Source organism: Ixodes scapularis, unplaced genomic scaffold (assembly GCF_016920785.2).
Source record: "Ixodes scapularis isolate PalLabHiFi unplaced genomic scaffold, ASM1692078v2 PGA_scaffold2__306_contigs__length_199485367, whole genome shotgun sequence".
NCBI classification, from domain to species: domain Eukaryota; kingdom Metazoa; phylum Arthropoda; class Arachnida; order Ixodida; family Ixodidae; genus Ixodes; species Ixodes scapularis.
In genome coordinates, this window is record NW_024609857.1 from 76,371,195 (window position 1) to 76,430,687 (window position 59,493).

Consider the following 59,493-nt stretch of genomic DNA (forward strand, 5'->3'; position numbering starts at 1 on the left):
GCGGTTTCGGCTGTAATCACCGGCATGAGACTGTAAAACAGCTTTTTATATCACGGAGGGCGAGAAACTCGGTAAACGACAACTTTTATGGCTTTCGCGGATCCATATGAAGGGCTTCACTCTTACCTCTTCTACTCGACAGTGTGAGGTAGATTATAAAATTACGATAATTGATGTAACAGTTTGAAGAACTAAATTAACAAAAACTTCGATTGTCATTTCCGACAAACGGAAGCTAGTGCGAAACGCCAGTGTGTCCGATCTTCGCTACAAGCCACGGAGGGCTCCTCTTTACCGAGCAACCGAGAAAAAGATATAATATATGCGTAATACTAAAAAGAAAAAGGCCTTTGTTAATTGGTTAGATTTTCCGCTAGCTCGCTGTGAAATTCTCTCGTCATATTTCTTTTTTTTTTTTTTTTCTTTATTTGAATGTTTTGCAGATTTCATTCATCCGCAGAGGGGGCAGAGATAAAGGCATGATGCCTGACAGCGCCTCTGCCCCCTGCAGTTCATACAGCGGAAATAGCATTTCAAACAAGTCACAGTGATAATAAATAACAAGACAGCCATCGTCCTAAAAGCAAATAGAAACAATTTTTATAGAAATATCTGAAAACAGATGAAGTACAATGACTTAACTCAGACAACTACTCAAGCTGCACAACTTGAACAATGTGGGGCGATATGCTTTTCATAACCCAGAAGTAAAATACAATTAAAATAAAGATAAAAATAGACACCGTTTTTTTACATATCTACTAAAAATTTATAAACAAGGATTTATAAAAGAAAGCGGAAACAAGCTAAAGCAAAACCAAAAATCAGGCTACAAAGCCACAAAATGAGAATTCCAAAGTTTCGTATACGTTACGTTTCATTGAAAATAAATATAAATAGATATACATGCCTTAAATACATGAAAATGCGATATCACTGCAAACCAGAGCTCGTCTGCAGTCTTTTTTGAACTTTGGAAAAGGGGAACTGAATTCATTAAGATCAATGTCGGGGGAATTTAATAATTTAGTACTCATGTAACGATAAACTTTGCCTGCCATAATTTGTTCGTATGCTTGGGATTCTACGTTTCGGGTCTCGTAATGTGTAGGCACTAAAATGAGGTGTCTGGTGTCAAATATAGGTTGTTTTTGGAGATCCATTGAAATAATTTAAAGTGATATATCTGGTCTACCTTCAATATATATTATGTTTAACAAAAAGTGGTTGAGTGCTCAAATTTCTTACATTACTTCTGTAATTTTCGCAAATACGACGAATTTTTTTTGAAGGATGATTAGTTTTGTTGTAGTTAGATGCAGTGATCGTACCCCAAACCAACATACCATAACTGATCTTAGAATAAAAGAGACAATATAAAAACGTCATTTTAAGCCAAGTGGGTATCAAATTTTGCACTTTATGTATAATACCCATAACTCGAGACAGCTCTGCCTTCAGTCTATTTACATGGGTGGACCATAAGCTCTTCGCTAAACCAGACGCCCAAGAACTTTTGCTCTGCAACCTTTTCTATAACGGTGTTTTCAAATATAATGTTAATAGAGCTGTTGTCTTGCTTACTTACAGGTTTAAAGCTTAGGTATTTTGTCTTACTTGTGTTTAGCTTCAATCTATTTACTCGTAACCAATTTGATAAATTAATGAGGTAGGCATTGCAAGTACTTTCTAGGTATTATTTAGTTACACCAGTAAAAAAGACATTTGCGTCATCCGCATACATTACTAACTATTATCTAACTATTAACTAACTGGTATTGTCGCTATGTCATTCACGCAAACTAGAAATAATGAAGGACCTAGAATGGAGCCTTGAGGAACGCCGTGCTGTATTCTCAATTTATAAGATGCTATGTTGTTAATAGAGTTTTGTAGACAAGTTTCTATTAGTTTTAGCGCTATTCCCCTTATACCGTATCTCTCAAGTTTTTTTAGCAGGATATCATGTTCAACAGTATTGAAGGCTTCTTTTTAAAACCGAAAAACAAACCAAGCGTGAGCTGTTTTTTTTTTTTTATGTTTTCTACAATTTTGTCCTTAATGTCTAGGAGTGCTTGCTCGGTTGATTTATGTTTCTGAAAGCCATATCGCTCTTTCGTACTTCAGAAAAGATAGTTAATCTATCATTGATCACGCGTTTATAAATTTTTTAGAATATTTAGAGAAGAGAAATTGGTCTGTAATTATGAATATCTGTTGCTCCACCTCCCTTGTATACAGGAATAACTTTTGCTAATTTTAGTTCGTCAGGAAAATCTCCACTTACAAGCATCTTGTTTATAACGTCGGATAGTAATGCACTCAGCAGAGCTGCTTTATATTTAATCGGCCGTGCCTTTATATCGTCATCACCGGCGGCCACATTATTTTTAAGCTGTCAATTATTTTATTAACATCCCTTGGCGTCGTCGGAGCTAGCACTATAGATGCAGACGGATTAGCGGTCGTTGTGTATTCAGCCCTGTAATCATATTGTTCAAGGTGCTTGCCGATATTAACAAAGTGCTGATATATTTTGTCGGCAACTGCTTTATCAGATACACTTTGATTACCTATCAGGATATGTTCCACGTGGTTTTTTGCTTGCTTTCTATTAGTGAGATTGTTTACTGTGTCCCATATTTTTCTATCGTCATCGTGATTGCGTTCGAATTTATTTTGATAATACTCGCACTTCGCCTTTTTAAGTCCGAGTTCAACTTATTTCTTATCTTTTAAACTCAGAGATTATGCTTAGGTCACGATGCCTAATAAAAGCGTGAAACTTCTAATCTTTATCTTTTATTCTTTTCAGCAAGTCAGCAGTCACCCACGGTTTTCTTATATTTTTATTTCTTATTTTTGTTTCCTTCAGAGGGAAAGCTGTATCATACCAGTATTTAAATTTTACTAGAAAGTTTTTATAAGCTACTGTAGTGTTGCTGTCAGTGTAAACGTCATACCAGGTTTCCTGTTCTATAAGGGAACTAAATTTGCTCAAGGTCTCTTCGCTCATATTGTACGATGCCAAAATGTTTTGAGTCTTTTACACGGGCCATTTCAGGAGTAGATCCCAAGCAAAAAATCCGAAGATTATCGCGTATGTCTTACACTAAAACCCCAGATATAACATTATTTTTATTTAAGTTTGTGATGCAGACATCGAGAGAGGTGGCAGTATTTAAGGTCACCCTAGTTGGCAGTGATATAACATTATTACAGGCATGCTCACTAAGCAAACCTCTTAATTATTTTGTTTGTGAATTATCGGAAATGGTGTCTATATTTATATCTCCAAGAATCATGAGAGACGCTGAAGTTGATGCTAAAGCACACAATATATTATCAAGCGCGTTCATGAATTCAGCAATATTTCCCGAAGGCGGTCTGTATAAAGCAACAACTACTGTGTTCGATATTTTGATAACTAAGCTTTGTGAATTCGCCAATTAGTTGGTACCGTAGATTGTCCTTGATATAGATTGCTATGCCTCCACCCCTTTTTTCTTGTCTGACCAGACTTTCGCATTTATAACTCTGAAATTTAGGTGGTGAGTCACTGCTCGTTAACCAGGTTTCAGTAAATATAATTGCATCAAATTTTGCACTTACAGAATGTAAGAGAGCTTTAACTGTATCGACCTTATTTTTTAGACTTCTCGTGTTCATGTGAACTGCCGAAGACTGTCGTTTGCAGTTTTTGTACATTTTATTGAAGGTCATGCAGTCATAATTACATTCGGGTTGCAAGTCTTCCATCAAAATTGTAATGATCTATAATTTTTGAGTGTTAGTCGATTCAATATGTAATCGAGTCATGCTAGTAATTTTTAGTGCGTCAGTATTTACATCTTTTCTCGCGAAGACTTTGCCTCTGGAGGACCATACAAACTACCAGCCCACCTTTTCTTCTGCGCAATTGCTGCGCCAAGCAGTTTCTTGTTCTTGCTGGTCAGATGCTCATTTACGTATACGGGACATCTAGGGCCACCGTAATCAAGATCTCGAGTTGTCAGCCTTTTTTTTTTTTTTCATATTGCTGCATCACGTTTTTTACGTATCCGCGTGTTACCGCATTGCTTGCCACGCATTGACTACACGCTGGTTTTATTCGGCGCACTGACCACACGCTGGTTTGATTCTGCACATGTGACTTCATTAGCGCGCCTTAGCTTAGAGCACATGAAACGAAAGTTCGCGCTGCAGAAGCCAGGGATCCTTGGCTCAATCCCTACCCTTCCCGTCTCGATATGGATGAGCATCGTACCGGCACGCTTTCGTGTATCACAGCTGCGTGATGCACGTTAGACCCGAGACTAGCAGTCGTACTGGGCTAGCTAATTGGAGAAACTTCACAAAAAGTTGGCGACAGGACCCCAGAACTGCCGCCATACTCACCACGGAGCTCGCTGTGTCGTCTACTAACGTAAAGTAATTTTTGCTCAAAACAAAGGCTTCTTCGCTCGCTGAGACCATAACAAGTGATACAAATGTTATTAGAGTGCTTACCTACAATATTAAAAACAGTTTTCGCGCGATAAATAGCCTAGAGATAACGAAACCGCCGCTTGAGAGTTGGTGCCATTTGGTGTTCACCGCTAGTCGCCGAGTGGGGGCGCTGGAGTTGGCGTTACTCTAAAGCCCCTCTATCCCAGGGGGGTAAAGGTGGGTGAGGAGGAGTGGCAAATCCCGTGCGCCGACATCCGCAGTCCCGAGTGAAAGATCGCGAAAGAGAGCGAAAGAAACACGAAAGAAACCAATGTTGCCAGCTGAAGGACGACAGTCGCAATGGTGATCGCGAAGACTGAAAACACTTAGCAATATAAACACTGATAATTTAACGTTGTAAACTAAATTCTGAGCTCTTCTAACGCTTATAAAAGCAATATACTTATTACACTCCCTTAACTTTCCTTCTGTCGAAATTTCGGAAATCTGGTAGTTGCGCGGTTTCGTATTCTTGGGGCGAGCCCACTCGCGCCCCACCCGCGAAACCGGTTATCTGGTTTAGTTTTGCGTTGACGCGAGGCCGTACAAGAAAGCTTCGAAAGGAACGCGAATATCTTTCCACGGTAAGTACGTGGATTGTTGAAGTTCATGAAGCTGCTCTGATGATATAATTATATTCGTGAAATCGAAGGCAGTTAGTAACCATGTATGGGACCCCGAAGGTCTGCCTCCACGCTCCGCCACTTGCGGCAGCCAGAATGCATGGGAAAATGGCGGACCTTAAGTTAATATGTATGATCTCTATGCTCTATCCTGAAAAGTGCCGTCATTCATAGTTGTGGAAATGCCCTACACACCCCGGAAAAAGGGGGGGGGGGGGGTGTTGTACACCACGCCTGTTTCTCTGAAGGCACCCCCTTAATTCGCAACGACGCCTCTATTCTCAATACCCCTTACCCCCACCTTCTAAAAATTTAGACACTACCCCTAATTTCGATTCTTGGGGAAACACCTGCTCGATGCACCTTGCGCTACTTTTGAAACATGAAGGGGCTTTACGTTAATCTGCTCCCTACAGCTCCGGGGGCATCTAGAGTGGCGATACACCGTCCGCCTCATCCATGCGGAGAGGGCGTAAGCGGAAAGAGAGTAGGAGGCGGCGTCTCTCCGCGGAAAGGCGCTCTCAACCGAAGCATCGAATTCGACGTTTCAGTGGTTTCAGCATAGCGCAAAGAAGATTCCAAGTCGTTTTACGTCGAGTTACTGCAGCGAATACTCATAGATTTTCGTGTTTCGGGGTAGAACGGTGAAAAACTGCTTTGAGGAAGTAGATAGACAAGTTGTGACGGTTATTTAATTTGAAATATTCATTTGGACGTGTGACGGCTAACGCTACAAAGGCGCCTTTTGATACATTTGGCTGCATCCTGTAACGCGTATAAAACTTTAAAAAATATAGCTCCGTACATATAAAAAAATTTAGATATCTCTAAATAAAACTAATCATGCTGTACTTTTACTTTTTTCTAAATCCCTGCACGTCGTTTGACGTAGCATTTTGAGCCTGAGCACGAGGTTTGATACTATAAAAAAGTGAAGTCCTCGTGTACTTTTTCAATACTTTTTTATTATTAGCCAATTTATGCGGGTCATATTGCAGTGTTTGCTTGTACTAGAAGCACCTTTAAGCCGGGGTCACACTACTTATACGTCAAACAAAAATGACAGTCAGCAGATATCCGTGGTTCGAATCCGCGTGCCAAGTTTCTCCTTGAAATTATTGCCATGCGACATTCAAAGCACGGATCTCTCGGTGACTCGGGTTCAAGTCTGTATGCAGATTTTCTTTTGTATGATGTGTAAGCAGCGTAACAACCTCCTTTACACGATAGCTAAACTAGGCTTGTTGAAACCTCCCAACCTCCGTCTTTATTATTGGCAGTTCTATGTTTGCGAAACCAAATGTATACATTTGGTTTCGCAAACATAGAACTGTATACGTATACGATCCAAACCTCATAGAATGATATGGGGTGAAACTAGCAGTATATTAGCATCGCGCGGGTTCGACGCTTGCTTTTGCTTTTCTGCAATGTGCGAGTCTTCCCTAATTTCGCCTTTTTTAATATTCATTTTCTTGTTGAGATATAAGTACTTTCAATGTTGTCGTAAGCTGCATTGGCTATTTTTCTTCGGCGCAAAGTGGAATCGAAAGGGCAGCCCACGGGTCGAGCGGGACATCGACATGCCGCCACTTTTTTTTTTTTTTTTTTTTTTTTTAGCTCTATGAGTGTCGCATTTCCTTTTTAGATAACTGTCTTGATTGTTTATTTAGTGTAGACAGGGTCACTATGAATATTAGAAACGACTACCATTTGACGATCCATGCACGTGATAGAAAGTAAGAAGATATAGACACCCTGTGATTACCAGGAGGCGCTCATGTGCCGCCGCCCTCGAGAGCGGCGGCCTTTCCCTTTCGTTTTGTTTCGCTGGCAGGTTCTACGCTGTCCACCTGTCTGATATCTCATCTCAGTTTGTTCACACAGTTAACCAAAACCGAGAGAGGGAGCAACTTCTCGTAGCCAGACAGCAATATTAAACGTGGGCGACCAACAATTCAGTCTTGAAGACATTAAGAGAATTTGCACGTGTGCTAACACAACTTAGTGCGTTTTGCTGACCTGCAAGGTGTTTCCAAAAAGAGACGTTTTAACCCTGGAATCGTTGCAAATGAAGGAAGACTAATAAGTCGGTTAATGGGAATCTAACAAACTGCTAAAGAAACAAATAGGAAGTTGCGCATTTTGCAATGAGCTCATAAAATACGTAACAAAGTACTTCCCACATTAATTCATCCGAAATGCTCAGCGTTTTGCTATAAATTCAGAAACGTCGCATCACAAGGCTTGTATACCATCGTGTTGCATTTTGATTTTGCGGACAACTGAAGCGTCGTTCTTCAGCGAGCGGTACAACTCTTTCATTGGAAGAATCAAATCGTGTCTGCCTTCACCCGCGTCGCTACAACAGAGCGCAAAATCGTCAGCTTCGGAGTTGTCAGCGACGACATCGTACACAATACAGCACACGCACTGTTCGCTCTGCGCACAGTTGAAGAGTGGCTGAAAGAAAACATTCCGAAATTTACAAAACTTCTCTCCATCTCCGACGGGGAGGCTAGTCATGCCAAAAATAGGCTTCCGCAGTACGAGATGGCGAAGAGACAAGAACTAACCAAATTGTTTTTTAAGCTACGGGACAGGGCAAAAGTGAGTGTAACGGCGTGGGGAGAGTCCTCAAGCACCAAGCATCCTTGCACAGCCTCAGGTCGATAGAACTAGAAGCCAGCGGATGTGCTGATGATTTTTATCGTGTAATGACCCCGAAAGTGCCTCGAATTGTACTCTTCTAAAGTAAAGCAAATGTGCCTCGCCCAACAACGCCACAGAGTGAAAAAAATAATGGAATCTTTTTAGTCTTGTGAAAAACATTCAATCGTGCCACTTGTGGATAAAGGCTCAAAATAAAAGCCAATCTTTCAGGGTTGTGAGAAAAAAAGCGAATCCTCAGGAGTAATGTAAACCTCACTTAAAATCACTGTTTCTTTTATCACCATAAACGTTACTGTGAGCTCATAAGACTAAAATGCTATGTATTGTTATACATTCCCCCGTTAATCTGTATCCTTTGTAATTGCCTCCAACAAAGAGAAAGTCAAGAAGTTTTTAACAAGCCTCGCCAGTATATATAAAAATGCAGTCGCATAAAAGAAGCAAAATTTCGCACTTGGCCCGCTAGGTTTCTGAAAATATTTTATCTCGCCCTTTCATTGCCTGACGTAGAGGTTTGTGAAACTTAATTTTTATGCTTGTTATATATAAAAAAAGGCGTTTCAATAAGTTTATTTAAAGGAAAGTCAAGAATCTTCAGATTTTATAAATTAAGTGGACATCTGCATGAAGCTTTTTTTAAATTCTAACTTACCAGTCATGCCTCATTTTGACTAAATAGTACATGAGGTATATCATGAATACGTAGTTATTATATATATGTGTGTGATTGAAACATGACCATAGTATTTAAAATACTATGGTCATGTTTCAAGTACGTAGAAGATTTGACATCCGCCTATATCTTTTTATCTTAGAATGGATGTAAAAATACGTCTTGGTAAATTTCCCATCTTGGTAAATTTTTAAAATAAAAACTAGGACATGCAGGCAAAAGCGGTTTTTTGTTTTTTACTTCAGAAAGGTCGAGACACCAACTCCCAAGTTATTTAAGCAAAGCACTGAATTAAATTGTTGCACAGCTCCTTTAAAGGCAGGCAAATAGAATTCGCGAAAGTTAATGGCCGCGATTGTGACCGACTCGCGAAATATAGAGGCCGCGAGAATAAAGGGTTTTATAGTATTCAGCTTTAACAATCTCAGCGTTTTACCATATTCCTGTTCGTGGTACGTGGGCGATTCAAACGAGCCAAATGTACTGTGACCTGGGGAAGGAAAAGCGGGGTTAATTTCCGTATTCTTTATTAAAGGGTAATACCACATTGAACGACGGCTTTACAACAACCTGACCCGTTTCAAACTTCCGTTGCTTCCAGGTGTTGCTGTCCGGAATGCGAGCAAGTGGAGAAGAGGGTAGGGCTTTTGGAAGCAGTGGCGGCACGACGGTCAGCGGCGCCCGGGGCTTAGCCCGCCGCGACACCTTTTCCTGCGCAGTGCCGCAGGAAAAGGGCACAACTCGTCAACAGCAAGTTTCGCCGGTCTCGCGGCGTGATCAAAGCCTCCTTGACACGCCGAAGCGCTGCGTCTCTGTGCCTTCGCATGCTTTGAATAAGGTATCGGATCGGGCTGAAACTATGGGGTTCGGTTCGGATTTCTAGCGCTACCTTTGGGCGGAAAATGAGCGTCCGGCGATGCCTAGTTTATTTCTGCGGTAAAAATAAAGATAAATAAATAAAAAAACTCTTTTTTTCAACATTTTGTACATAAAATGAATAAAAAAATAAAACGTCTTTTTATATATATATATATATATATAAAAAAAGTCTTGACGAGTTTTATTACGTGTTTTAGAACCTTTCACGACCTCGTCTTTGGGTCACCAGGCGCTGTGAATACTATATTTGAGATATGTGATTCGCCCGAGAGTTGTTTGTTAATTTTCGGGTGAGGGGAAAGAAGGGAGAAAGGGAGGGGTACAAGTCGGCGAGCGAATCTGCCGCTAGAGTTTTCTGTTCCAGCCGCTAGATGCCGTCGATTTCGGACAAGTCTCCAATTATCACTTGCTATCTGAATCAATGAGGAAGGAAAGAAAGAAATTAACACTGATCTGTGGAAATTAAAGTCCTAATGTCATTTTTATTATTTTTGTCGGAGTTTGTACCCTGGTCATCTCGCCCGATTTTTATATGTTCGAAGGCTTGCGGCAGCAATTTATTAAAATAATGAAGAAAGAAAAAAAAAAAAAAAAATTGAAGTAGCGGTTGAGTGCTCTTATCTGTGAACCGTAGCTTGCTGTTAACCGATAACCGAATATTACTATACTTCGTTTCAGCTTCGGTCCGTGTGCGGCAGATGTTATGAGCAAAAGGGCCAATCAAACAGCGTAAAGAGCGCAACGTAATGGTGTGCGCTCTGTGCTTGATAGGACTAGCCGGCGAAGGAGCACGCACAGAGAGCACGCTGGTCCTATCAACTGCAAAGAACACGCCTTGACGTTGTGCCTCTTTCGCTGTTTGATTGGCCCTTCGGCTCATAGCATCGGCCGCGCTCGGACCGAAGCACTCGTAAAATCACAAAAAAAAAAAAAAAAAAAAAGCAAAAGTAGCGGTCGAATGTTCCCATCGAGTTATGAATCATAGCTTCCTATTTACTGACAACTGAATATTACTGGGGGTAACTCATGGGATCCGGACCATACGCTCACTCTGCCAACCGCATCGGCTTATATACCGACGCTTTTCGAGACCTACTCTTTCAGATAGTTCGATTACGACACAAGATTGTAAATCGAAAACGCTACTTCTCCAAAAAGTAAGACATCGCCGATTACGTAAAAGAGAAGTGACTAATTTCTGTTATTCAAAAATTTCAGATATCGGCTTCACTAGACCGCTATCTCGGAAATGCTGAACCCAAACAGGCCCGGCCGCGTGAGGAAGACAACTCGGCACTCGCGCTCTCTCCAGTTGTTGACTGGAAAACTCCAGATTTAGAGAAAACGCAAGCAAAGGGTTTAGATTGAGCAGCCCAATTTATTTCGTCACTCACGTAGAACGACAGCATACAAGCTTTAGTTACAAAAACAATATCTGACACTTGAATGCCTACATGATGCGCTGGCTTCAGCGCGTCTAACGCAGCCAATGCGGAGCGTAAGTTGGTCTGTTTCTCGCAGAGGGGTTGCAATAATGTCAGAACGCCGAGGAGAGTTTTAGTAGATCATTCCGATGACTCCGATAACGACACCCGATACTACGCCGCAGCTTTAGCTCATGCCTCGTATCGTCATCGGGAGTATCGGAACGATCTACTAAAGGGTAGGGAACCTAGCATTCAGCAGGTCTACCCACTATCCTTTCAATCAAAGTCAATCACAGCTCGGCGTAGTTCTGACGTAACCCAACTCCTGCGCAATTGGAAGCAGACGACTAGCTCTCCGCACAGATCGAACTCACCAAGCGTTTGGCGCACACGTGACCCCACCATAACTTTAGTTCGCAGGCGGCACTGCACGAGACAGCTCGTTCGTCTGATGTTCTGCACGCGCAGAGCTCCAGCAAGGAGATTGCACAAGCGAAAAGACACTTTCCTGGGTGCATCGTGGCAGGGGTGGCGTACCCAAACTGGCTGGTGAGATTGGTCCATTAAACATAATAAAACTAGGCTCTAAAAGGAGACACATGCTTGTCGATTTATGTACAAACAAAACATTAAACCTCTACATCGTTTGACTTCAAGTCCAACCACAGTCGACACTGATTCGATGGAGACCATCAATCAGTGCCAAAAGCAATCCGCCACGGCGCTAGTCCTCTCTGCGTGTAAGCACAGGATCACGCTGCAGTGACTGCGAGCGATTGGTTAGGTCGGTGATAGCAAACGAACAAAGACCACCAGTGGTGCGGCGACGCACTCTCGGAGCGGTGGCAATCAGTTCATCGGACGATGTTTCATAGACAGAGTGCTTGGACATGCAATGTTTCATTGACAAATCGTTTCATTGGCAGCTCAGATTACCTTTTTTCTGTAATAAGTTGCACGAGACCGACGCCGCAAAGTGGCGTGTATGGGCCAATGAGGTGGGTCAACATTTTTGTAATGAGCCGTCACAGACTGTCACCGCAAAGCAGCGTGAACGCAGGTGGGGCGTGGGTTAATGTGCATCCCAGCAATACACGCATGATGAAACGTTTGTGTGAATGAAACGTGTGTCCATGGAACGTGTATCCATGAAGAGTTGTCCTCGAAACGATAGGGACCCCTCTCAAAGCCGCTCGACGGCGCAATTAGATCGTAGCGCTGGCAGCGGGTGGACTCGGATACCGAGCAGTAGAAAGTATTTAAAACCAGAATACAACACAACCACGAACAGGTCCGCAACGAAGAAGGCAATTTTATGGTGCTTTGTACAGTCGGATGAGGTGACAATGTCAGCCGCAGACACCTTGGACGGGTGAGGGCATGGTAGTCATCTCGAGGCTGCGCTGGCTGGGGTGGCGCTTTCGAGGAGACACCTGCGGTGGGCGCAATTGACGAGAGTAAAGCCGAGAACCACGTGCCATAGGCTTACACCGTCCGTCACAACTACGACACCAGCAACGAGTCTTCGACCAGCACGTTTGGCGTCCCCGTCCCGCCCACGCGTCGAGGGCAGTTTAGAAACGTATGGCAACGGACGACGTCGCGGAAGCCAGTGTGTCGCGTTGTCGGACGTTGTGATCCTGGCGGTTGGTGTCAGAAGTTCCTGTAAAAAGTATGATTAAACGCGAGCGTTGCCGTCGTCGTGGCGTACTGGCTACCTAAGTTTCCGCGAACTGCCAAGCTGGAGGGCGACCTGAGACAGAACGGGCAACTGGCACAGCTACCACTGCTGCTGCTGCTGCGTCACTGCGGCTGGTGACGTCGCAACTCTGCTACGTCGCCCGGCAGAAATCGAGGGACCACTCCTTAGGCAGTAAACACGCCATTCAAAGATGCGTTCCAGGCACCATATTTGCAGCACAAGATCTGCAGGAGAAGTTCCTCCTCTGGCAGTTGCTCGTTGCCTGTCGTCGTGCCTCGGTCGTGCAAGCTCGCGCGACACGGTTTCGAGCTGGCACCTACATGGCTGCAACTAACCTATCACTACAGTTGAACCTCAATTTAACAGAACCCGATTTTCAGAATTTTCCGATTGAATGAATAAATTTGAATCCGCCCGCGCAGCTTATACGTCAGGTCTCCCTTCCTCGATTTTATGAAGTTCTTGATTTAACAAGATAATTAGCGGTCCCGATGACTTCGTTGAATCGTGGTTCAACTGTATACAGAAGAACCAACTACCACTATACAGCGATAGGTAGAACCTATCACCATACAGTAGAACCATTCACATCTTGTTTATCCGATTTATTGCTACCTTAATCGCAAGTGCCGGTATTAAAAGCACTAGGAGTTCATCTCACTGAAGGGGGTGTTTCACAAAACGCCGATCAAAACTTTCCCACATAAGGTGTGCATCCAAAGATAAAATCAATGCAAATGTACGGCAAATTGCTAGGCAATTGTGTTGCCTCAGTGACACGTTCTAGCATCGCTACCACTTATCTCGTCGTTTGGCAGCATGTCTAGCCTGTTAAGCCAGATGCCTACGTTCACGGCGCTCTTCGTCAGATAAGTTAATGCGTGGCAAGCATACACTTGATATCACAAACCCGCTGATATACCAATAGCCAAACCAGCGTCAAGCCCATCACTCCTCTCGCACCCATTAACCAACTGGCGTCGAGCCTCGCGGCCACACTTTTATGCAGCCTTCACTTTTGGGCTTTACGAAATGCCGAACATCTAGCCAAAGAATGTTAAAGTTATTAAAAGCTGAACCGCATGTAAGCAATTTTGCAAGCGGCGAGACGAGCAACGGCGCAAGCGGCGAGACAAGCAACAACGCAAGCGACGAGCGACGGAGATTTTTAACTGCCACTCATCGCCTTGGTCATTTGCTCCCGTCGCTTTCATGCGGTTTGCCTTGTTGTGCGACTGACCGAGCGACAGCGAAACGGGTCGACGTCGCTTGTCTCGTCACTCGCCAAATTGCTTACATGCGGTTTATACTTAAGATTCATTCCATATTTGTTCCTGCCAAGGGACAAACACCATGCTTTGGATAATTAAGGTTTTGGACTTTTTTGCATACTTAATGGTTTTAGTTACCAAAAGAGGAGACACAACTTCAACTAGAAACTTGCCATTGAAACCCGCTACGGTTACCGACGGCCCAAGGAAGGCAGGGCGAGGCAAGTGCCAAGCATCGAATTGTCGCTCCGCAGCCAATGAGATAACCGCATCGGCCAATAAGAATGAATCGCCAAGCATAAAGAGTGAAGACAAGAAGCCATGCCTGGCATTGCTTAAAGGGACCATGAAATTATCTTTCAACTTCTTCCTCCTTAGCTTTCCTCCTCAGCTCAAAAGCGAAATGAGAAATCACGTCGTCGTGACGTAGAATTTTACCGGAATCGGAGCTTCTCCCAGCTGTTCGAGGGTCGGCGGGGTTAGCCGTCTGCGTTCCTCGCGTCCAATGTACTAATTGTCGACAAATGTCGAGCTACCAGGACAGCCCTCCCAGCCCACTTGCTGACATGGTCAGCCTTCCTCGACTGGTCAGTCAGACTATTTTTGCTTTCATCGATGCAAATAAGAGTAATGCCAGAATGTTGATTTTGACGGTGCCTTTTAAACACACTGTGAAACTTGTCATTTGCAAGTGTAACAGCGCTCATTGGCCACCAATGCGAATCCAAATATTCCACCAAAGCGCTTAGGCTAACGTGCTTGGGCACCAGGAATCTATCAATGTGAAGAGGCGGCGAGTTTTCGAAGGAAAGAAGGTTAGACATGGCCCGCTATACAGTAAAACCTCGTTAATTTGGATCTCATGGGACCGGCAAAAATGTCCGAATTATCCGAAAGACGAAATATGGAAAGGACAAAGAAAACTGCGCGAAAACAATTCCCTGTGAGATATCTTTATTTTGCAAAGAAATCTGTTATTGCCCCCTGCTTTCTGGGTGACATTTGGGCGGAGACGGAAACTTTCCTTAGTGCGATCGAGTGCTCCACCGCACTTGCACTGTCAGAGCTACGCATCCCGTGTGCCGACGATTTACTACAGCAAGGCCTCTTCTAGTTTCGGGTGCACCACTTTCCGCAGCCGCTTTGTTTTCCCGTTGAACTTCTCGGTCTCGAAAGCCTGTAGGATCTCGGCCTCAATTTTCAAGTACGTGGCCAAAGTGCTTGTCTTGACGTCGTACCTTTCGATCACTTGTTGTCGAGAGGCACCGTCCTTCAAGGCCCTTCGTATTTCCACTTTCAGCTGCAACAAAAAAGGAGTAGCACAACTGACCGATGATCGGAGCGGCAAAATCTCGACAGCGGGCGCTATTTTTCTCGAGCGCGCCGATAGCGAGTGTGCAAGTCATGTTGCATGTTTCAACACGGGGGTGGCCGGCGAAAAATTGAAAAATAAGATAGCTGTTAAAATGCGGGCTTTAGAATGGGCTGCTTTCTGCCGGCCACCCCGTGTTGAGGCATGAAACGTGACTGTCACTCTCACTATCGGCGCGCTCGGGAACAATAGCACTGCGTTTCGCGATTTTGTTGCTCCGGTCGTCGGTCACCTGTGCTATTCTTTTTCTGTCCTTCCATGCCAGGAGAGTAGCGCGCTGATGCACGGCAATCTAGAGCAGAACTGGTGCAAAATACGAAGAACCGGAAGAGCAAAGAACCATGGGAAAACCGGAAAAACCACGTGTGCACCTCGGATGGATAGCGGTCATACCCTTTGGAACGGATGGTAGCTCGCGCCACTTGCCGAATTCATCCGAATTAACCCTAGCGTGCCACATTCCCTCCAAATGAATGAGCGTTTGATGCCATTGACTAATACACACGTTTGACAGGACCAGATTGGCAGTTCAAATTATCCGAATTTCTGAATTAGTGGAGGTTGCATTAACGAGGTTTTACTATTGTCAAAATATAGTGCCGAAAGGTAGGCTCCTGGCTGCCCCCCCGCCCCCCCCCGCCCCCGCCCCCCCCCCACCAAATTTACGGGGTTATTTTCCGCTGCAAAAATTAACTATGCATTGCCGGACGCCCATACTGTTTTTTTTAGTCCACTAAACAATATGCAATTAGTAAAATCCTAATCTAAATTAATTTATTCCAGCCCAGAAGTAACTTTTGGTCATGTCTGGAAGTTCTCTCATCTTTGTTTTTCGTTTCATATACTGTGACATTTGCAATGAATGTCAAGCCACGGTGGAGAGATGGAAGGGGAAAATATGAGGGAGGGAGCGAGTTCGTCTCGAGATCTCGCAACAGCTTGCTTGCGCTCCAGGTACTACTGTATACTCTGCCCCCGTTATAATTCCTTCCGCTCCTGCGTTTGCTTCATGCTTTGCGTTGAATCGCTCTGTATCATTCAGGCTGTGTTCAACCATCGAGTGCCTTTGCTGAATTCATGGTTTTATCCACAGAGGTAAAAATGCTGAAATAGCATTACACTTAACTGTGATACGCAGGTTTACCTGGCCCCATACGCAAGCAGTTTTTGGATTTGTGGGCCAGGGCATTACGCATGAATTTCTACAAATAAAACCATCATTATTAGGTTCCTACTACTATTATTTTTTTGTGGGTGTATTTATTTTTATTGAAGCATGCCAGTGCAAAGACCGATAGGTTGTTCCTGGACACTATAACACTGATGTATTCTTATTATTTGTGTCATTATTTCTATAATATTTATTGTTTATTTATTTATTTATTCATACTGCAGGCCATTTCAGGCCCAAGCAGGGTGGGACAACAAGAAAGAAAAAAACATAACTAAACAAAGTTAACCAACAAATGTGGTACACTGGAGGTCACAAAAAAAAAATACACAAGTTCAAAAGGTGTATAGATAACACAACAATGGAACCACTGATAGTGCAATAGAGCACATAAAAACTAAGGTAAGAACGCTAGTGACACGTTGTATCTTAAAATCATGACAACAACATTACTGAAATATATATAAAAAAAAAACCATGCAAGCACGTTAGAAATGCGAAAAACATGCATCAACAAATTGTTCTACGGTCATACATGCAACAATCCCGTCGGGTAGAAGATTCCATTCATCTACAGTTCTGGAAAAGAAAGAAAACTTGAACACATTGGATGACGATCTAAAGGGTCGAATGTGGTGCGAGTTGTTTATTCTACTGGAGTCCTTGAAGGGAGGGAGCAAATACATGGTAGGATTGATACCGGTTTGCCTGTTTGCAATACAGTACAAAAGTTTTAGCCTAGCTAATTTACGTCGGGCGCACAAAGGTTTTATGTCTGACAACGACAACATCTCAGTGATAGAATCCGTCCTTTTGTACCTGCCGTACACAAACCGCAGACTCTGGTTTTGTATACGTTTGATTTTAGAAGAATCAACTTTGGTATAAGGATCCCATACTACAGTGGCGTACTCCAACATTGGCCTTATTACGGTCTTATAGGCCCTAATAATTTTTAAAAATTAAAATATTAAAATTTATTTATCTTAGATAAACCCTTTAGATAATAAATAAGTCCTTTAGATAATAAAATTATCTAATAATAAAATTTATTTATTATTCCTATTATTTACATGGCCACTTATTACCAGCTTGCTCGTGCTTTGATTCACAGCCTATTTGTAGGGATTTCCGTGTTTGGAGCTGCTTCAGATCAGGCTTATCTCCGGAACCGGAAAAGCTCGATCTAGCCAGACCACTTTCTTCTTCTAGCTCCCGAGGTGGGAGGGGGAGACCCACCCTGCACCTGGAGTTTCTTGCCACATCTGGGGAAGTGGGACTCCAGCGCTCAGGGGAGCTGTCTGCAGGGGAACCTGCCTCCACGGGATGGATGGCGAGGAAGCGCTGCTTGAGGGCCACTGTGAGCCGGCCCGTCGAGTCACAGGGTAGCGTCGGGGTAAAGGGCTCTGCACGTAGCGGCGTACCGCTCGGAGACCTGTGCGAGGAATGGACACGTCCAGCTGAGAGGAGTGCCCCAGGGGTCGATTTTGGTCAAGAGCGAGAGCATTTTCGGCCACTAACTGGCTTGGCACCGATAGCTTGTGCAGAGTCAACCGATGAAAGATTTTTTACACATTCGCAAGTTTGGTGAGAACGCTCCACCGACGTACGAATAGCGGAAGATATTTTGAAGCTCTGATGTGCTTTTCCTTAGTACTCCTTTGTGCACTGGTCGACATCAGCTTGTGTACGGCAGCGGAACTTGAGATTTGCAAACTGAGCGTGGGTTAATATTGACTTCCAACGTAAAATAGCGGACGATTACTACTTTGCCGTGCCGGTTTGTAGCAGACTATCAATGTTTTTTTTTCTGGTTTGTTAGCAGACGACCTATGGTGTTTTTTTTTTAATTTTTATTTCTGTCTGCGAATGATGCATGATGGCAGACGAACCGTGTTCCTCACTCGCATTAGTAAACAAACCGTCTATGAACGCTATCACTGCTCACTCCACGGGAGGCAAATTAGACCATAAAGTTAATATAATATTCTAGAGGAAAAGGTCCCACGCGTTCCGGCCGATTCGGAACAGCAGGGCTTAGATGTGGACAACGGTGGTCCGGGTGGGTGGTCCGAGTGGGTGGTCCCAATGGGCCCATAACGCTGGAGAAGCCTTAATATACGCAGAGAAGCAGGAAAACATTCTCTGCAAGTTCTGCACCTAGGCCTTTTCTGCCTCACTTTGTAGAATAAGACCGTGCATCATATAAAAATAAGTAAAGTTGGCAGGCACTAGAACTTCAACTCATGGAGGCAAAATGAATACGCCTAACCTATTCGCAACTCCAATGCTCTATAGGTGGCGGGGTGGTAGTCCCAAGATGGCGGAAGGGACGGGGATAGATCCTCAGGATTCTCCAGGATTTCCCATGCGCCTGCTCGCTGGCGCTAGTCAGCGCGCTAAAAATAATTAATTTGTCTACAAATGCAAAGCGGTTAGGGAGGGATCGTATTACAGCTGACGGAGATGTTGATGCACGTTAGGAAAACGAGCATGCTGATATTTAAAAGTTGCAGACACCTCAACTTGCGAAGCTTTGTGGTAGGCAAGCGCGTTTTAGGCACCGGCAACGTCCCTGTCTGTGGCAGAATATTTTTGAGGGTGATGAAGATATGTTTGCGCTTTGCCTGGTTATTAGTACTCTGGAAAGTGAGCCGCGCACGGTGACCATCAAGCCTCAGAAGCGCAGCGTTCACAGTATTGATATGTTTTCGTGTCACAGGCTGACAACTAGCTGCTCACCGTCTCAGTTTTAGTGTATTGCAACATGTGATCAAACTGCTGTATGGTTAGTGATAAAAAGATTGTTACCGCAGGCTACCGTGCGGTGTAGCATTGCAACCGGAAGCTCGTGCTGCATCTTTGAAGCATAATTTTCAGCGCATGCCAGGAGCGTTACCGTGCTCACGGTAGCCTGCAGTAACACTATGCTAAAGCTGCCTATTAATGTCATCAGTGTATTTAGGAATTTTATTTATTTCTCTATCAAATGAACACAACATCTCCACGTGGTGAATGATGTTGATTGGGGCGAAGCTCTGGTGGTGCTGATGATACTGATTTTATTGTTCATAGGTAGTGCTGATGGTGCCGATTTTTTTTTATTGCTCATAGGTAGTGCTGAGTTCCGGGTTTCGTTTGGTAACCCCAAATCTTGAGTTACTACCACATATCAGAGCCCCCTACTCGTCCTGCAGTCCTGGCCGAGTGGTTGAGGCGATGGACTAGAAATCCATTGGGGTCTCCCCCCACACAGGTTCGAATCCTGTTGACTGCGCAAACATTTTTTCTTTTTTTAAGAAGACAGATGGGATGGCAATCGATGTGAGCACGGACACTGGACGAATGAACCAGGCTAGACTCTAAGGAACTTCGCTCCTAAAAGGAGATATCTTAATACACCATACATTTGTGTACCGTGTTATTTGCAACGTTGCAGCCCCTCCCGCCAAAACTGCCCGTTCCAAGCTCTCGTTACGAACGGCTGGCTAACACAGACGCGCTTAAAATGCTTCGAGCATTTCTTTATTTGCTTTGTGATGACCTGAAAGCAAGTACGGGCATTCTGTCTTATTAAAGTGCTTGGAATAAATAGCTGTGCTTCTTGTAACGGCCTTAAAACGCGAAGCCATTCCCGACGTGTATTGCTCGACATATCGTTGTGCGACAAGTTTTCTCCTACTTATGGCAAAGAATAGACTTTTCGTAGACTGTACTATAGAGCTCTAAATTATTAGCGGGAGCGTTTGCCACCTTGTTGAGCACAAATTGAGCTGGCGGCCATGCACAAGAACAGAAATCCGCAGCATATGCGATATACGAAAAGTACCTAATGAAATTAGACATCCCCGTCCTTCGTGCAACGCTGTTGCAAAGCGGACCAGAAGATCTCCTATTTTAACGAGCTCACTTTTTTCATTAAAACGGCTTCCCGCATCAAGGCCGACAGTCCCTGCCACCGTTTCCGTGCCGCCGCCGCTGCTGTCGCTCCCACTACTCTGGTTCTCCGTTCGTCTGCGAGAGGGCGAGCGGCGTGCTGGAGTTGCGAATCGTGCACCCTCTTTCTTCACTCTTCTGTTTTTCTCTTTCTCATTCTTTCTCTCAAGACCATCACTGTCAGTGCTCCGGATTCACTGGGTTCCGCTTTTGTTTTTCCTCCATGCCAAAATCAGACTGCAGGCATACCTCAGCTTGCAACGAGCTTGTTCCAGTTCTACTAAATGTGTTTTGGAAAAATCGAAGAAGTCCAGCAATACACTACTTCTATAAATCCCGGTTCAAAACACTGCAAGTTTTGCATCCTGGGAGCTGGTTGGCCAAGGATTGGAGGGTCATGGTTTCGGTTGTGATTGCCTTGCTGATGAAGAGGCTTATTGCACGTGGACTGTACAAAGCATTGATTTCTGCTGGGCCTTTTATCCGCATGGGCTTCTTGTAGGCATCGCTCAAGACATGCATAGGGCAGGGTAGGCTTTGTTGGCTTGAATCGATTTTACTATAATTGATAACAATGAGCTCAAAGATAGAATCGTAGGGCGAGGCAGAGAAAGATATCGTTCGCGCACGTTTCCCCACGCACAAACTCCGACACGTTGAGAACCCGCCCCTGAAAACTTTGCGTATTGTCCGGCAACAGGTCCAGTCCTAAATGAGAGATCGCGTATTTGAAAACGCAAGCAGTGTGTAGGTAATTTGAATTGGCCAATCAAAACCAAAACTTAATGGCCAATCAGTACCCAAGATGCATAGCGTGGCATCTCGCTGCTAGGATAATTTCGATTCTGGAAGAGGTCTATTGTCTACTGCAGGGATTTTTGAAGCTCTTGACCTTGAGAAGCCCCCTCCTTCATTACCTCAAAGGGCAGCCGAGATACCCCTCTCGGTCTGGGTGTAGATGCAATGAAGTAGTGTAGATGCCTGTAGACCCTACAAACCATGATATGCACACTATAGTCTGTTGCAGGTTAAGAAAAGTGGGGCAAGCCCCTCCCTCACAAAGACCTCTGCCTGCCACAAACGGAGATTTTCTCCTTTCCATTCACCTGCTCTCCAGCATTCTGTTTGCTAAACTGCAAGGTGCGGAGAAATTTTAAGAGGAGCCTGTCCTGTTCTTCTTAACCTGCAACAGACTACTATAAGGAATGTTCGGCTCGTAGTCGTATATCAGCGAGTAGCATCAGACCCGCTGAAATGATGCGTAGACAGGAAAAAGCACTTCCCTTAGTGGCAGAGACAGTCGAGGAAATTTTAGAGCTGGAGGATACACCGGGTTGTTAGGAGCCCAGACTGAGAACCCACTGTTCACCCTATCGCCACCGAACTGAAGAATGTGGGGAAAGAAAAGTGAGACTACATTTTGGGCAAGTAGAGCAACGCCGGTGGTGGGAAGAGGGTGCCAAAGTTTCAAAATGGACACGGATGTAAACAGAAAAGAGATTTTGGCTACAAGACACTGCTGCCAGACAGAATGGTGCATGTGCATACATCTCAACAGTTGCTGCTGCTTATGACAATCAGATGCAAACACGGAAGCAGATGACGCCTGCTTGCTACTTCCAGTCACCGAGAGTTTCGCTACCCGAGAGCAATGGCAGAAAACAAATGCATTCCACCTGTTTTCGCTTTCCGACGGCATTCTTACGTAGGCTGAATAAACTTTTCGCCTTTAAGCTCGTAGCTCCTGCAACTACTAAACTTTCGAACCAATCTCATCCCGACTCCTAGCGCTACATTATGGTGAAGCTAGAGCTCCCAGCAATGCAAAGTTTATTTTTGCATTGCAAAATACAATGAAACGATTCCGTCGGTCAACACCCTGCAATTCATAAAGAGACACTTGTTGACTTGCACACAGATGGAGGAAAAGGTGCACACACATTGTTTCTGTTGCTCGGCACTGTATAGTTCAGTGAAATCATTGTACAAACACAATGGCACAAACACAGGCAGTGCAAGACGGCAGAGGCAAGCGTCGCAATCGGAAAGTTCCTAGCCGCAGACTCACTTTTTGATCTTTCTTAGTTTGACCGTCCCCAGGCCCTTAAGCATTTCGTGGTACAGCTGCTCCTGGGTCTTCAAACCAGGTGGTCCCCCAATGCTCTGCACACAAACAGAAGAAGGTGCTCTACACTCAACGAGAGTAAGGCACGCTAAACTTTTGAAAGTCCAGACAGATATCGACACCGCACACTCAACTGGACTCTCGCACTCCTACTTCGAATGCACTCGTCTTCTGCGCCATCCATTCGATACAAGATAGTTGGTCGTAAGGCCTTGGCTAAGTGAGGCACTTCTAATGTTCAAAGTGTCTACCGTCCAGGGTGCCAAAGAATCCCACTTCACGACTCAGTTAAACAACTGCTTTTGTTTTGGGTTAACTTTTAATGCGCCTGTTTATCCAAGTCTGAAACAGTGTATTGAATGTTTTGTTTCTATCCTGCTAGTTTGCTTTCTTCTGTATCCTGCGTCTGCACGGACCCAGATGTCTGAGGTATAATTTTAATGTATATGAACAGCAGTGTATTGAGGCTCTTATGATTTTTAGATGGGGATAATTACAATCGGTTGTTCTTCCAAGGCAGAGGATGCCAAATTTCATGATTTCGAGAAAAATGAATATGCATTGAATGAAAACAGAGCATACAGCATAGCCTGTAGCAGGTTAAGAAAAGCAGGACCAGCCTCACACAAAGCTCTCTGCTTGCCACAATTGGTGGTTTTCTCTGCTCCACTCGCCTCCCATCTCAAGCGTTCACTCTACGAAATTCCAAAGAGTGCAGGGCTTTGTGGGAAGAGCTTGTACCGTTATTCTTAACGTGCAACAGACTCTGTGCTTGGCTGATAGCTAAGCATGGATGCATGGCTTAGACACGCTGAAACATTGCCTAAACTTCAGACATAGTTTACGAATGCATGTCCCAAGGAAACACACACAAGGGGTTATGAGCTTGCCTTTGAGGATCTGGGAACCACCTTGAAGCCGCAAGTTGCCGTGGGTGGAGGAGGGGGTGGGGGCGGTGGCGGTGGCGGGGCCACAGATTCCGACGGAAGGGCCGGAAGCACGAGGGGACGGGTGGCCGAGGAAAAAACGGCTTGTGCCAGGGCCGCTGCACGGTGTGGGAAAAGCGGAAATTAGGAAACAGTCGAGACTTTTCAAGGTTTCAAGAGACGCTTGGAGCCTTCTCACGGAACAATCACTCCAAGCACAAGGATAACAATGGGATGGAAGACAGCGCATTTCTAAAATGCTGCTATGATGCGATGGTCTAGCGGTACTCGCATAGTACGGTGTGCCCGACAACGATTTCGCTTCAGATTGAGAGTTCTCACTCAGTGAGTCTTCCTTTAAAACCTAGATTTGGTGTCAACTCTTTCATGCTACACTGTCAAGCCTAGTGCGGCTTCCACACCGCTGCAGCCCCGCACAGCTGTAAGAGCACATGGCTTCTTTTTGCATCTCATTTGCATGTGCAACTAGTTTTGACAGAGTGGGAGCACTGCAGAAGCTACGCCAGTAGGTTCCTCAGTGCATCACAGTCCACATTCGACGTCAACTGTTGATGGATCCGAGTGATGGCTTCTTTGCTGCTCAAACTTGAAGATTTTTTGCTCAGGGCCCTTGAAGTCCCTTAAAATCGTAAATATTGTGCTCACCAGTTGTGCTAAAAAAACGCAAGGGATTAAAAAAAAAAAATCCCGTCGACATCACGGTGGTTAACCAACAAGAAATTGCCGAGTATGGATAGTGCGCTACTCTCATGTCACAAAGAGTGCCTTACCTCTCTGGCAGGCAATTAATTCCTCCAGCCGCACCCTGAGCTGCGACACCTCCTCGCGGAGGGCAGACACCTCCCTGCTGTTAGTGATGCAGGGGGGCGTGGGGGGGGACACCGACGGTGCCACCGGGAGTTCGCCAACGCCCAGGACCATGCTCTTGAAGGCCCTGGGACATGCACAGTGGGGGAAGAGAGGATATTACGACGGAGTTCTCAATATTTTATTATAAAACGAAGTGTACAAGAAAAAGATGCGTAATGACAGACAAGTCTCACTCGCAAGCGATGTTTTATTTTTAGAGTTTGTAAACAGGAGGATATCTCGACCCGGTATGCACATGCACATAGCAGTTCTCCTAATCTTACCACAAGGAGCCGAAAGCCACCTCCGTCATTAATCAAGCTAAATGGCTATGACGACTGACATTAACATTCTGCAATCTACTTGAAACCTCACCTCACAATTTTCAACATATACATAAAGCTCCACATACATGCCCAACTCATGACTGGTGATTCTTGAACGCTTCCATTGGATAAAGGGGCCCTGCAAGAACTTTTTTTACTGGTTTTTAATTTGCACCGAACCTGAGTGCACTGAATGTAGTAACTTAATGAAATTTCTCTTTTCTCGAATTTCAATTTATTTTAAAAGTTACAGGCAAACGAAAATTACAAAAACAAGCAAAAAATAACCTCCTTCATGACATCCTTGGCTGCTTGAGTGGCCGTGAACTAGAGGAGGGGTAGTGAGCTCAGCGAGCGCTCTAGGCTGCCACACTCCGTGTCGACGGCGCAAGAGGGCGCCACTAAAGCATGTTCTGGATAGACTGTATGCAGCGTGCAGCCAGAGCGGCTCTCATTGCATTTGCTGCACAATTAAACACTAATTCGACTTGACACTTCATTGGCCACAAACGACAGCAAACATGGGGTAAGGATCAGTTCAGAATGAGAGCCACTTCACACTGCCATACTGCGAAACGGCGAAACCGCAAGACATAGCTGCTTGCAGAAGGCCTTCGGAACGCTCGGAGCCGGTCGGATTCTCCAGTCCACACGACCACTGCGCCGCCGCGTACATCCGGAACCTTTCCGTGTCGGCGCCTAATCCCACTACTCCTTTCTAGTATGCGCCGCCTTTCCACCGCTTGGTGGCGGGTACGTCGACAGGTCATTTCTTATTTCTGTACTTTATAAACTGCATTTGTTTCTTTTCTGATCTAAAATACTGAACAAAAACAACTTTTATAAATAACTGAAACGGTTCGCACCGCTTATATTTTGTATTTCGACTAAAAAGATGCTTTTAGTGGCTCTGACCAGTAGTAAGCCCAGGACCAACGACGTCGCATATCGCGCGCTTTCGGTATTGCGAGTTGCCCCCGTCGGTGGAGGAGGTTTCCGCGTCGTCCGGTTGAAATATGATGCAGTGATATTCAGTTATTCTCTCTGTGCCCGCTGGCTTGCCCGAACCCCAAGAGACGTGGAAACCGCAAAAAAGGTGGACGCTTAAATATGATTGCAGGGCCTTTAAGGTTATGTCGTTGAAGTGAAAAGCACCAAAAACAGAGTGCTAAAGAGGATATCAAAAAATACAATTGGGTTTTCTCTCCAGTACAAGTCATTATCCTATTTAAAACTACCAACCAGTTCAACTAGTCGTCTTACGAAAAGCGTAATATGTTGCGCAAATATTGTCCCTAGTTAAAAGGCAACTCCGCTTCCTTTTTGGTTTTGAAAAAACAGTGCAGTCCTTTTCAGCATCGCCTAGGAAGATCACACGTCAAATATTACGATGCAGTTCTGTCTAAATGTTTTTTAAATGATTCGGCAAACTTTGCAACTCGCCAAGTTGCCGAAATCGGCTGACTCGAGCAGGCGAATTCAAGCGCAACCAACAGCGCAGTCAAGGCTACGGCATGGGCGGAGCCAACATTGAGCTAAATGTCATCAACATGGCCCCGTTTTTGCTTGGTTTTACTTCTACGGGCGAGCGTAGCGCATGACGTCAGCAACGTTGCCACTCGGCGCTCAGCGGTGTCCCCGTGATTCGCCTGCGCAGCGCGCTTCTTGGGAGCCATCCGGCCGCCAGCCGTGGTCCCGCCGTTACCGCCGTCTTCTGCGTCACAACCATCGTCGTCATCTCACCATTTGTGATTACTGTCTCTCAGAGTTTCGGCCACACTACGGACACCACGTGCGCAGACTTATGCCGCACTTGTGCAGACGTCGTCGAATGCCGTAGACACCAAAATGTGGCGAAGAGTGCGGTGCAGACGACACTCGCGCCTGCCACACGCCCGCGCCCGTCGTTGGGCCGAGGATTACGTGACTTCTCGTACCACGTGATGGCCATGCTTTTGGCGGCTCGAGGCCAATGTTGCCGGAAGGAGCCGAAGTTTTAGTATTGATTTCCACTTTGTATTGTCTTTTACTAGGGCTTTTTAATTCAAAATCACGCATTATCCTGAAATCTTCGGAATTGAGTGGAGATGTCCTTTAAGCAATGTTTCAGACGGGTCTCTCGCTATGTTTCCCCAATGTTTCAACACCTCCAAATTCATCTTGTTGTGGGCCAAGCTTCAAAGTGACCCTACCTCAGCCATCTTGGCACCTGAAATCAGCACATTTCAATCGTCCGATGCCTTTAGTCCCGAGAACATGGCATGGCGCCCCCTGACGGGCCTATCCTCGTGACTGAGGATGGGGGATCACGTGACTGTTTCCTGCACTCTGCATTAAGGGTGAAGTGTCTCGGTCTTAACTTTTTTTAATGCAACGGGTGTTTAAGGCTTCTTTTAGCCCAATGTTTTGTTTCAGCACTTGACCCAGTGAAGTTCCTAAATCAGCTACCATACGAGTGCTTCCGGGGAGCCGGTTGCAGGCGAGCAGGGAAACGGGGTCGCTGCACGGCAGCGCAGCGGCGTGGAGTAGAGGGTACGGGTCAACTTGTTGTCGTTTTCGGCAGCTGTCTTGCGCACCGCAATGGATGCTTACAAAGTGCGACCTACCATTGAAAGAAGGCAAATTTTTTTTAAACTTCTAGTATTCGATTGAGCACTTCGTTACAACTGTGTACTTCTTTCAGTTGTGCTGTCGGTAAGCAGCATCAATGCATTCATGGACAAGGCCCACGAAACAACCCGGCTGTTAATTGAAAGTGTTCTTGAAACGAGACATGTGTACTTCTGTAATATCAAGAAGCTGGATAAAGATTGCGACACGTTTATTGGATTCATTCTCCAAACGTCGGCACTCACTTCGGACCCGCACAAGCTGGAGATAACACTAAATGGAAGAAACGTCTGTGACATATCGTGCTCCTGCAAAGCAGGATAAAGGTACATGCCGTGTATCATTACTTGGCTAGGTTGTATGTACCCACCGGCCGGCGTGCTGTAAAATCGATCGAGGAGCTCGCAGCCAGAGCCGGGAAGCGAAACTGGAGTACTCTTAGAGATTGCGATTTGCGATGAAAAGTGAATGCGGCGCCTTTTTCCAAACATAATCAGTCACCTCCCGTTGTTCTTGTAACTCAAGAATAGAGAAAAAAAAAAAAAATTTCTTGTGGCTTAGTGGTAACGTGCTTGCTTCCCAAGTCACGAGTCGCTGAATCAGAACGGTGCATCTGACTTTTTTTTTTTTTTTTTATATATATATATATATGTTTTTGAAGCACAGGTGTTGTTACTTTTCTGTAATAGAGGCATTTTTAAGCGACGAATATTAAAGCTTGTTCGAACTTTTAATTTCATAAACTAATATCAGATCATCCAAAGACCAATGAGTTGTTTGTGTACAGCATTGTTGTTTTTCTTTCTTCTGTAAAAAAGATTATGCAAATATTCTTGTAGCTAGGTGTATTAGCGTTGCAGACTTGTTTTGTTTGGGTACCTACAAGGGAAGTAGATGGGTTACAAAAAGAAAAATATTAGTTGCTAATACGAGTACAGCTACTTGTATCAGCAACCTTTAAAGTAAAATAAATGGAGCTACATAACATTCTCACATTTATGCAACTGCTGGATGCTTAAATACTACTAAGCTGTGAGTGATGCTTGCATTAAAATAGTGAAATTTTATGTCTTTTTACCCTCTGTAAATTATCTTTCAAGTCTATTAGCACTCAGCTCTGCTTGCATTGCTTGCCGCTAACTTGTACAGACACTTTTAACCCCATTGTTTAAATGATATTGAAGCTGTATGAGAAAGGTACTGCTATGCAAGTTGGGACTGTTCACATTTTATGAGCCATAATGGATCTGCTGATGCTCCTCCTTGGGGTAGATGTGGAAGCTGACGTTTGGGTCGGTCGTGTAACTGTGGCACCGAACAGTACTTAACCATTGCTCCCCGAGTTCGAAAGCTGCCGAAGCCGATCCATGCGTGTACTGATCAGGATTCAAAGACAGAAAGAATGGGAGAGTACCGAGCAAATGGTATCCGAAGACCCTGACCAAAGCGAGGCGGAATAGGTGGCCTTATCACGTTATCCCCCATCCTACGTCAAGGTTGAGCGATCGCAGTGCTCCGATCGGTCCCGCTCGAGGCCAATACCTAAAACCGCAGGAACCGCTTTTCCATCTTCCAGAAATGTTAAAGCCATCTGCGACAGAGCAAAACAGCATCGCCCAGGCTCTTCGACGCCACATCTCAAGCTCAGGAAGTCGTAATATACAATCAAAACTATCGCCAACTGTGCCTGTCTTAGTGACAAAATGGCAGCGTTCAAGAGACGACCGGGGAGCGTAGCTTACAAAGTGCCCCTGCTACGGCCAACCGACGGGACTGCGACAATGTGCTGCACGAAATGTCTGCTTCTGTGACGCGTGTCGTTGCCGCTTTGGCGACTTTCCGATCCGTGGGTGGTGTAGGATACTGTTGTCACCGAAGAGGGGAGAACGGCAGGCGCTAGCTTCAGCCTCCAGGGAGAGCTTCTTACCTTTGACAATGCTTCAGCGTCTGGAGTGCACATGTGCATAGCCAAAGCAACAAAGCATAGCAACAAAGCATGGCGGAAGGCACGGAGCACGTGCCGGGGGGACAGGCGTTAGGCCCGCTTCAGACGGAGCAATTTCACCCAGCAACTTGACGTCGCAACACCAGCAACACGGGCCGCCCGCGTTCACACGCAGCAACCGAATTGCTCCGACTTGCCATCATCATCATTAAATTTGATTTTTCTTTCACTATTTAGATGCCCAGCTACGCGCTAAAAACCTGTTCGTATATGTTTGAACGGCGTTGAGAATACTAACTAATTTTTCTGAAAATGTTTATTTCCAAAAACAATCTACTTCAAACCAGAACTAAGTGTTTAGCTGTCATCATCACCACCACAGGGGTGTCACGTGAAAATATTGCGTCTCTGATTGGCTGCAGGCGCTTCAACAGTCTTCGAATTGCTCCGAGTTGCTCGCTTGTTCGAGCCGGACCCGATCTCAGCAATTTGCGTCGATCTAGGGAAAGCTAGGGAACAACCCGCCAGCAACCTCAAAATTGCTGGAAAAGTTGCCCCGTCTGAAGCGGGCCTTAGCATGACCCGTCCTGCAGTTCTTGTTCTGTCGGGGGCGGTAGTATGTTGCAACTCGAGAAGAGCAGGAGGTGGAGCTTTTCCCTCTTTCCACATTAGCGCAGCAAAAGCTGGAGCCAACTCTCCCCCCTCCAGCATTCGCTCTGCTAATAAGGAAAGAAAGGACTTGCTGTTCTCGAGTTGCAACGAACCGCAGAGACCAGTGGAAAACGCCGCCCCCCCCATGCGTTGGCCTTGCGCTCCAAAAATGTCTGACGTCGTGGAGTCAACGATGAAAGCCCACCTGAGTGTAATGCCCTTGCGCTTGGAGGGACGGTCGAGGTGGGAGAGGAGACTTGGCAAGTCGACCGGGGTATTCTGCTCCCCGGGGGGCGCCACCAGGGCACCAGGCACTGGACACTGCACGCACAGCGCGTTCGAAAGTCGATTCGTCGAAAGTCGATTCGAAAGGCGACAAAAGCATACATAGCCCTTTAGCAGGCAATGTATAAGCACCCAAACAAAAAACACGCTCAGCCATAATTAATCGTACATAACCATAATGAGGTGTAATTAATTGCAATGAGCGAGATTTGTCACGCAACTCGGCGGGATTCAGACCCTGGAACCCGAGACAAAGCCAAATGTTTATATACAGCTACTAGGGGCTGCCTAAAAAGGCACTTATACCCCTCTCTATCCAACAACATTTGTCAAATAAAAAAAGAATGTAACAACATGATAAATAGGGTCTTAAAGTAGAATAGGGAACAATGTAGTGTAGTGACTGAAGAAGCCCGTAAAAAAGAGACTTACAAAAATTGCACTGTATTACGCTCCGATGCGTTCCCATCGTCATTCTTTTTTTCTCCACTGCCACACACTAAGTTTTTGTTGATGCCCCAATGTACCACTAAAAAAAACTTGCTGACCATTTGTCAACACCAAAAAGTTCAGAGAAAAAGGAATTAAACACGAAAAGAGAGCTAAAAAAGTACAAGATAAGACGACAAGCCATGGTAATTATATGACACATTAAAGTGAATACAAAAGCAGCTATTACTTTTGGAAGTAATGCCCAATAGACATATTTGCCAAATTAACCAAGTGACAAGGAGAATGCAGGAAATGTAGGTAAAACTGCTGCACGTGCTCCCTTAGAGTGTGAGAAGCTGAAAGTAAATAATCAAAATAAAGCACTGATGAATGCATGTGCTAAAATCACCTGTTTTTAAGATTTTGCTTTAGAACAGTCACTGCTCCATGTGCCAGCAAGTGCAGCACATGTTACTCCACCCTGAGCATGCCCCTTGGTGCTTGGATAAGGTAAAAAAAGGTCTTACTTTCTGGATGCCAGGTGGTAAAGAAAACTAACTAAACAGACTTTGGCCAGGAGTCGTTTTTTTGCAGCCAACTACAATCTACTCTCGGCAATGTGCACGCTGGCAGGTAAGGACGGGAGCAGAACGCGGGAAATCATAAGCGCTGACATCGGTGGTTCCAAAAAAAAGAATGAGAAAGACAGCGATAAAAAAACAGAAAAAAAGAGCAGACTATATACTATGGGTGTGTTCATTTTGCCACGACGAGTTGAGGTTGTTTTAGCGCTCGTCAATTTTATTTGCTTCTAAACAATGCGTGATGCCAGTGCTTTTGTGCAAACTAAAGCTACAAAAACACTAGTTGCAGATTGTGCAAGTGATGTATCCTTGCTCCTTTGTGAATAGCTAACCTTCATCAGTAATATGGTCTCATCGGGACCACCAATGTTCGCACCGGTGCCCAGTCGTTCCAAAGTGGCCAAAGTGCATGGGACCATCTCTCTAGATTATTATGTTAGTGGAAGCCCCCTCTCCAGCATTCACTCTGCCAAAAAGGAAAGAGGTGGGAGGAGCTTCCCCTGAACTCTTAACGTGTCTCAGACTATAGGTGAAATTCACTTGGCGTCACTCGGTAGTGGCGCTGGCATCGACCACCACGGTCGCCATCTTCAAGGCCTCTTTCTATCTCACGTTGCTGTCAGCTGTCATCTGGCCGGACCTTTCAGCATGGTCAAGCAGCATTTTAAAGGGTCTTTTGGGGCGAAACTAAGAATTATTATTTTGCTTTTGGAGCGAGGTAGGAATAATTTTTGTGTTGTTGGTTCGTTTTTGTCGCTGGCGGACGTGTTCACTGCAACTCTATCAGCTATGTGCAGTGCTCCGTTAAAAGGACACTGACATCGCCCCCCCCCCCCCCCCCCGCATTTCTTTTTTAAAATTTTTTGCCCGGTGTTTTAACATGGTGTCAGAAGACTACCCAATCAATATTTTGCAACGGCATCGCATATATTTTTAATAACGTAAAAAAACGCAACTACTTGGAACCAGAACCGAAACTGGACTGTGGAGGAAGAAGAAATATAGAGGAGGAAAGCGTTGCTAGAAGCCACGTGGTTGTGGAACTTTTTTTTTTTTTCCCATCGCCGTATTTGCAATTTTTTAGAAGCCAGGGAAAATGGTTATCATGTTTCTTTTTCTTATTTTAATACTTAGTGCGAGCCTTCGATGACCCATGATTCTGATTACATTTCGTGGTTGTGTCCAAACCGTAGAAAACGGCACGTGACCATGTGAGCGCGACTTAAACCGGCCAGTTCTCGATCGGCAGTTTTCGGGTGGAAAGAAAACGAATTTCGAGCAGCAAATTGTGTTCTGGGCAGTTGGGCTCTCATGTTTCACTTATAAATCGAAACTTTGGCGAGCACAAATACCCTGTCAGTGTCTTAAGGTGTTAACGCTCCATGCCCATGCCGTGCCCACGGCGGTAGCTCTTACGCAAGAACTGCGATTTTTCTACATTGCTGCTTTTGTAGCTCGGTCCGATTACTATGTTTTATTTTGGTAGTTGTATTTTTGTCTCTAGTGGACTCTTTCTTTGGCCGGATGACCGTGTTGCTCCATCACCTCTGAGTCGTACATCGTGCAGCTTGCCGTGTACGCCGTTAATGAAAAATACGGCAAATTGTTCATTAGCGAGTGGCACTTCTTTTCGTAGTTAAGGCTACTGTCCTTTCACACTTGTTAGTCACCACTTTTGGGGTGAGGAAATACCCACTTTTGCAAAGTTTTCGCCAACAGGGTCTTTCTGCATGTGGTTAGAGCACCCTACAACCATGCAGCTCACAATCACTAAAACGGGCCGCCCCGTTTTAGCGGTGGTGAGCGGGCCACCCCGTTCTGTTCGACCAAGCTTCTTCAACAATATGAAATTAACACGCACGACCAATGGACGGCTGCATACCCAAACCAGTTAAACCGTGCGCCAAAGCCACAAAAAGAGAAAACAAAAAAAATGTGACCTCGAAGATGGCGGCTTGATGGTGGCACTCCCTGGCAAATTCGAACTTCAGGCTCAGTGGATACAACCATATGTACGTGCAAAACTGTCACTGCCAGACGTGGAAGCTTTCACCACAGCCTCAAAAGAAAGAGGGGGGGAGAGCCTTGCAGATCACTGACCTCGAGGATATTTAACGTGTTGCACAGCCAGCTCAGACACCGGTACGAGGCAGTGTGGAACCGCGACGTGCGCTTGACGGGCATCCTTCCGCACGCCTCCTAGGCGCTCGTCTGGAGTTCAGGAGAAGAACGAAAGAGACGTCAGAAGCATCCTCACAAATCAAGCACGGAGTGCAGCGCAAAACACACGGCAGCGTCAACAACACAAGTGTCTTAGCTTCATTGACTTTTATGTAACTGCAGTCAACAGAGAAATTAATAAAGCCAACACCCAGAGCAAAAGAATAATTAGGAACACGAAAAAGCACAAAACAAGGACGAACGCGAAGTGGCAGCAATGTTCAAAGCCAGTTTTTCCGAGACTAATCTAGCCATTGCCTGTCATGCTTTATTGCCACGCTCGTATTAGTCCTTTTCCTTATGTCATTCTGTTTGTCCTCGAAGCTGTGGATCTTGCAATCATGACAACTTCTAGGCGTCCTCGAGTGCTAGGCGTGCACCAAGCAAGCGTTACGAAAGGTACGGACAAATTACTTTTTTGGGCAGTCAAAAACGCCCGAACGTTGTTTGACGAGATCGGTAAGAACTCAAGGAATTCACGCAAGCTCTAATGACGAAGAAGAAAGAAGACTATTAAAAAAAAAAAAAAAAAAAAGAAAAGCGTCGAGAATACACAAGCCGGGTAGTTTGGCCGTTGCAAAAGGGGCTGGTCAGATAAGGAGTGGGGAAAACAAAAAAAAAAGGGGAACGTTCTACATTGACGACACACGGAAATGCACTTCGTTTGTGGCACAACAATTTTAAAAGTCTGCTTACCAAAACGGCGATAGCGAAAGGCATCGTACAGCGGAGCGGAAGACAGCAGCTGGAATGGCTCGGATGGTTCAAAAATGGCGCTGACCACTGATCTCAATGACAATTGCTGGATCGCGCTTGCCGCTCCCGCAAGTGAAGCCACCGGGCGTCACTCGCTTGGGATACGATTTGCCGTTTTTGCTAGCCTTTGCTGCGGTTTTCCAGCGTGCTGACGACACGTTTTCTACTCGTTCGTCGTCATTCGCCGAAGACGTTTTTTGAAGACTCTGTGTATTGTTGAGACTTTCCGTTGTGAACACGTGGAAAATTTTACGAAAGTGCAGTGTCGCAGGAAAAAGGCACAACGCGTCGAAAGGAAGGGCTGGCGGCGTGTTCAAAGCATCCTTGGCACGCCGAAGTGCCGTGTCTCTGTGCCTTCGCGCGCTTGGATACCGACCAAGAACCGACGCCGTGTGAATGTGTTTAGCGAGTGCAATGTGCGTGAAGCCGTATCAAAAGGTACAACTCGTCGAAAACGTGTCGCCGATGTCGCGGCGTGATCAAAGCTTCCTTGGCACGCCGAGTGATGCATCTTTGTGCCTTCGCACGCTTGGATACCGGTCAAGAATTGACGCCGCGCCAAAGTTCTGAACGTGTGTCGCGCGTAGATGCCTTTAGATCATTTATATATATCGGCCACGGAGTTCTGGATCGTCCAGCGGTTCCGGTGAGTTGCTATCAATAAAAGGGGGAGATCTGTACGTATTCTTATGTACTATATTAACCATGGCTATGTCCCAAATCTACTCTAATAGATTCCGTGGGAGCACGAATAGGGCAACGTTGTACGTGGAGCCAGGGGGGTTTTCGAAAGCAAATGTACAAGACGGCGAGAATGAAAATCTTTGAAGCGCGGCCGATATGGTCGTGTGCAATCTGTTGACCAATTACAATTAGGCGAGTCGCGTAGGTTGATAATAAGCCAGCACTGATCAGTGATGAGGAGCTGTTGTGCACGGTATTGTGTAAATCGTCTAAGGACGAAAAAAAGACGTACCTTCTCCCCATCTCCCGTCGCTAGTGGACGCTGGATTAAGCTCGTTCCTAAACCGCGAGGGGGAAAAGACGCTGATCCAGAGGCACGAACAGCTTCACGCACATTGCACTCGCTGAACACATACACACGGCGTCGGTTCTTGGTCGGTATCCAAGCGTGCGAAGGCACAGAGACACGGCACTTCGGCGTGCCAAGGATGCTTTGAACACGCCGCCAGCCCTTCCTTTCGACGCGTTGTGCCTTTTTCCTGCGACACTGCACTTTCGTAAAATTTTCCACGTGTTCACAACGGAAAGTCTCAACAATACACAGTGTCTTCAAAAAACTTCTTCGGCGAATGACGACGAACGAGTAGAAAACGTGTCGTCAGCACGCTGGAAAACCGCAGCAAAGGCTAGCAAAAACGGCAAATCGTATCCCAAGCGAGTGAAGCCCGGTGGCTTCACTTGCGCTGCAGCGAACAAGCGGGGAAGCGCGATCCAGCAATTGTCATAGAGATCAGTGGCGCTGACTGACAAAGCGCGCGTGGGGGTTCGAAAACGTGATACAACCCGGATGCAGCAGTAGCCTTCACGATAAATAGATAAATGCAGCTGAGCCTTTTTATTTGGGTGGTGCCTCGCGCCACCTACCAAGAAGGTTGGCAAAACATACGTTTCTCGATGGTTTTCAGTACCCATGTCTCACTCCAACAATTCATACTTCTAAATTCGGAATAATCGGACATGGTAGAGAATCCCCTACCACTAATATGCATTTACCATTCTCCGCAACCGAAAGTTGCAAGCGTGAAGTGACGGCATGCGTGCTGGTGGTGCCTTTCCAGAATCAGGGCGGACTTTCGGCCGCGGCTTGAAATGAAAATATTAACAAGACTTTATTCTTACTATTGATCTCTATGAAAATTGCTGGATCGCGCTTCCCGCTCCCGCGAGTGAAGCCCCCGGAGGGCCATCTTGCATGCTGAAGAAACGCAGTTTTGGAGCGTTGCGGAGGCTGGCGGCAGCGTACTAAAGAGTCAAGACACGTTTTCTACTCGTTCGCCGTCATTCGCCGAAGAAGTTCTTTAAAAACCTGCGTAAGCCGTGAGACTTGCCGTTGAAAACACACTTAGGAATTTTTACGGTAGCGCAGTGCCGCAAGAAAAAGGCACAACCTGTCAACAGCAAGTTTCGCGGGTCTCGCGGCGTGATCAAAGCCTCCTTGACACGCCGGAGCGCTGCGTCTCTGTGCCTTGTATCGGATCGGGCTGAAGCTGAAACACTGATCTCAATGACAATTGCTGGATCGCGCTTGCCGCTCCCGCAAGTGAAGCCACCGGACTTCACTCGCTTGGGATACGATTTGCCGTTTTTGCTAGCCTTTGCTGCGGTTTTCCAGCGTGCTGTGGACACGTTTTCTACTCGTTCGTCGTCATTCGCCGAAGAAATTTTTTGAAGACTCTGTGTATTGTTGAGACTTGCCGTCGTGAACACGTGGAAAATTTTACGAAAGTGCAGTGTCGCAGGAAAAGGGCACAACGCGTCGAAAGGAAAAGCTGGCGGCGTGTTCAAAGCTTCCTTGGCACGCCGAAGTGCCGTGTCTCTGTGCCTTCGCACGCTTGGATACCGACCAAGAATCGACGCCGTGTGGATGTGTTTTGCGAGTGCAATGTGCGTGAAGCCGTATCAAAAGGTACAACTCGTCGAAAACAAGTGTCGCCGGTGTCGCGGCGTGATCAAAGCTTCCTTGGCACGCCGAGTGATGCATCTTTGTGCCTTCGCACGCTTGGATACCGGTCACGAATTGACGCCGCGCCAAAGTTCTGAACGTGTGTCGCGCGTAGAAGCCTTTAGATCATTTATATATATCGGCCACGGAGTTCTGGATCGTCCAGCTGTTCCGGTGAGTTGCTATCAATAAAAGGGAGAGATCTGTACGTGTTCTTATGTACTATATATTAACCATGGCTATGTCCCAAATCTACTCTAATAGATTCCGTGGAAGCACGAATAGGGCAACGTTGTGGAGCCAGGGGGGTTTTCGAAAGCAAAAGTACAAGACGGCGAGAATGAAAATCTTTGAAGCGCGGCCGATATGGTCGTGTGCAATCTGCTGACCAATTACAATTAGGCGAGCCGCGCTCAAACGTCAAGTTAAGTAGGTTGATAATAAGCCAGCACTGATCAGTGATGAGGAGCTGTTGTGCACGGTATTGTGTAAATCATCTAAGGACGAAAAAAAGACGTACCTTCCCCCCATCTTCCGTCGCTAGTGGACGCTGGATTAAGCTCGTTCCTAAACCGCGAGGGGAAAAGACGCTGATCCAGAGGCACGAACAGCTTCACGCACATTGCACTCGCTAGACACATACACACGGCGTCGGTTCCAGGGGCGGATTTAGGGGGGGGGGGGGGGCGGGGGGGGGCGGCCGCCCCCCCCCCAAGACAATTCTGAATTTTTTTTTTTTTTTTTTAGTATTTGGTTTTGGTCAAGTAGCGATTATTTGGTCAGCAAACTAGATCTGTGCTACCGACGCAGGACAGTAGATTCGGCCTTCTGTTTTTCCTTGGCAACGTCTTTGTTATTTAATAAAAAAAATGGAGAGACAGGAGTGGACAAGTTTACCAGACGCGAAATGTACCGGCGAAGGGAAAGCGGTGTTTGTTCAAAGTTCAGAACCTAAGATAGCAGCTTTGCGGCGCGGGCTCGTCCAAAGCGTCTCTCCACCCTGTACGAAGGCGGCGGCTTTGGTATCGAGGCTCCCTCCTCCCTCCGTCCCTCTGTAGAGCCATCCTGTGCCGCTGAATTGGCACCACTGGTTGAAAGGCGAAGAGAGGCGGGAAAAGTCCACTATTACCGCAAGACTCGGATAAAGGGGTGGAGGGGAGGTTGTTCGGTGTCGACGCCCAGCCATGTCTCTCGGGTAGCATGGTCATCTCGCTGGCGTCCAGCCTTTCTCACTTCATAGCAAAATATGTGATCGAAGACGACCATCTCCCGAACAATCGGACCTGAAGACGACGATTATCCCCCCACTTTGGAATCCTGCGAATGGGGATGGGAAACATCTCCAAGGTCTTCAATTGGCTGCTGGACGCTCCCTGGATTGTTTCCCCGCAGACAGCCGGCTCCGTTTAATCTCCCCTCCCGCCACCGTGGCGGATAAGAATCGGGAAAGCACGGAACACACATTGTCGCGTTCCGCCGCCTCGGCGCCAGCCGCAGGTAGAAGTCCGAAGGGTTGACACGTGACGTGAGGGAGAGGAGTCCTTGAGCGGCGCTTCCCCGGAAGCGACTGACGCCAGCCAGACTGGCAAGGCCCCGAGCGTTCGGCTAAGCCTGGGCGAAACCTTCCCCCAAAGTGGTCTTAACGACTGGGAAAATGCTTCGATGACCTTCCCACGCACTCACACACACATGGAGGTGGGACGGGTCATAACAAGGTGTTGTTGAGATGGCGATAGCGAGGTCAACAAGAAATACAAAGAGAGCGCGCATACCAAAGCTCAACTGGTTCATTTTCGCTTCCCGTCTTAGGCGACGGGCATTCCCCTCTCCTCGGCTACGTTCTCCCGAAGCGGGAGGAGCGCAGGAAGGCCACGAGGCAGGGCGAGTTCTCTCGAGCGGTCAGCAACGTAGGTCACCACATTGTACACGCGTGCGTGTGTGGGCTCTGAGTGATGCGCCGCCGGGCCTGAGCGAAGGTAACTCGGGAACGCCAGCGCTCACGTTTCACAAGTTAGGAACGGTCGGTCAGGCTACTTTGAAGGGGAGTCAGTTGGGTAGTTTAGAGCGCCGAGAACAGTGCAGCTCCAAGATCCGCGAGGGAAACCAAACGTGGACTTCTTTACCGTGTTGCACCATTCATCCCTTCTCCGTCGCGGATCGCTGTTTTTCAGTGACGATTGACATGGAAGACGTGGTGACGCGCACGTTCGAGCTTAGTGGCGGCGCTTTCGACCTGTCGTTCACACGTTCACTCCTGGGCAAAACAGTGATTCGGCCGGTAGCGAGAAAGTGCTGTTGACCTCCAGAGACAAAGTGAGCCCAAGGCGGATGAAGTAACCGGGAGTCGAGTTCTGCAGCCGCTACAATGGTGAGTTGCACTTTAGGCCGTAAAATGACGTTGCTCTTTCGACAAATCATAACGAGGCATTTTCTGCACTTCGCTCGCGTATGAGGTGGTTGGTAGCCGTGACCCATGCCGGAAAAGTAATTGACATAGGTAGTAAGGAAAAAAAAAAGCTAAATGAAACGTGTGGACTGTTCGTTTCTTTTCCACCATCCGCAGCGACATAACGAAAACGTCGCGCTGCAGACATTAATTGTTTCCTCCTCTTTCTATGCATAAAAATTAGTCATAGACTGTGTGCGGCGTTTCTTTCGGTCGATGGATAATCAAAATATTTATGCGAAATTCGCTCACTAAATCCTTTCGTGGCGTGGAAAGACACTGATGGTTTTAAGAACCCCCAGCCAACCAGCGTTTGGGACTTGGTATGTTATATTGAGCTATTTTTTCTAATAGATTTTCTTTGTATTTGTGTACGCAGCCTTTACTACTTTCACGTTCTATTTACACTTCGGCTTGAGACGCATAAGATCGCACAGCTGATATTGGTAATTAGTGCTGATTCAGTCACTCGTGGTATTTATAAATTACGTCACTTATGAATGAGTTCTATCTGTTTAGTAAAACAAGTTGTTTTTACATAGAGTGAAGATGGTCCACCAAAGTCGTCCAAGCGGAAAAGTACCACTCTGCATAACTTCTTCCAAGCTGTGCCCAAAAAGATTATCACTGAGGCAGACATTGCAAGCAACGACTCGAAGCTCACTTTGAAGTCTGATGGCGTGGATGAACAACTCAAGATTGAGGCTCTCCCGTCGCCCATGGTCAAGAATTCTGACGGAACTACCCCACTAGATCCAGCCGTCCACACAGTTCGGAATCCAGCGGCTGACTTTGGTTTGCAATATGACATTGGCAACTTCGTTGGGGCGAGGCCAGACGACCACACCGTGGTTGGCTTACTCGAACACCATTGGATGCCACCTCAAGGTTACTCCTTCCCTTTCTCCGAACACAACAAGGGACAGACAGTCGAACGGAGGTACGTCAGAAGTGACCACCTGCTGAAATATCCTTGGCTGGTTGTCTCGGATGCCAAGGCAGGTTTGTTCTGCAAATTTTGTCCTCTTTTTGCCACCGGGCACATTGGGGGTAAACACAAGACAGTTGCCCTTCAGGCTCTTGTAACGGAGCCTTTGAAAAAATTCGCGAAGCTTCTGGGGAAAGATGGAGCTTTGGAAACCCATTCCAAAGCTAGATATCACATCGAAGCAGTGGAAGCGGGCAAGGCTTTTCTGAAAGCTTGTCGCGACCCAGCAAGGGTCGTGGCAAACCAGATCGATACACAGCGAATGCGGCAGGTGTCTGAAAACCGCGCGCGGCTTGTCTCGATTGTCGACAACGTTGTGTTCTTGGCCCGGCAGAATATTGCCTTCCGTGGACATCGGGATGACGGCCCAGTGGTCACTGGGAAGAACGGCAATGACAGTTCAGAGAATGGAGGAAACTTCAAGGAGCTGCTGCGCTTCAGAGTGAAATGTGGTGACCATGCCCTCGAAAAACATCTCTCCACAGCCACAGGAAGGAAGATGTTCACAAGCAAAACAACTCAAAATGCCCTTATTGAATGTTGCGGAGACGAAGTTCTGTCCGTGATCTTGGCACGAGTTCGGCAGAGCAAATATTATGGCATTATGTTCGACGAGACAACCGACGTGGCTCACAAGTCTCAGCTATCTCTTGTTTTGAGGTATGAACATGATTTAAAGATCAGAGAAGATTTTGTGGGTTTCTTAGATCCTCGAGAACTCAAGCCTCAAGATTCAAATCAGAATCGGAATTCGTCCATGTCGGACAGCGGGTCCGACGAGGAAGAGCAAGACGAAGACGACGCACTGGAGCCAACACTGACTGGTACCAAGCTCGGAAAAATCGTGCTAAGTCTACTGAGGTCATTGTCTCTCAACCCCAAAGGCTGTGTAGGCATTGCAACAGACGGATGCTCAGTAATGACTTCCGAGCTCTGCGGTGCCATTCAGGAAATCCAAAAAGTAGCCGTGCATGCAGTTCGATGCCCCTGCTTCAACCACAGCTTGAACCTTTCTATATCCAAAACATCAACTGTGCAAAGTGTCCGAAACACCACCGGGACAATGCGGGAAGTCATTGCGTTTTTTACGGCCTCGCCCAAGCGTAACGCCGTTTTGAAACTCCAGCTTGGCAAACAGCTGACCAAGTTATGCGACACACGTTGGGTCGAACGTCACGACGCTGTTTTGCAGTTTAGAGAGAGCCTGGGAAGCATCGCAAAGGCGTTGGAAACGGTTTCGCAATGGCGAGAACCAAGCTCGGCTGCCAAGGCAAGATCACTGCTTATCTCAATCCTGGATGCCGAATTTGTAATTGCAACCGTAGCTCTCTACGATGTACTCTCAGTCACGCTTCCCCTAAGTCGGCTGCTCCAAAAGCCGGATCTGGAAATGAACAGTGCCTCGGACATCGTAAAAGACACGATCGTCGTCCTGAGCGAAAAGCGGAACCCATTAAACGTCGAGAAGACTTTCAGAGAAATTTTCGCGCATGCAGAAGAAATTGCCGAGAATATGGGAGCGCAACTAGATGTGCCTCGTCTAGTCCAACGACAAATGAGCTGCGAAAAATTGCCTCCACAGACAGCCGAGTCATACTTCCGCGCACATGTATACATTCCTCTTGTGGAATCTGTCGTGGAAGATCTTAAGCAGCGTTTTCCGGAAGAGGTGCTGGAGGTGTACAGCCTCAACACACTTTTGCCTCGCCATGTGAATGAGAAGGGAGCTGAAGCAAAGCTCAGCATCCTGGCGGCAAAATACGGCGTGCTCCTCGGAATGGGGGACGTAGCTTTGCAGACCATCATCAGAGCCGAATTTTCACTGTGGGCGGCGAAATGGAGACGCGAACAAGAGAAGGGGCCTCTTCCATCGACAGCTGTGGAGACACTTGAAGAGTCGGAGCCAGAGCTCTATCCGAACATCAGGACTCTGCTGCGCGTTCTCGCTACACTGCCCGTTAGTGTTGCGACGGCTGAGCGGTCTTTCTCCACCCTTCGTCGAATTAAAACTTGGATTCGATCGCGGTGCGGCGAAAAGAGACTCAACGGTCTTGCCCTCCTCCACGTCCACCGAGACGTGAACGTCGACCAAGAGAAGGTGGTAGACCGCTACGCGCAGGCAGCACGACGAAGGAAGGCGATGTTCGTGCTCTGAAGATGAAGAACATTTAATTTGATAACTTGTGTAAATAATTATGTCTCTATTTTATCCTCCCCAAATGTAGGTTTTTTTTTTTCTTCATCTCATTAGATAAACATGAATCTGTTTAATAAATAAGTTTAATGTTGCTCCATGCAATTTGTCTAGGCACTGCGCTGAAGACCATTTGAGCTGGCATTTTTGTTTTTTTATTGGTTTCACGGATCCACAAGACCATAAAGAATCGAACAGAGTTTAATTACTCCAACAAAATGCTCACTTTTCTCAAGAACTCTGCATTTTCGAGAGTGAGTCAATAAAATAACAATGCAATTAAGAAGGTATTTTGATCACGTTCGTCCAGGATTTAGAAAGTCTCCATATTATTCGGCCGTCTTACATTTGTCTTGCTAACAAATCCTTTCCTCTCCGGTCTTTGTGGTATTTTTTTTGTTGTTTTTTTTTTTTTGTCTAAATTGATGTATCTTGTTTGATCGAGTCCCTGCACAAACTCTTTCACACCGGGTGCCTCAATTGCCCGTGTTGCTTAAATGGTTTAGACAAAGAATTTAGAACCATGCATACGTATGTCTTTCTCTATCTCTATTTTTGTTTTTTACCACTTATAGTGCTAACCTTTGAACCACTGAAGCAACAGGTGCGGGTTTATATAAAAGAACAAGAAACTAATACAAATTTGGTGGGAATTTTTAGGCTGTAACAAACGCTAAAACACGATTAATAGTTGCTTTTTGTAGGTGCCTCAAAAATCGCTAGCCCGCGAGCAAAAAAAAAAAAAATCCTCACCGCCCCCCCCAAACCTTAGCCATAAATCCGCCCCTGGACTCGGTTCTTGGTCAGTATCCAAGCGTGCGAAGGCACAGAGACACGGCACTTCGGCGTGCCAAGGAAGCTAGTGAACACGCCGCCAGCCCTTCCTTTCGACGCAATGTGCCTTTTTCCTGCGACACTGCACTTTCGTAAAATTTTCCACGTGTTCACAACGGCAAGTCTCAACAATACACAGAGTCTTCAAAAAACTTCTTCGGCGGATGACGACGAACGAGTAGAAAACGTGTCCACAGCACGCTGGAAAACCGCAGCAAAGGCTAGCAAAAACGGCAAATCGTATCCCAAGCGAGTGAAGTCCGGTGGCTTCACTTGTGCTGCAGCGAACAAGCGGGGAAGCGCGATCCAGCAATTGTCATAGAGATCAGTGAGCTGAAACATTCTGTTCGGATCTGTGGCGCTACCTTTGGACGGAAAAGGAGCGTTCGGCAATGCCTAGTTTATTCCTGCGATAAAAAAAAAAAAAAAAACTATTTTTTTAAACATTTTGTACATAAAATGAATAATTAAATAAAACGTCTTTTTATAAAAAAACAAACAAACAAAACAAACTCTTGGCGAGTTTTATGACGTGTTTTAGAACCTTTCACGACCTCGTCTTTGGGTCACCAGGCGCTGTGAATACTACAGGGTGACACAAGGAGACACCAGGCTCTTTAAAGGGGCGGTGCAACAATTTGCGGACTTTGGCTAATTAATTGCGGGAATTGATCCCGGCCACATATAAAACGAAAGACCGAAAACTATTCTTTCCCGCTTGTCCTAGTTTTCATTAAAAAAAATAAAAGAAATTGGTATCTCTGGCACCCCTCAACTCAACATTGAAGCGGCACCAGCTTCGCCTGTGACGTCATTCGGAGTGGCGTTGGTTTCCGGTTGGGTGCTTCTGGCTTCCGTTTCCCCAGCCCTCGCCGGCTCGCCAGGCTCGCCGCTCTCCCGCCGATTCCCGACCAACATGGCGGCACGGGCGGACGGCCTGAGCGACGTCGAGCGCAAGATGCTTGCGACGCGGCGGGCAGTCGAAGTCGAAGTCGAGGTCGAGACACCAGGAACAATAACGATACCACGATACTACGGTCCACGACCAACGCACTCCGTCGAGCGAGGGAAAGACAAAACGTGCGGGTTGCTCGTGTAGCCACCGTAGGCGCCTCGGGCGTCGACGGATGACGGCGACGGCAGGTATTGTTGACTTGCGGTAGATGGCGCCACAAATAATTCATACCCTTTTAGCGGCAATATTAGGCTTCTGAAGCGTTTCTGCATGCCTAAACAACAAGATTTTTTAAACTTAACCTTAAATCAAGCTTACAATTGCCTAACACTATCACTTACAAAAACCACTCCGAATGACGTCACACCACAGGTTCCATTTGCGGCCACTATGTGGCCGTAGGTTGGGAAAAAAAGCGCTTTTTATTTTGCGATTACGCAGCGAAATAGAGGTATTTTGGGGTATGGTGGCACTTTTTCTCTTACTTATGCCGAAGTAAACAATATAAAAAATACAAGCTGCACATTCGTTCAGTGTTAAAATCATTGCACCGCCCCTTTAAAGGGGTAGGGAAACGAAATTTCAGCGCTCATTTTCTGGCTTTAATGTGTTGCATGTTGCACCCTAACCTCAAAAACACCAGTCTTCCGTTGAAAAGCACAAGAAAACTAATTTTAAAGCTAAATAAACGATCTTCAATGTGCACCTGGTGGATGCATGCGGAGCCTATTTGGGAGGTAGTCTAGCAACGTTGTGGAAACTGCTACGTAGTCGTGACGTAGCAGTTTCCTTCGGAGCAGCGCCGCTCTTTGGTATTTCACCATTTTCCTTCTTAGCTTTCCTCCTCAACTCACAAGTCGCGCATTGTACCAAACGGTTCAAGAAGACGGAAAGGAAGGACTCCCTTCTTTCTCGGACCCTCGTTCGTGCAACCGGACATAGCCATTCTCCCCCTAGAAGATTAGCACGTCGCTCAAAACTCGAACAAAAGTTGCTTTCCCCACCTCGTTCAGCCCTAAGCTGACAGTGTTGTGGAAGCTACGTGCTCCTTGGGCCAGCCCGGGCTCTGGGCCAGCCACACGCTCGTCACCCCACGGGCACTTCGAGCGGCTGTAACCACGCCTGCCTTGCTACTCCACGAACGCGGGAAATCTTTTCTTTCTGTTTTTGTTTGCGCCGGATATCCCATGACGCATCGCGCTCTCCGTTCACTTCTCTTCGAGCGCTTGCTCGAGTGCACCGTTTGGAACGAAAAATATGGCCAATCGTTCAAAATACAAACGCGCGATTATCATTTACGGTTATTATACGTCATGCTTGACTCATTTCCGAACGAAATCTGAATATTTCAATTTTTGTTTCCGTACCCCTTAAATCGACCGGAAAATTCGGTTTCTTATCGCGCTACGACTTTGTGCAGCGTTGCCCACAGATGGTGCATTTTTTTTTTTGTAAAATTTGCAAAGAGCGAACTTACCTGAGGAAAAGGTAAAGAAAGAAAAAGGCTTAGCTCCTATGGAAACGCAGCGAAGCCACCGGTCTTCAAACAAGACGGCGCCGTTTCGCACAGGAGACAAGAGATGGCGCAACGAACGAGCATACGGTAGAGCGGGGCTACGGGGCTCGCTCTCGGGGCTACGGGAGCCAGAGTTGCGCATTTGTTTTCCCCGCGCCGCCACGCCGCTATTCGCCGAGATCCATCACGTGAGGAGCAAAGCATCCGTTGGCGTGCAAGAAAGCCACCTTTACGGTCGCTCCGCCGACGTTTCTCTTGCCCCGGCGTATGTTTCCCTGCTTTCCGCCTCCTTTTCCTCCTCTCCAGTTTTCCATGCGCGGCGGCGCGCGCGGCGCCGCTATTCGCCAAATTTAGTCACGTGAGGAGCAAAGCATCCAGCTCTTGCGGGAAAGCCGGCACTACGGCCACGCGCCGAGGCTGAATGCGCAACTCTGCTACCGTAGGTAGCATATACAGGAACTCTAGCATACGGCGCCGAGAGCCAGCGTCTTTAGCAGACAATCTTTTCGACTCAAAAGCGGCGCGCGTTCCGCAGGCGGCGACAGTCGCAGAAACAAAAACAGGCGCGGTAACAACAAGGAATTGCAGTTCCTTGTCTGCTAAATACGCCGGCTCTCGGCGTCGTATGCTCGTTCGTTAGCGGCAGTTGGCGTCGCGACTGCTTGCGCCATCTCTTGTCTCCCGTGCGAAACGGCGCCGTGTCAGCTCAGCATAAAGCTTTAGTTACAAAAACAATATACACACACACCCCAAACTTTTTAGAGCGCAGCTCTTAGGGGCCCGTTTCCAGCCTGAGCGGCGTCGCCGTCGCCGTCGCCGTCGCCGTCACCGTCGCCGTTGGCGTCGCCGTCGACGTAACCGCGCGTTGCATGCAACTTAGAAAAGATGCAACAGGTTGCATGCAACCCGAGATGCAGCAACTTAAAGTAGATGCAACAGGTTGCATGCAACCTGAGAGGTAGCATTTCAGGAAAAATGCAACAGGTTGCATGCAACCTGAGATGCAGCAACTCAGAGGAGATGCAACAGGTTGCATGCAACAGGTCACGTGACTCCTTAGGTCACGTGACCTCGAGGTGGTCACGTGACCATCGTCACTGATGACGTCATCAGTGACGTCACTGATGACGTCACCGGTATCCGCATCGTCATCGTCATCATCACTGATGGCGTCATCGGTATCCGCATCGTCATCGTCACTGATGACGTCATCGGCATCGTCACGTGACCCCCAAGGTCACGCGACCCACCCACCCCCCGTACCCTTCCCTCCTCCTCCTCAAGAGCTGCGCTCAAATTCGGCGTTACAGGGAGTTGTAAACAGCTTTCACTTTTAGAGCGCAGCTCTTAGGGGCCCGTTTCCGGCTTGAGCGGCGTCGCCGTCGGCGTCGCCGTCGCCGTCGCCGTCGGCGTCGGCGTAACCGCGCGGTGCATCATGGGAAATGTCCCATAATGCACCGCGCGAGCCCCCCACCAAGGTCACGTGACCTCGTGGGGGTCACGTGACCCCCCGAAGTCACGTGACTCTCCTGAGGTCACGTGGCCCCCTCCTCGAGGTCACGTGACCCCCGCCGATGTCGCGTGACCCCCCGATGACGTCATCGTCACTGATGACGTCACCGGCATCCACATCGTCATCGTCATCATCACTGATGACGTCACCGGCATCCACATCGTCATCGTCATCATCACTGATGACGTCACCGGCATCCACATCGTCATCGTCATCACTGATGACGTCACCGGCATCCGCATCGTCATCGTCATCATCACTGATGACGTCACCGGCATCCACATCGTCATCGTCATCATCACTGATGACGTCACCGGCATCCACATCGTCATCGTCATCATCACTGATGACGTCACCGGCATCCGCATCGTCATCGTCATCATCACTGATGACGTCACCGGCATCCACATCGTCATCGTCATCATCACTGATGACGTCACCGGCATCCACATCGTCATCGTCATCATCACTGATGACGTCACCGGCATCCACATCGTCATCGTCATCACTGATGACGTCACCGGCATCCGCATCGTCATCGTCATCATCACTGATGACGTCACCGGCATCCACATCGTCATCGTCATCATCACTGATGACGTCACCGGCATCCACATCGTCATCGTCATCATCACTGATGACGTCACCGGCATCCGCATCGTCATCGTCATCATCACTGATGACGTCACCGGCATCCACATCGTCATCGTCATCATCACTGATGACGTCACCGGCATCCACATCGTCATCGTCATCATCACTGATGACGTCACCGACATCCGCATTGTCATCGTCATCATCACTGATGACGTCATCAGTGACGTCACTGATGTCGTCACCAGCATCCGCATCGTCATCGTCATCATCACTGATGACGTCATCAGCGACGTCACTGATGACGTCACCGACATTCGCATCGTCATCGTCATCACTGGTGAAGTCATCAGTGACGTCACTAATGACGTCATCGGTACCCGCATCGTCATCGTCACTGATGACGTCATCAGTGACGTCAGTGATGACATCATCGGCATTGGGGGTCACGTGACCCCCAAGGTAACGTGACCCCCCCCTGGTTAGTTTAACCCCCCCCCCCCCCCCAGTGCCCTTCCCTCCTCCTCCTCAAGAGCTGTGCTCTAATTCGGCGTTACAGGGAGTTGTAAGCGGCTTTCATTTTTTTACAGCAGAGCTGTCAAGGGTTAGTTTCCCCAGGATTGCGTCCGTCACCAAACAAATGATGACACAGAACTCTGGACAGCAACCGCCATCTACTAAGTTCCGGGGCACTGTCCCGGAGCTTACCTTGGTAGCGAATCCTTACACACAACAGCACAAATGAAAGTTCCTTTAAGACAACTAGTGAAGCGATCATTTCCCAATCACGTTTGAATTCTCACTGACTCGGAAAGCACGTGATGGCCGAGAACAGAAACGACAAGTTAAAAAAAATGAAAGCCGTTTGTAATACCGAATTAGAGCACAGCTCTTGAGGAGGAAGAGGGAAGGGTACCGAGGGCAAGGTATACCCCTCCTCCCTTCTCCTCATCCTGTCTGCTACTCCTTCCTCCGAGCGGCGTCGTCGTCGCCTCACTAGGGTCACGTGCCCTCACGAGGGTAACGTGACGTCACCGGGGTCACGTGACGTCATCATGATGACGGCATCGTCACTGATGACGTCATCGTCACTGAGGATATCATCGGCATCGTCACTGATGACGTCATCGGCATCGGCATCGTCATTGTCACTGATGACGTCATCGGTGACGTCACGCGTCCCAAAATGCGCCGCGTGGATACGCCGACGCCGCTCTAGCCGGAAACGGACGCCCAAGAGCTGCGCTCTAAAATGCATTGGAACGAATTAAAGCAATCATTGGAGGATGAGATTTTGGAGGCCGCCACCTAGGTCTAAGACTTCGGTGTGACATTCCGAAAGCCACAATCAAGATCAAGGTGGACGAAGAAGCACCTACACCAGACTTGCGCCTGCTGCGACTCTGGGCTTGCCGCCTAAGAGTGGCGAATGCATACAGGAAAAGACCACGCACTCCAATCAAAAGACGCAACATTACGCGAACGACATTCGAAGCTAAAGTCTACGCTAAGACTTGGACTTCAGCGGTGGCTAGATTACAGCTCCTCTTTTTCCGAGAAGACGTCAGTGGCCCGGCTCTGGGCTACAAGTGGTTGGTTCCATGCTTGGAGAAAGAAGACCGAGGGAACTACGGCCACACTGCCATTCAAGATGGGGAAGACCGAAGAGGAGCTGATGGTCATAGCGAGGGACTTGTTCTTTCCTCAACTGAAGGCAGACCCCTCGGATCCTAATCCGTACACGCAAGAACTACTTGCATTAGACTCGCATCTGGATAGGCCATTTACAAGGGGAGAGCTGGAGAGCTCCCTGCACTTTGGGAAGGCCCACACCGCACCGGGACCGGCAGTGGCGTAGCCAGAAAACATTTTCGGGGGGTGTTTCAAGTTGTCGGTGCAATCCCACACACAATAAAAAAAATATATATATACTGTATACACACACACACACACACACACACACATATATATATATATATATATATATATATATATATATATATATATATATATATATATATATAATAAAGTAAAATTTCGGGGGGGTGTTCTGACACCTGAACACCCCTTTGGCTACGCCCCTGGGGACCGGAGCAAGTCACAATGAGCATGCCGCGGATTTCGCCCGATCATATCATACGAGAGTTCCTGCATCAGATCAATCATGCATGGGAGTCCGGGCAACTACCCCAAGATTGGAAACTCTCTGCAGTGGTTCCCATTCCTACGTCAGAGAAAGACAAAGCGACCGCACAAACTATCGACCCATCTCACCCACGTCGTGTACGTGCAAGGTCATGGAGAGAATGGTTCTGCGTCCCATCGAATTGCTCCTCGAAATGACCGGGGCTTTCCACCCTGCGCAGACTGGGTTCCGGCCCGGCCTGAGCACGCAGGAGAGCCTAGCGCTCATTTCTGCAGGAATCATAAAAACGACCACGCGTTAAGTCATGCGGATGATCGTTGCAGTGAACTTAAAGAAAGCATTTGATTCGGTTCCCTAAGACGCAGTCATCCGCGAAGCAAGACAACTCGGCCTCGCTGGGAGGCCGCTCAACTTAAACCGGGCCTTCCTGAAAGGTAGAACGTACTCGGTTTTATGTGGCTCCAGTCACATCAAACCTTGGGTGAACTGGGTGCGGGATCGGTACTGTCCCCTATTTTATTTAACATAGCCACGGACGCACTTACACACGAACTGGACAAGGTGCCGGAACTTGGGTTTATGGTGTACGCGAATAGTTCGATCTGGACCTGAAGGTCGAGCCTATCCCAACAAGAAGAAACACTAAAGGAAGGCCTTGACACGATAGATAATATTCTCACTCGTGTCGGTCTACTAGCATCACCAGAGAGGACGAGTTATGTCGTTGTTGTCCCCAAACGGCTACGCGAAGCCAATATTTGCGAATCCCTTAACCTGGTACTTTTAGGGAACATGATCCTCGCAACGTCATCGGTCAAGATTCTAGGGCTAATAAATGATAAGACCGGAGGAGCATACCTGTGGCTTCGCCAGACTATCAAGCAGTGCAACTCGGCTATGAACTTGATTCGGCGGATTTGCTCGGCACAAGGCGGGACGACGGAAGTAGTGGCCAGGCGGATGGTCAAAGCGCCACGGGTGTCACGCATCTGCTACAGCGCTGTACACTAGATTCAGGAAAGCAGAATGGAGAAGACTGGAGACGCTGAAACACCAGGCGATGCGTGCAATCACCGGTCTACCAGCCGTCAAGGCACTCCGAGGACTGAAGAAGGCTCAACTTAACTCACTCTACAACACAGTGCAGGCAGGGACTCGGGCACACTGGGACCGAATGCAGCACACTAGACAAGGCAGATAGAATGGAAAGTTGGGCGAGTTGGTATGAATTCATTTTGAAAAACAGCGCGAATACCACACGGACAAGAAGGAAAAACAGCGCCTCGTCCTGTGTGTTCCTCCTTCTTGTCCGTGTGGTATTCGCGCTGTTTTTCAAAATGAAGGCAGATAGATTGTTCGCCGACTCGAAAGAGAACAAGAAAAGTGGCCAGCGCTCCCTGAGCAACTTCCACCCTGTGAGTTTCTGCTGGACATCGTAGAACACAAGCCTCTGGGGAAGGGTGACACAAAGAAACAAGAAAGACTTGTAAAAGCACACAAGATTGGCGGACACTGGACCGATCCAAGAATTTGGCTCTCAGCCTACACATATTTAGCTGTCGGGGACAACAGTCCCAGGGCAGCGGTAGCCCTCTTTCCAGTGATCCATTCCGCTGCGAACTTGCAGCTCCGAATATGCACGACGGTTCGAGGAAGGGAACTGGCAGCTATTCAAGTGGCCCTGGAGTCTGTCCTGCAGAACTACACCAACAGACCTGAGGAACTGAGCATCTTCTCCGACGCTAAAAAGGCGGTCACTGAATGCAAAAAAAGCCAACAGCTTGTGCCGACGGGTGATGAAAAAAAAAAAACCCCAAAAAACTTGCCGCTCGACTCTTTTTACAGGGGACGAAGACCGTCATCGGCTGGGTTCCGGGTCATGCCAGGATTCAAGGTAACGAGAAGGCACACCAGCTCGCTCGCGTCGCCGTTTAATTTTTCCGCAAACAAGTTGCTGTGTCCTCACACCAGCAAGACCACGGGTATTCCAACGCTTGTAATCAGGCACAAGAGCCCGCGGAAGGTTATAACTATGACCCCCGGTGAAGAAAAACCTCGCATCAAGGAGCATTACAAGCACCGACTGTGGGACGTTTTGCCCTCAAGACCAAATCCCCTTCCGGGGAGACTCAGAAGGAGAGGGCGAGTAATCCTCACTCGCATACGAGCCAATGCCAACCCCACTCCGGCCCGGGTTGCCCGTTGGGGTAAAGGGCGAGGGTCAGGCACTTGTACCAAGTGCAATGGAACTGCCAAGGCGGATACTGTCACCTTCTATGGGACTGCCCATGCTACCAAAATATCAGAAGAAAGCACAAGCCCACAGACATCACATCGCTGGAGGAGGGGGTGCACCCGCCCCCAAAATTACCAGACCGCCAGAAGAACGGCTTGAAGGGTCTCCTAAACTATGTTTTTTGATGCGAAGCTGGACGTTCAGATGTAGTGTGTAGTGTACAATGTAGTGCGGAGAGTCTTCAGCTCGCCTTCACTTCCGACACCTCCCCCCTTATTCCCTATCTATCGAGGAATGCGTACTTCGAACGCATTCCTCGATAGATAGGGAATAAGGGGGGCAGGTGTCGTTTGCGTCGAGTTACATCTGCGTGGCGTTACGACGACGAGTTACCGAGGAATGCGTACGAAGTACGCATTCCTCGGTAACTTGTCGTCGTAACTCGACACAAATCACAGCAGCGTTGCCAAACTCTCTCAGACGCCACTGTGAGAACGGGCTTGAACTCGTCGTAATGAAGTGACACAGTCAAGCCAGTCTGTGTGATTCAGGCTTTGTCGTTTAGAAATTTTTGAAAACAAAGAAGACACGAACTTTACACGGAAAGGGTCAGGAACAGCGCCATTTACATAGAACAGCGGAAAGAAAGAAAAAAAAAAAAACAAAAAAACAAAAAACAGGTGGTGCATCATATGATTCAGTCGATTGCTATATAAAATTAAAAACCCAGCAGTGCTAATATCATTAATTAAGGTTAGAGAACGTCAAATATAGGAAAAGGGGACCCCTTAGTACAGCTCCCAATCGTGGGCTTCCCTGACCTGAAATGCTGGGGATTCGCCTGTCTAGCATCACTTATTGACGCACTTATTTTCTAAACAGCCAGAACGCGAGCTTCGAACTGAATTAAATAGGCATACCGGTTCTAGTGAGGAAGCTGAATTGAAAAATAAAAGAAATACTTCTTATAAATGGCTACTTTCAGTTGAAGCTGCTAGCACCTCCCAGATAAGTTACCCAACTCAACCAGTACCCGAGCGACCAAAATGTGGTAAAAATACTAATCAGAACAAAAATCAAATATGGCAGGTACGCTGAAAACGATGGTAATGTTTCCAACGCCGTAGAGTCCGTTCATAAGCCGCTTCTTTTCCGCCGTCCGTCATGCTTTTTCCTAAACAGACTTTGTACCGCCACTCTTTCCCTGAGCGTTGTCTGTCGTTGATTCGGATTTCTTCAGCGCGCCCGAAATGTAGTAAAGCGCAGGTACAGGGCTTTTCTGCGACTCCACAGGGCAAACCATAGATCTCCTCCTCGATATCACGCTTCTGCGGCGTTGCTGGTCGTCGTTGGTCGAATCTTCGTCCGAACCGGCGGGCACTGTACTAGCGCGCCTGGTGAACTGCTGGTGCTGCATTACGTCGAAGCTCGACTGCTTGGCCTGGACCACTCCGAATGCGTCGGCGTGGGACCAGGTGTACGAAGGGGAGCGGCTTCGGTTGGGGACAACGTGCAGAAGCTGACCTCCGGTGACCGTCACCGGAGATGAGGCTTCTAAGGGGTCGAACCACTGCTCCAGAGGAACAGTAGGCACCGGTGTAGGGCTGCTGCTGCCCGTAGCGTGTCCCCAGCCTCGTTTGGCCTCACGGCTATCCTCTCCCTTAGCGGTGGACACGGACGTGGTGCTCTGCGTCGGGTGTGGAGCTGCGCCTTGGGATGCTCCCCGCCACGAGATTCGCGTCGTGTGAACCGCGTTGTTGAAGACACCCCGTAGGCTCGAAAAGTCCCAGGGCGTTCGCGTGCTCTGGGTCAAGGACGGAAGCTCTTGAAGGGCGTCGCTCGGGTTGATGAGGACTGTTAGCTTCTGGAGAGTGCAGAGGTAACCGTAGAAAAGGCTGTACAGAATCCACGCCTGCATGACGGGTGGCAGGAAGCGGCGTTTTTTTTTGGTTTTTACCATGAGTTTTGCAGAATACTAAATTTAGCGTTACACCCGTTTCACATGGTGTGATTCTGATTGCAATTTCGTGCGGCTAAACAAATGTGAATGACATCGGATGTGTATGATGTGTCCATAGGTTTTTTGCCGCACGAAACTGAAAATCGCGAAGAATTGCATAATCTGAAACGGGCATTATGTTAAAAACGTACAGTAACTGGGCTTTACAGTACGAAAAGTAAATGAAAAATAAGAATACTGATGAAAACAGCACTATACCTCCCTACAAATCACGTGGATACACAATCAAGGCTATTGATGTGACTTCACTGTTTTGACTTCAACACGATCCCGAGTGCCAGTACTTCTAAGATAAGAACAAGGCGTTACAGAGTGTATGACCGACCACACTGCATCATTTACATAGTCCGTGCTCTAGTTTGAAGTAGTCTTTTGACAGATATATGCCACCAAATACTGCGAGAACTAAGTCCCGCTCTAAATATGACTTCCGCAAGCTTCTCGATTGTTACCATGTGAATGCTTTGTAAGATGCAGGGGTAGATTACCGTTTACAAATGGTCAGTAACAAGGTAAGGTTACCTTGATTCGGTGAAATTACAGGTGATTTGCAAGAAAAGAAATTATGCAGGCCAGTCAGTTAGAAAACAGTTCATTACAAAACCCAGAGAAAATGCAACTTTGTTTTCTTTTCCTTGTGTCGGGGATTGATTTATTAGGCGAGATGTTTTTTTTTAATACTAAATAGCTGACCCAATTTCAAAAATTTGTTACGTTTGTTGACAACATTTGTGAACCAATTTACCTACTATAGTACAAATCCCAAGGCTTAATTGTGGTCCATGCTTCATATTTCTTGTATGGCGCAAGCAATACTCTTCACAATTTTAGGAGGTAGCTATAATCTTGATGAAAGCTCTACCTGCCTAAATGTTCAGGGCATCAAAAACTATGTTTGCCTGCTGCAAAAATTCCATTTGTGTATGAACATTGCACGTACCAACTTGTGTTGATCGGTTTGGTCGATTACAAGGATTGACTCTTGGGCGGTTTGCGGGTGAGTAGGTTCTTTTGTCCCCTATGCTTGTCGACTCTATACGGTAATTTACCGGTACTGTTCTATAGGTATCGTCCTACATTTTCTATATATTAAAAAAAAAGTAAACCAGTAGTGCAATAGTTTGTGAACCGATGTTGAGCTTCTTGAGTAAACGTTACTCATACACCTTTACGGAGCCTCGGTTTGTGTATAATCGTTTGTATAGCAGCATAGAAAGATACAAATCCTTTCGGGAACAAATATTCGGATGATTCGGGCTTACCTTGAGGAGGGCCAGAAGCGTGAGCATGAAAAGGAGTGTCCACGCGTAGTGTTCCTGAAAATACGTCAAATTTAAAGCTCCAACCCTGGTATCAGACCTAACGATTCTACGGATGCCTTCGATATCGTGTCATTGTCCATTTTACTCTTGCGCACAGCTAGCAGATTTGCACACTATTTAAGAAGAACGACACGTCGTCCGGACTTAATACATTTTGTATATGTTTTTGCGATCAATGTACACGGTGTGTGGTTACACACAGGCTAATTTACAGCCGTAATATAGTCGCCGACTATCTAAAGAAACGCATGGCGTGCCGCGTCTCAAGTTAAGATGTCCGTGGCTGTAGCTATAGATAATTAGAAGCTTCAGGTAAATTCTATCCCTTTTTGGCTTCGCAAAAAAGCTCACTGATCTTTTTTTAGAGCGCAGCTCTTAGGCGCTCGTTTCCGTGTTTCGCGGCGTCGGCGTCGGCGTCGTTGTCTGCGTAACCGCGCTAAATTTAACGGGAAAAATGACGCCACGTGACCTCAACACCAATTCGATTCTCTGCTAAATTTAGCGGGAAAATTGAGTTTCTCCGCTAGATTGACGGGACAAATTCAGTTTGTCCTTTGTCACCTTTGTTCCCCCTCTCCGAGGATTATTATTGCCATTCTTGTCCAGCTCGCTTGCACTTTTGCATTAATTGCATCTTAATCATAAAATTCAGTTTCTCCGCTAGATTTAGCGGGAAAAGGGACGTCACGTGACCTCAACACCCATTCAATCCCCCGCTAAATCTAGCGAGGAAGTTTTGTTTCTCCGCTAGATTTAGCGGACAAATTCAGTTTCTCCGTTAGATTTAGCGGGAATAATGACGTCAAAGTGACCTCAACAACAATTCAATTCCCTGCTAATTTATCAGGGAACTGAATTGGTATTGATGTTACGTAACGTCAATTTTCCCGCTAAATTCATAGGAGAAACTGAATGTGTTCATAGCTGACGTGACAAAAATGTCATGCTGACGGCATTTTCACCGCTAGATTTAGCGGCGAAACTAAATTGTAGAAGGAGGAGGAGTAGGGGAAGGAGGGGAGGAGTAGAGGCTACGGAGGAGGAGGAGGAGGGGCATACCCTCTCCTCCGTACTTTTTCATCCTCCTCCTGAAGAGCTGCGCTCGAGTTTCGCACTGTAAAGATTTGAAAACGTCTTTCACTTTTTCACAGTAAATGCTCTACTGAAACTAGGCTATGTAAGGTAACAATCCTTTTACTCGCGGGGTCAATTTTTTTCGCCTTTATTGTATGTTGAATGCGATCATGCCTGCCTACATAGTTCTTTTTTTATCCTCGTGACGTTACCCTAGTGAAATTGATTTCCCTCTCGTTTAGAGTGCAACATCCCCGAACTAACTTATTAAAAAAAAAAAAAAAAGCAACAACAACAAAAGAACACCTCAGTAATCTTAGCGAGTGATGTTTAGCTTGACTGTTGACATTTTCTTGGCATGTTGCATTTGTCATGCTCTTATGTGTCTTGTTTCTTTTCTTCCGAAACTCTGAAATGGCCCCCAGACCCATCAGGCACTAAAATAATTATGTGAGTTTAAGGAGAAACGTCTCCGACGCTTCCAAATCAAAAATAAGTGCGCGTGCAGTTATAATTGCCACTCAAGGTGAGAGTGCCGGTATACCTTAGAAGGGGCATAAAACGAGTTTTCTACTTTCGCTAAATACTACTCAGCCCCGAACTTTAACAACCGAAGGAACTTGCCTTAGTTTTTCTTTTTAAGCAACGGGAGTTGGAAAATAAATTCATGAAATATGCGCGTCGTTCTTCCCTTTAACTCGGAGCGAGAACAGGTATCCACGTGGCATGGTGCTTATCATATGTGCCGCCAACTTTAATCCAGACCTGTGCCTATCTTAAATACTGAACTCAAAATACTGTTTTTCAAATGATTTTGAGTTTTGATAGTATTTCGGTATCTTGCAGATACATTTCGTCTAGAGTATTTGCTGCTCTATCTTAATTACGTTTCTGAATATTTTGCGCTCGGTGTCTCACACACATTGTTTCAACCTTCGAAAATATTTGTCGCTGACGGAACTAGGGATCGTCCGACTCCAGGGCAAAGCTGAACCGACTGCATACTTGAAGGCAAAGGAACAAGCACAGCTCAGGAAACAACCCTTAGCAAAAAACAGTATATGAAAAATATACTTAGTATGTTATTAGAGCACTACAAGCAAGTGAGACTAATCAAAATACCCCGAACTTACAAAAATATAAGCCCCTCCTTAATCGGAATATATTTTGCCAGTACGCTCGAAGTATATCAGCTATTGATGTATATTGGTTATACAAGTGTACATACTTTCGAACTTTTTAAACCACGTTATTAGTAGTATTTAAAAATGCATATATTTGACACTTTAAATATAGGGCGGAGGTGCCTTAAATATATATCTTGGGGTTGCGGAGCCTCTACTCATCGTGCACTCGGACTCCTACGGATACACGAAGGGAACCATGGGCGGAAAAGTGTCGTTCGAGGTTCGACACAGCAGGGGTCTCCTAGGCCCGGCCAGCGGAGGCTTCCCAACAGGCCCGCGGCTGGCCGGGGTCCTTCCAGTGACGCCCTGCCCGAGGCCCACTTGGAGCAGGCCCACTGCACCAAAGCAAAACTAAACATTTGTAAAAAAAGAGAAAAAAAAAAAAGAAACGACGCCGCTATGCGCACAAACGGATAACAGAAACAAAATAACTATTTTTTTTCTTGCTTCGCATTTTTATATTTATACTCCGGCCCTGGAGACTGGGACCGACCCCCAGACCGTCCGCTCAGCCAAAAAGTTTGGAGAACCCTGGACTAACGTGCGGTTCGAGTGTAACTCCGCCCGTCCGATGGCCCCGTCAGCTAGAGCTGCGTCATCGGCTGCAGAACGCTCTCCCAAGCTCTGGCGGCCGATTCCGTCCTATATTTGGCGTTGGAAGTTGTTCATGACGCATCTAATATGACGTTGATAATTCGAGACGCTTTCACATCCACATCGCGAGCACAGGCATTCGGCCGGCTACCCAAGCACGATCGCGAGCGGCATACGTGCGAGGACCGGAACGGCGCTTGGAGGCGAACGCTGACTTCCCGATCCCGAGCTCGCTGTGGTGAAGGGCGGCGGGCGGCCTCCCGGGGGCGTCAGAGGCATGTGGGAAAACGATGTGTGTGTTATACACCCAACGAGCGTGTTGGTGAAGTATACTAGATAGCAGAAAGGATAAAACACAAAGAGGACGAAACGCCAGACGAGTACATTCTTTCAACTCACAACAAAGTTCTTACGAATGCCAAACCGCAAGGTTAGCACACTCTGAATATACCTTTAGTATCATTAAAGCTACTTAGAAATTTATAAAATAGATGTATTAAAAGTGGGTTTAAAGCACAAGTATATTTATAATGCGCGAAAATTGAAATTGAAAGTGAATAAACCAGATTAAGCATACATTAAACTAGAAGCTTATGCAAAGGAAACTACCAGCAGTGGAACGAAAACCCGTGAATTCATGATTACGGAAATCATGGAAAGGTATTAAGGGCCGGCAGTTTAGTTTACAGACTTCCTATTTTAATTTTTGGCCTAATATGCATGGTTATTTCACCAATGAAGGCGCACTGAAAGCAACCGTCCTAAAGTACAGACATACGTCTTTTGAACTATCCGTGGCACAGGGAGAAATGTATTTGCCGATTTATATATACAGTCAGGGATGGGCAAAATACATGCAAATATGTATAGAAATACAAATACAAAATACTTCGTCAAAAATGTATTTAATTAGAAATGTAATTACATTTCCGAAAAAAGCATTTAAGTACAAGATACAAATACAACCAAATGTATTTGGTCTCCTCCTAATACTTTTCCAAACACATTCCTCAAAATTTGCGTCAGCGACTTCAGGGCACCTGCAACGGGTTTCTGGGTATCTCATTTTACTTTTGCGTCGCACACTCCGGAGTTAGTGTGCGAGGCTCTAGTAGCATAATAGAAATATAATCACAAAAATATTTAATCAGCTTGGACGTAAGAGGTGAAAAAAGTACAGAGCTTCAAGAGCTTCAAGCAGCTTTCTTTGTCGATTACATTTTGGTAGAGACCAACAAAGAAC

At 46.7% G+C, this 59,493-nt stretch overlaps 2 protein-coding genes across 3 annotated transcripts; one reads left to right on the top strand and one right to left on the bottom strand.

The window, feature by feature from the left end:
- Nucleotides 1–10,694: 10,694 nt before the first annotated feature.
- On the bottom strand, nucleotides 10,695–33,970 carry LOC8042027 (mitochondrial fission regulator 2). 2 transcript variants are annotated; one of them, XM_029967082.4, is made up of 8 exons: nucleotides 33,886–33,970; nucleotides 33,070–33,180; nucleotides 29,874–29,989; nucleotides 24,058–24,221; nucleotides 23,231–23,385; nucleotides 22,284–22,378; nucleotides 17,526–17,714; nucleotides 10,695–12,196 (listed from the first exon to the last, which is right to left on the bottom strand). In XM_029967082.4, the coding sequence occupies exons 2-8, from the start codon at nucleotides 33,151–33,153 to the stop codon at nucleotides 12,151–12,153; spliced, it is 849 nt and encodes a 282-aa protein (XP_029822942.2). In that variant the 5' UTR covers nucleotides 33,154–33,180; nucleotides 33,886–33,970; the 3' UTR covers nucleotides 10,695–12,150. The 2 variants fall into 2 exon arrangements, with proteins under 2 accessions (XP_029822942.2, XP_002415206.3); XM_002415161.5 differs by having other exon boundaries at nucleotides 17,519–17,714.
- A 5,826-nt stretch (nucleotides 33,971–39,796) lies between these two features.
- LOC115311144 (52 kDa repressor of the inhibitor of the protein kinase-like) lies at nucleotides 39,797–42,220 on the top strand. The gene has a single exon (XM_040205837.1). The coding sequence runs from the start codon at nucleotides 39,797–39,799 to the stop codon at nucleotides 42,218–42,220; it is 2,424 nt and encodes an 807-aa protein (XP_040061771.1).
- Nucleotides 42,221–59,493: the final 17,273 nt, after the last annotated feature.

Bases quoted from the DNA above. Each gene is read 5' to 3' on its own strand.
- LOC8042027 (XM_002415161.5), bottom strand. From the start codon at position 33,153: ATGCCCGTCAAGCGCACGTCGCGGTTCCACACTGCCTCGTACCGGTGT. The intron at 29,990-33,069 runs GTCAGTGATCTG...CTGTGCGTGCAG, and splicing joins ACACGTTAAATATCCTCGAG to TGTCCAGTGCCTGGTGCCCT. The intron at 23,386-24,057 runs GTAAGGCACTCT...CACACCGTGCAG, and splicing joins ATTAATTGCCTGCCAGAGAG to CGGCCCTGGCACAAGCCGTT.
- LOC115311144 (XM_040205837.1), top strand. From the start codon at position 39,797: ATGGTCAAGAATTCTGACGGAACTACCCCACTAGATCCAGCCGTCCAC.